This window comes from Mauremys reevesii, linkage group 6 (assembly GCF_016161935.1).
Source record: "Mauremys reevesii isolate NIE-2019 linkage group 6, ASM1616193v1, whole genome shotgun sequence".
Lineage (NCBI taxonomy): Eukaryota > Metazoa > Chordata > Testudines > Geoemydidae > Mauremys > Mauremys reevesii.
The window spans coordinates 22,199,127-22,271,215 of NC_052628.1; the positions used below are offsets into that span (position 1 = coordinate 22,199,127).

The 72,089-nt window shown below is 42.8% G+C and overlaps 1 protein-coding gene across 8 annotated transcripts; it reads left to right on the forward strand.

Moving 5' to 3' along the window:
* The first annotated feature begins 1,301 nt into the window (after positions 1 to 1,301).
* Positions 1,302 to 18,902, forward strand: SUB1 (SUB1 regulator of transcription). Of its 8 annotated transcripts, none has more exons than XR_005600830.1 (7): positions 7,822 to 7,973; positions 10,972 to 11,044; positions 12,006 to 12,125; positions 13,214 to 13,322; positions 14,229 to 14,405; positions 15,300 to 15,409; positions 18,653 to 18,902. XR_005600830.1 is itself a non-coding variant. In XM_039545763.1 (6 exons), the coding sequence occupies exons 3-6, from the start codon at positions 10,973 to 10,975 to the stop codon at positions 18,730 to 18,732; spliced, it is 381 nt and encodes a 126-aa protein (XP_039401697.1). In that variant the 5' UTR covers positions 1,302 to 1,326; positions 2,059 to 2,131; position 10,972; the 3' UTR covers positions 18,733 to 18,902. The 8 variants fall into 8 exon arrangements, 5 of the variants coding, with proteins under 5 accessions (XP_039401697.1, XP_039401698.1, XP_039401695.1 ...); XR_005600832.1 differs by having other exon boundaries at positions 7,823 to 7,973; positions 14,134 to 14,405; XM_039545763.1 differs by lacking the exons at positions 7,822 to 7,973; positions 14,229 to 14,405; positions 15,300 to 15,409 and adding exons at positions 1,302 to 1,326; positions 2,059 to 2,131.
* The last annotated feature ends 53,187 nt before the right edge of the window (positions 18,903 to 72,089 follow it).

The following is a 72,089-nucleotide window of genomic DNA, read 5'->3' on the forward strand; positions in this document are numbered from 1 at the left end:
AAATTAAATGAAGTTTTCATGCAATTATTGAATTAGGAGAAGGAAATTCATGAGGAAGAGAGTTTAGACAGAGAATACACCCAATATGGAAGGTATTTTAAGGGTTCTGAAAGTAGAACTGAACCACCTGGGTCAGCATGTGTCAGCAAGTGAAAGAAGGGTTTACCTTGGGAGAGTAAGTCGTCTTCACTTTTTTCCTAAAATGGCCAGAATCTGTTTCTTTCTTTTGAAACAGGCTTAAGTAGCAAAACACTACTCAAAGGAACCCCTCCTCATAGGGAAGTTTAACATTAGATCTCTCACTTTAACCAAACATTTTCTTCCTGAGGTTACTCTGCTGCTTGGAACTATAGATATTAGAACAGATTTGGTGCCTTCTTAGGAAAATAGGCCAGATGGGATGGATTAACTAATTAAGAACCATAAGGGAAAATCCTAGTCTCCTTTATTTATTTTGATTTCTTTTAGGGCCCAAGTCCTTGATTTAAAATATAAAAATAACTTAGAATGTGTCTGTCATTCTCTATTTTGATTTGTGTTTAATGTCCATAAAAGTTTTTTGTATAAGGAATAAAAGCTGTTAGCCCTTTAAGAGAGCAAAGTGCGTTGGAATACTTGCAAATTATAAAGGACTGTGCAGGTATTTTTATTCTAGTATGAGGGTTTGTTCATTAGATAAGGGTCTGAAAAAGAACACCTTCTGTATTTAAGTATTTAGGAATGTTTTTAATATTCCTAAAGAAACACTCACCTCTTGAAACCCAGCTCTATTCTATATGTATAGAGTCTTCCTTATTGTAATTTATAGTAGTCAAAAAATGCCTGCTGAATGTATTTGTGGCTATGCTAAACATTACCTTCATTTCTTCCTTTTCCTCCTAATTTGGAGCTCCTATTTTTTTTTCCCCTTTCCCATTCTAATTTAGAACCTGATCAGCTGTGTGTGACTCTAATTTCAAGTGTATACTGGCACAGTATTACTAACTTTAAGCATTCAAATATCATGAGTTAGGCCCTTAAAAGTCATGAGACTGGCTCAAAAATTGTGTGTATGTTTGTTTTAAAATAATGCTGGGCTATTTTCATTTTTTTCTAGTATCTGAGCCTTAGGATGGATTCACTTTGTTTTCTCTACAACTAGTGTGTGTGTGTGTGTGTGTGTGTTTATATATAATACCCGTACAACTGATGGGAAAAGTCTTGAGTTAAATTTGAGTATAGGCTATTTACCTAGCTCTAGTGATAATTGAACTAAAACTTTTAATTCTTTCAAATAACAGGGGTTTCTTTTCCCTGCATGATACAGAACAGTGTAATAACTGTTGAGTAAGTATGGAATGGGTTATTTGTAAAAATGAACTAACTTTTTTCTGGGTGGTGGTCTTTCTATTTGTTCCTTCTACCATAGTTATTCTATGAACATTAAAGAGGTTTTTAAAAGGCTGTGGGAGGGGACAGGAGGAGTAGAAGAGTGGGATTACCTCATATTTTGTCAGGTTTCAGAGTAGCAGCCGTGTTAGTCTGTATCCGCAAAAAAAACAGGAGTACTTGTGGCACCTTAGAGACTAACAAATTTATTTCAGCATGAGCTTTGCTAAAAAGCCATAGCTAAAAAATTCTTCTTGCATAGAAGAAGTGAAGAGCTAGCTCTGCTCATATTTTGTGACTTTCATTTGTATGGAATGTGTTCTTTATATGTGGTGGATTAGGGATGAACAAAGAAATATGATGACTGACTGCGTTCATGTTAAACAAAATGGAGAAGACTTTTGATGTATTGCTGGCTTTTAGTACAGAATGGGTTTATCTACAGAAAATGCTTGTCTCCCTAAGGAAACTGTTTCCTTTTCATCCCTATAAGTAAGTATTTTTTCCCAAGAATGCTATTAGGGGTTTGTTGATATTTACTCTGACTCTTTGGAGGTTATCCTTGCTTTGACATGTAGTTGATAATACAACTTGCTGGCCTACCTAGCTGATAAGTTTGTGAAATTTTGGGGAGTGGAGACATTTGTAACCCTGCTTTCTAATACATTATTGTATGTGTTTGTCCTTTAGAATAAACTGCTGAGCTGATGACCCAGCATCTCATCAGTTGTATCTCTCCTCAACAAACAACTTTATTTGGATGGTAATACTGAGACTATTCCCACTCCCCTCTCCTATACCTTGTCTGTGCTGAGTGTTATGGAAAATCTCCTCTTGTTGGTGTAACACTAGTGCAGCTGTGCTAGTAATAACCATGGTGGGAGAACTAGTGTAGAGTGACCCTGGGCATTTTAACCTCTGAGTCACCTAGCCTTGCTTGTGTAAGACTTCCCAGAATATTTCATAGAACATGTCTTTTAGAAAAACATCCAATCTTCATGTAAAAATTCTCAGTGATGGGGAATCCACTCTTGGTAAATTGTTCAATGGTTAATTACTCACTGATTTAAAAAAAAAAAGTTATATCCCGTCTGAATTTAGCTAGCTTCAACTTTGCATTATACCTCTGCTCGATTAAAGAGCCCTGTGACACTGCACCCCATATTCTTTATAGTGATATTATGATTATAGCATCATTATAATGCATTTTATGCAAAATGGGTCATGTAAAAGGTAATTGGAAAAGTTATGATTTGCTGAATATGATTATCCTATTTGTATGCATTTATCACTTTTGTATCTGAAGTTATGAATATTGACTGTATCTGTACTTCAAATGTAGTTACACCTGGGTGATGCCCACTAGACAAGATGCTTTCAGTCTAGATTGTGGGTGGGGAAGGGCTTATTCAGATTAATAATCCATTAGGGAAAACAGTAGGCCTTAGGACAAGCCTGGTGAGCCTTTCTGAGAATGCTCCAGACAGTCTGTAAGTAATGGCTTCTATGACAAGGTATGCAAGGGCCTGTGACCAGGCCACATGACTCTGGACTCCATCTTGGGATGTCAGTGTTTTTCCACAAACTGAGTTTGTGGAAAAAGGGTTTCCACCATATGCTAAAGCTATATAAGGTAGGGAGTGACATCATCAGTGGTTCTTCACTCCCCACACAAGAAGGTTGTTCTTCAGGTGTCCCCAGAAAAGACTGAACTGGGGGAAGTGCTGGATCCAAGCTAAAAGGATTTCTAGCCTTTGTATGAAAGACCTGGGGGATTCCAAGCTGCAAAGCAGGTGCAGCTTGTCCTTTAAGAATCTACAGCTTGCTTGTATCATCAGCCAGGGTGAGAATTTGTTAATTCATATCCTATTTGTTTAGTATCTTAGACTTAGTTTGCATTTTTGTTTATTTACTAGGTAATCTGCTTTGATCTGTTTGCTATCACTTAAAATCTATCTTTTTGTAATGAATAAACTTGTTTGTTTTAATCTAGACCAACAAGTTGGAATGAAGTGCATGGAAAATCATAGGTCAAGGGACAAAGACTGTTGCATATTTCTTTCCACATTGCGGGGCGCGGGGCACCTGGATAATAAATTCATAGTAGTTGTGGTTTGGAGCAGGGCAGGACGGTACAGCTCTGGGCCATAGGCTGGGAACCTGGTGGTTACATTGGCTGTAGCCTCTCTATTGTTGTTTCATGCAGGGGCTGGTCAGAGAGCCTGCAGGTAACTGCAGCTAGGTGTGTCCCTACCTGTATGAATGCTGGTGGACATTTAGGACTTGGAGTGGGTCTGCAACTTTAATAATTCTCATGGCTCTTCTCCGAACCCTCTCCAATGTACCAACAATCTTCTTGAAGTGAGGACACCAGAACTGGACACAGTATTCCAGCAATGGTTACTCTACTGCCAAATACAGAGGTAAAACGGTCTCTCTCCCTCTCACCCCTACTCAAGATACTTTTGTTTATGCACCAAGGATTGCACTTGCCCTTTTGGCCACAGCATTGCATGTTCAGATGATTATTCACCAAAACCCTCAGTCTTTTTCAGACTCACAATGCAGGACTATCCTGGGAAGCAGTAAGTATGGCCTACGTTCTTGGTGCCTAGATATATACATTTAGCCATAACAAAATGCATACTGTTTGCTTGAGCCCAGGTTTCCAAGTGGTCCAGGTCGCTCTGGATCAGTTACCTGTCCTTTTCATTATTTACTCCTCCCCCACTTTTTGTGTCATTAGCAAACTTGATCAGAGATGATTTTATATTTTCTTTCAGGTCATTAATAAAAAATGTTAAATAGCATAGGGTCAATCCTGCAGGACTCCAGGTACCCATTCCCTGTTTACAGCCTTTAATTCATTTGATGCATTCCATGTTAATTTTATATCTTTCTAATTTTTTAATCAAAATGTCATGTACCAAGTCAAAAGCCTTACAGAAGTTCAGGTTATTACATCAAGACTATTATCTTAATCAATTAAACTTAGAATCTCCTAAAAATATATCAACTTAGTTTGACAGGCTCTACTTTAATGCCCATCAACATGGGTTTACAGAATTATATTCCTTCTCCTTTAATTATTTAATAACTGGATCCTGAATCAGCTGTTCCATTTTCTTGCCTGCAATCCATGTCAGACTGACAGGCTTATTATCTGGGTCATCCCATTTACTCTTTTTTTAAATACTGGTGCAACATTAGCTTTCTTCCAATCTTCTGGAATTTTCCTGGTGTTCCAAGACTTATTGAAAATAAACATTAATGGTCCAGTTAGCCCTTTAACTTTCATCCAAGACTTTAAAGGGCTGGCTATCTGGATCTCCTGACTTAAGAGTGACTACTTTTAGTAGCTGCTGTTTAACATTCTTCTGAGAGGGTGGAATGGAAAGAGTGTAGATGATGTACTCATATCTAATGATTCTTCCCCAAATAAATAACAGAAATATGTAACTTTTCTGCATTATTATTAATAATTCTATCATTTCCCTCTATTAATGGACAATAACAGTTAGAATTCTTTTAGTTCCTAATATGCTTAAACTCCTTCCTATTGTGTTTAACTCTGTTGGCCATAGATTTCGCCATGTCTCTTGGTTTCCCTTATCAATTTTCTAGAATTCCTAGCTTCTAATTTAAATTAATGACTATCAACTTCCCACTTCTTCCATTTATTTTATTTATTTTTATATATATATATATATATATATATACACACACACACACACACACACACACACACACACACACACACACACATTATATTCTTCTCTAAACCAGCTTTTAAAAAAAACACAATGCAGCTTTTTTCCTTGATTGTGTCTTTTTGGGCATCTAATAAAATGTTCTTAAACAATTTCCAATTATCATACATATTTTTCTGAGAAAATTCTTCCTCTGAACTGATTTAGCTCAATTGTTTCCAGCTTTGTGAAATTGGCCCCTTTAAAGCACCATTTGAAAATGGTAGCCCCCTTCTCCCGGCACAGAAAGGTAGAGTCACTGGGGCCCTTTGTCCCCCTAGGAGAGCTGCCAGGAGCTTTGTTTATCTCAGCAGCTGGAGTGCATCTGCTTGGATGGGTGCTGCATTCTTGTTCTCCTGCTACCGAGAGTTCTCTGCTGGACTGGTGTTGGCATGGCACTCCAAAGCAGTGAGTCTTGGTGTTAATACCTCATTGAGATACATGGGGTAGTACATCCATGTTAAGCTGTTGTCTTAGGCTCTAGACTCTGTAGACCTATTCAGACATCAGTGCATTGGGTACACTCAGGTCATCTTTTCAACCTATTCTTTCCAACTAGAAGGGCTAGAAACTTCTCTTAAAAAAAAAAAAAGATTCTTATGTAATAACATGACTCCTAGGGCTCTAGGCTTGGGCCTCTAGTGCCTACACCTTAATCTGGCCCCAGCTATTAATGAAGATATGGAACCTTCTAGTTAATAGAAATGACCAAATGATAAGGTGCATGTATTCCACAGAGTCTTGCAGCAAGGAATTAAACTCCTTCACTAGAGTTAAGAGAAGAGAACTAGCTCTTTCAGGTACAGTATCTTGTATGGCAGGCATGGGACACCAAATGAAGTGGATTGTCCAACAGTGTCAAAGACCCTTATGTGCAACATGTACTAAAGACTTGGGAGGCAGGTCAGTGGAAGAACTCAGAATGAGATTCTTCAGGTTTCTGGAAAATGCTTTCTTCATACTGAGCATTCTCTGACATTTAACAAATACATAGCAAAGTCACTGCTGTACTAGCGTTACATAATCTCATTTGCATGGTTACCATCTATTAGCAGGGAGTAGGTCTACACTGCAGCTGGAAGTGAATATCCCAGGCCCAGCTGGGTAAGCCTGCTCACACTAGCTTGGCATGAGCTAGCATGCTAAAAATAGTAGTGTGGACGTTACCACTTCCGAGGAGATTCAGACCCTTGAGAGCCTGAACTGCAATGACCACACCATGCTGCTATTTTTAGTGTGCTAGCTTAAGTGGAGCTCCCGTGAGTCTGTCTGTCTGAGGCTGGGTACCTTGCTCCCAGCTGCCATGTAGACATACCCATAATGATGTGCATGCTGTATTATTGTACAGAGGAGGTTCTAAGTTTAGTGGTTCTCAATCAGGCGTCTGAGGTCCCCTGGGGGGCTGTGAGCAGGGTTCAGGGGGCTGCCAAGCAGGGCCAGCAATAAGACTTGCTGGGGCCCAGGGCAGAAAGCCAAAGCCCTGTCACATGGGGTTGAAGCCTGAGCCCTGCCACCCAAGAATAGGGTGACCAGATTTCCTGATTTTATAGGGACAGTCCTGATTTTTTGGGCTTTTACTTATATAGGCACCTATTACCCCCCACCCCCATCCCAATTTTTTCATACTTGCTATCTGATCACCCTACCCAAGACTGAGGCCGAAGCTTCATAAAGAAATAGTGTGAAATAGTAATAGTGTGAATTTAGTGCTTGTGGAAGGCGAGTCTTGGAAGGTTGTCTACTATCTGTAGGGCAGTTGGTATAACTCCAACTGATGATACTATATGTTCCCCTGAAACTCAGCACAGCTCTATTTCATCACTAAACTAGCACTTAATTCTGAATGCTAGTGACAATTTAACACCCATTGGGATGAATGAGGGAATCTTTTAGAGCTACTGCATGTTTAGATGTTGACTGCAGGATGGGACTGCAGCTGTTCACCTTTGGAAGATTTTATTTGCAAATCTAAGACCTAGAGACTTCTTGGACAAGGACAAAGTCTCAAGAGTAAGTGATAGGGCCCCCAGAGTCATGCAGCTACTGCTCTGGGATGGCTCTAGGTATTTTGTGGCCCCAAGCACGGCAGGCAGGCTGCTTTCGGCAGCTTGCCTGCGGGAGGTCCCCGGTCCCACGGATTCGGCAGCACGTCTGCAGGAGGTCCGCCGAAGCTGCGGGACCAGCGGACCCTCCGCAGGCAAGCCACCAAAGGCAGCCTGCCTGCCACCCTTGCAGCGACCAGCAGAGCGCCTCCTGTGGCTTACCACCCCAGGCACGCGCTTGGCGTGCTGGTGCCTGAAGCCGCCCCTGGCTCTGTGATAGCTGTGACACAGGTTGGAAAGGCCAGTGCTGAAGGCTGTGAAACTAGTTTACTCCCCAAATCTGTGCTGAGATTATCAGCAGGGTGGCCTGGTGTTAGTAGTTCTCCAGCTGCCATGGGGGCTGAGATGCACCTGCTGTGCAAAGGGATCGGGCCCCAGAGTCCCTGCTCTTGACCTGTCTGGTCTCCCTTCAATTTAGGGTGCAGGGGAGACCAAGAGACAGGCCCTGCACAAAGGGGCTGTTACGCTTCGCTGCCCGCTCAAGGGAGTAAATAGGTGGAGGGCGGGGAGAGGGGGGGACGATGCCTTCTAGGCCGGGGAAGGAAGCACAAGGCCGCCCATGGCGCCTCGTGGCTCGGAGTAAAGAGACGCTTCCTTCCTCTTTAAACACCCCCGCCTCCGGAGCACCCTACGGGACGCGCTGCGGGACGTAATGACGCGAGCGGGTGGGTGGGGCTTGCCGGTTGCGACATTTCCGTTTCTCTTAGTGGTGGTGTGCTTCGGAGAAGAGAGCAGCACGCAGAGCCAGCGGGACGTGAGTATCGCATCGCTCTCGCGCCCCCTCTCCCCCCCCCCAGGGGGGGCTGCGCGCCTGGCACCCGCCGCCATCTTATATCTCCCTCCCCCAGCTCAGGGCCTGTCGCAGCCGGGGGAGGGGTGGTCGGGCAGCTCCGCGCTCGGACCAGGCGGGAGGCTGAGCCGCCGCGTCTCGAACGCTGGGGAAGGCTCGGCCCGCGGGATTCCCGCCGCGCTCCTGCTCTGCCCAGTGCCGTGGGGCAGGAAGACCTTCTCCCGCTCACCGTTTGGGGGCGGGCGGGGGGCGCTGCGTCAGGAGATGCTGCCATGTTTGGGGGGCAAAGAAAGCTCATCCGAATGAGGGAGAAAATGGCGGCGGGGAACCGCCTACCCCCATCCCCCACGGCGCGACCCACTCCCATTCTCCATGACATGACGGCCGCCCCCCACGCCGTGAGCTGCCCCCCAGTCACCCACCCCGTCCGCCCTCCGTGATTCGGTGTCGTGTGTCCCTTTCTTAACTCGTCCCGGCTTTGCCCCATTCTCTCTCCATTAGGGGGAGGGGAGCGTCTGAACGAGGGAGAAAATGGCGGCTGGGAACCGCCTCCCCCCTTCTTCTCCTGTGTTTGTAGGCTGTCCCCCATTCTCTACGCAGTGACCTGTCCAGTCTCCTCTTCCTCCATTCCCCTTTCAGTGACCCCTCTCCACCTCATTTTCCTCTGGGCGCCCCATATCCACGCCCACCTCGTGACCCGTATCCCTCTGCGTGGTGCACTGTCTTCCCAACCCTGTATACTAGATAACCTTGCCCCTGAGTGACCCATTCGATCCCCATTGCCCTGTTCCTCCATGATGTCTTTCCCTAATTTCCCCTATATTATTCCCCATTGGTTCTCTATTCCCTCACCCCATTCTCATTCTTGGTTCCCATTCCTCCTTATTCCTTTCATGCACTTCTTGCTGTTCATTCTCTCTCTCTCTCCTTTTTTAAAATTCTGTATTGTTGCCTGCAGGCTGTATCAGACTCACTGGCCTACCTTCTTTCATCCTGTTCCCCACCCAGGTAGTGGATCCTGCCCCTCTTCAGCACATTAACAACCTTGTAACATGGCAAACTGGTTTTTTTTCCCCCTCGCATCCCTTTTGTAACCCTCAGCACATTCCAATTTCCTATTCTCCCTCCTCCTCTCCTGTGTTCCATTTCCCCTCACCTTGGCTGCTTTTTCACCTGACGCTGTTCTTTTCCCCGCATGTATTCATTCCATATGTCAGGGGTGGCTAAACTTATTGACCCTCTGAGCCACAGAAGACAATCTTCAGAAGTTTGAAAGCCAGGACAGGCCTGCCCCATGGGCTTGATGCCCTGAGGCCACCTCCCCATTGGATAGAAGCCCCTACCCCACCCCACCCTGCAGAGGTCCTGAACCTCCTCGCTCTCCACCAAGTCTGGTAGGTGGTGAGTGGGGGGGCTCCATGAGCCACTTTTTAACTGTAAAAGAGCCACATGCAGCTCATGAGCCAGTTTGGCTACCCATGCCATATATTATTGTGCCTTTCATCCTAACACACTACCTTGCACTATGTTATTGCCCTGATAGTCATCCTCCCCCTTACTTGACATAAACCAGTAGTCCACATACTCCCCAATCTCTCACTATAGTTCCTTCCTTACAAACTATTCCCTTTTATAACCTACTTTTCTGCTTTGTTCTTTCAAAAGCTGAAAGGTATTAAAAGCAATTAATTAGAATCCTTCCTGTGCCTCTTCTCTACATGGAATACTAGATGTTCAAATACTATATCGATAGGTTTGCAGAGTAGACACATCTGGCAGTATACCTTCAAAAGATATGGATTTCCATGCATGCCTAACTAATGAAAATTGGGCCATAAGTGGTTTGTCTGAGATCACCTAGGACAATGGTTCTCAGACTTTTGAACTGGTGACCCCTTTCACATAGCAAGCCTCTGAGTGCGACCCCCACCCCACTTATACATTAAAAATACTTTTTGTATATATTTAACACCATTGCTGAAGGGAAAGTGGGGTTTGGGGTGAAGGCTGACAGCTCGTGACTTCCCCCCATGTAATAACCTCATGACCCCCTGAGGGGTCCCGACCCCCAGTTTGAGAACCCCTGACCTAGGAAATATGTGGCAGAACTGAGAATACAATTTTAGATATCTCACCTCAATTTGGCTTAACCACACACCATATTTTCTTTTAATTTCTTGAAACATAGGTAGAAAAGTTTATGATGATGGGTCTGTATCTCTTAACCAGTACTTGTCATTCTGTCACATGGAAATCAAAGTAGACAAAATAACAATACATAAGAGTGAAGGGAGTCATTTGCTAGATAATGTTGTACCCATATGTTTTGTGACATTCATTGAAAACTTCTATTGAAATGTATGTAGAAATGTTTAATTAGTTTGTTTTGATAATAAATTAAATCCATAGTGACTTAGACTGAGCTGTTTATTACTATTTTGTGCACCCCAAAATGTGTTAAATGTATCACAAATCAAGTAAAAACAGAGGCCAGGTCTACACTATAAACGTACATCAGTATAACTACGTCTCTCAAGGGTCTGAACAATCCACACCCCTGAGCAACATAGTTATACCGACCTAATCTCTGGTGTAGCCAGCACTATGTCAATGGGAGGGCTTCTTCCATTGACATAGCTACTGCCTCTTGCAGAATTGGATTAACTACACTGACTACACCTGCCCTGAGTCCTTGTCCTGAAGAGGTTTCAAAATAAGTGAGACACTACACAAATGAAGGGAATGGATCAAAGGAAAGGGAGATAAAGGACTAGGATGATAATGACATGTTGCTCAGATAGACATATATTGAAGTTTCCTGCCACTTCATGTTGGCTTCAAATATGAGATATTTGAATAAGATGAGAGAAGAGGCTTAGCAAAGCTGTTTGGGGAGTGCATTCCAGTCATAAAGGGCAATGTTTCCTATATATGTTATGTTCACTATCTTTCTTCTCTCCAGAATGCCTAAATCAAAGGAACTTGTGTCTTCAAGCTCATCTGCCAGTGATTCAGATAGTGAAGTTGACAAAAAGGTGAATATTGGACAATTGTTTACTGCATTTTAGTCTAGTAATTTAAAAAACAAAACACCAAACAAACTTCTTCTGGCTTGGATTAGGAGGCAATTCAATTCTGATGGAATGTGTACGCCATACTATTTGTGTTGCCTAGCCTTTTGTTAAAACTGGGATCAGTGGTCAGAAGGTGAGATCCTTCTAAAAATGGAATGAAACTTCTTTTTTTAAGATTGATTGGCTTTGTATCATTTGTTATTTCACTTGTGGCATCTAACCACAAGATTCTTGGAGTTCTGTGGATCTCTGTGGTGAGAGCAAAAATACTAAATCATTTTAGTTCCCTTGCTCTGTTAACATTTCTTTTCCTCCTAAACAGCTGTGAAAGCTGATGTTGAGAAACATGATTGTTTAGCTTCTCAAGCCCATCAAGAGTTGATATACATGCTGGGCTACAATGATTGTAGTGAGCATTCTGTATTTGAAGTGCTGGCTGAGTTTTCTGTGGATAGGACAAAACTATTATTTTGTTATGTATATTCTGTAGTTCACTGCAGATAAGGTGTGGAAGCATGAAGATCTTGGAGTGCTGTATGTAAATTAGTAACAAAATGGTAAAGTCAGAATAAAGGAGATATAGGAACATCCTTTCTCTCCTTCCCTCTTCCTTGAATTGGGGAGATGTAAAAAGTGCAAGGTGAGTGTGTATAAAAAGAAAATTTAATGTCCACCTCAATTTTATTTAGATCTTCTTTGGGTTATAAAAGTGCTTATTCTCCTAAATCTGTTCCTCTTGGAGTCCAATGAGAGTTTTACCATTGACTTCAGTAGGAGCAGAATTAGGACATCTTAGCGCACTTTTGAAAATCCCACCCAAAATTTACTGTATTAATAGTTCTCTAATTTCTTCTTTTAATAACTAATAAAATGGGATGTGCTTTGTGTTTTTGTTTATATTGTTTTAAATTTTTGGTTAAAGGCAAAGAGGAAAAAGCAAGTAGCTCCAGAAAAGCCTGTAAAGAAACAAAAGACTGGTGAAAGTTCTAAAGGTGCAGCTTCCTCTAAGCAAAGCAGCAACAGAGATGAGAATATGTTCCAGGTAATGTTGATGATGCTACTTCTAGAGGCTGTTGGTTGAAGGGTTCGTGAGGAAGCATGTTATAGTTTGTATTCTGTAATCTTTATGAAGAGAACTTTAAATGCTTTGAATGCTATGCTATACCTGGATAATAAAACCAATCTCTTGTCATCTTTTGGCTAAATAAGGTTACAGTGTTAGAGTGAAAGTGAGATACCCAGAAAAAAACAATTATGAGATTTGGTAGAGTAAAATAATCCATGCTATGCCATTCAATTCTAACTTTGGTTCATTGATTGTATCACTTGTTCCCAGTATTTTGTCTTGGTTTATAGTGTCATTTTGGAAGTTCTAATGATGCTGTTAGGTGCAGTTAATCTGAGAAAACTAGACAGTTGCTTGCCATATATAGATGTGAAATCTGCTTTCTTGTGCCACCTAGGATTTAATTTGGTTGTGATATCCAATTCTCTAATTCTGTGAGGATTTAGCCTTGAGCTAAGCATCAGACAATCTGTGTGTGTTTGGAGTTTGTGGCCTCCACCACAAATTTTTCCAGTAAATTCAGAACTTCAAGGATTTCTGTTTGTTTAACCTATGCAGATCTCTTTTGTTTCTGGAAACATTGAAATGAACTCCGATTTAGAGCAGGAGAAGGTGATAGTTCTTCTATCATCTTCATTAGTCTCAGAGCTTGAAAACAAATTTGAATGGATTGTTTTCTCTTAGCATTTTCTAGTTTCATTAACAAATTTTGCACAAGGAAGCAGGAGCTTTTTCTGAAATCAGTAATTTAAGTTGGCAGTATTTATTAGGAATTCATCTTTTAGGTACACATGAAGTTGCTTTTGAGGACACCCATTTTTCCAGGAAATAATGCTGAATTCTCCTAATGTGTTAAGTCCTTCATCCATTAATGCTGTCACCACTTATTAGTCCCGATATACTTCTTCAGGAAAATACTTAATCCAATCATTTCTACTTAAATCTAAAATAAGCTGTAGCAGTATGCAGTGCCTCATGTCAAAGTATTTAATGCTGATTAGAAAAATGAATAATCCTGTATGTGTAAAATGTATTAAATTCTGATGATTTGTTTTTATTGGCAGATTGGCAAAATGAGGTATGTCAGTGTTCGTGACTTTAAGGGGAAAGTCCTAATTGATATTAGAGAATACTGGATGGATCAAGAAGGTGAAATGAAACCTGGCAGAAAAGGTGAACTTCTATTTTGTGTCATTGGTTGCATAGTATTAAAGTATATTTAGCTTAGCTTTATTGAGGAAAGTGGAAAATCATCTAACTTCAAGAATTCTGTAAGTACCAGATTCATATGGTTCACAGCTAAATAATGAGGCCATTCTTGATTCTAATGCAAAATTTTAATGTGCCTTGATACTTACTCAATAAAATATTTTAGTTACTTAGAAGATGGCTTAATGGGAAAGCATTAATACTGGGGGGCAGGAGGGGGGAAATCTAGGCACATGCCGCAGTTCTCTTTCCTTCTCTTCTCCCACTCCTAAAAGTATTTTGGTTCCTTGGCAATGAGGATATGGTCCACAGTTTTAGAACAGGGTATAAAACCCCGTAACTTAAAGATAAAAAGACCATTTTTAAACAAAGCAAATTTAAATCGGAATTTACAACTATCTGCCTGAAAGTTTATGCTTTAAATTTTCATAATTTAAAATGAAAAAAGTTTGTGTTGCAGTGGATTGAAGTTAGGCACCATATCTAAATAGGATTAATCAAAACAAGTCTGGATTTTATCTCTGTAGAAACTATAGATGGGAAAAGTATTAAATTCTGTAACCTGGACTACTGAATAACTGTTGTGTTTTCTCTAATATCTTAGCACTTCTTATTTCCCCCAGATAGTTTTAAGTTACCATTGCATGAGATAATAAACTGCATGATAACCTATTACTAGTTTTGCAGCTGAACAGGGTTCAGTTGAGAACACTAAAGTGGAAACACAACTGCTTTAATACAAATTTTGCAGAAAAATTTTGTTTAATTTTTACAGTGTTATACCAGTAAGTTATAGTACTAAACATTTTTTGGGGAAACCTACCGTGTCTCCAAGATGCAAAAGTCCCATATGGGAATATTTTTTTGAAGAGATTCCTGTATCATTTGGAAGTATTAAGAAAGGATCACATGCTGTATAAGCGTAACAAAGACAATGCAGGGCTTGGTAGCAGGAATGAAACAACATTTTGAAAAGTGTGCTACCCATGCCAAGGATGACATTGAAGATACTGTTTCTCTGTCAGTCTGAATATTCTGGATCTTTTGGTGAGTAATGTTAGTGTTTTTATTACATTTTAGAAAAATATTTAAAAACAAAGTTAAATATTGCTGGGTTATTTTCCTGTGGGGTTTATAACAAGAAGCAGAGAAATTTAGTTTAATCTGAATGAGAATTTTAAGCGTTTGAAGGTTAGAAGTTTGTCATTAAAGGCTCCATTCAGTGCCTGTTCATGTTTAGGGAAAGGCTCCCATTGACTACAGTGGGCATGGGACTGGACCATGAAAGAATATCAAAGGTGGCAGTGCAGTGGGGCATCATAATATAATGGTGATGTCCAGGTAACCATATTGATTTGACAGCCTTGTACTGCTGAGTTTTGAACTTGACCCAGACATGCTGTCTGAACTAGTTTAGGCAACGAATTAAAAACTAACCACAAGCAGGTTGAACTACTATACTGCTGGTATAAACATTGTGTGCGCAAAACACCGTACATAATTTTTTCAGTTTTTTTAACTAAATTTCTTGGAATGTCCAATTATTAATCCTCAATTCAGACTAAATCCATTGAAAGTTTGAAGTTTTAAAAGCTAACTGTTTTGGATTAACTGAGTACAGATAAACTATCAACTTCTGTTAACCCTCTTAGGTTGGGAGTGTCTAGGCATGAGAAATTTAATTCCAAAATTTTAGTTGAGGTGAAAATAGGAGTTTGGAATGCAATGGCTATTCCAATTTATATTTTATAGCGGTGGTGCAATTCAGATCTGGAACGCAACACAAACAATAGCACTTTCTCATAGTCCTTCCTCATGTCATCTTATGGCACCATTTTTACTGAGCTGTTCCTAGTGTCTGTTGCCAGCTGGAGAGGGACAGAGTTAAGGTACACACCATCCCTGCAACACAACCTTAACTTTGTATTTCCTGGTTTTCAGAGGTTTAAGTTTAGCCACTCTCCACATTCTGGAAGGGCACGAGGCAGAACTGGGCAACTTTATCTGTGTGTCAACGAAGTTTTCAGGCAGTTAATTTTAGAATTATACAGGTGAGATGAATGACCACTTTCTGCATTGTTGTTAGCTTCATCATTATCACTATCACTATGGGGGAGGGATAGCTCAGTGGTTTGAGCATTGGCCTGCTAAACCCAAGGTTGTGAGTTCAATCCTTGAGGAGGCCACTTAGGGATCTGGGGCAAAAATTGGTCCTGCTAGTGAAGGCAGGGGGCTGGACTTGATGACCTTTCAAGGTCCCTTCCAGTTCTAGGAGATAGGTAATAATTGGAGATATACCAATCTGATGCATCCGGCAGCAGCAGTACAACTAAACGTGTTAGAATGCTTGTTTGGTGCTCAGTCAAAGAAATATCCATTTTCATCATCCAAAACAACCATGGACTACTTTGTAGTCAATATTGGTATTCTCAATGAAGAGTTCATAGTTGAAGATTGCTTGGTTCATATAAGCAGCTAATTTTTCTTACAACTTTTTCTGAAGAGTTTGAGATGGCTCAAGCTTTAACAAGGATCAGGAAAAATGTCAATGGTACCCAAAATTAAATTGTAGATATGTAAAGCACTTCCTTGATTCAACTTCCTTTCCTGCATTCTCAATCTAAAGAACCAGTACAGATGTTAAAAGTAAAAATGAAATTAATGCTGCTATGACATGTACATTATAATAAATTTTCAGAGCTGGAAGAGAACCACCCAAAAATGTGTTTGCTGCTGAACTCAGTGAAGTTAAACCCGTGGACTGGTGGAAATGTCTGGCCAGTCTCTCAGATGTAGAACTCAGTAAATAACTTTTTTTTTCTCCTGGGGTTGAAGCTGCTGCAGGTGTACAAACGACATTATCTAAATCTTGACTAGTTTGTTCTAATTTCAGAAACTGACAGTGTGTAAAGGAAGTAGGTAACCATCTTGAACAATTAATCCAGGTGGCAGATGAAGACACTGTATTCTAGAAAATGTCTCAGTGCAGTTTCTCTCATTTATTTAGTCAGTTTACTAAAACTGAAAAAAAAAAAAAAACTTTTTTTGCCATTACCTACTGTTGATTTAGTACATATCACACTAGAGCTTGGTTTCAGTTGAAGTTTTGTTACTTCAGCAATTGGGAAAGCTGAGCCCAAGCAGTAACATTCTAACATGTTGGTTCTGGTGTAATCCCAACAAAATTTACTTGTACTGTAGTTTCAGGCTAGGATTTTCAGTGGAGCCTAATGACTTAAACATGCAAATCCCATTTAAATTCTGTGGGAATTAAGTGGCTAACTCCATAAGCCCTTTTGTAAATCCAGCATGACTAAACAAATGTTGACTAAATCAGAAATGTTACATCACTAAATTTGACTACCACAAACTCTCTGAAGAAGTTTGTTTGGTAAAGTAAGTTGCTGCTGGAACAAGCCATGCATGTTACTAAGGCCATGTCTATATGTGCTGCAGCAACGCAGCTGTATCAATACAGCTGCAGTGCATCTGATGAAGATGCTCTGTGCCAAAGGGGGAGAGCTTTCCTGTCACGATAAAAAATCCACCTCCATGAGTGGAATAAGCTATGTCGGTGGGAGAAGCTCTTCTGCCGACATAGCGCTTATGTTGGTGTAACTTGCTTTGCTCAGGGGTGGAATATTCATACCCCTGGGTGGCATAAGTTTTGCCAATATAGGATGTAGTGTAGCCTAAATATCACTTAATTTTTTTAGTTATGTCTATGTAGCTAACACTAATATTACATCAGTAGATGACAGTTTATAACAGAGAAAACAATGTGATGCTTCCTTTCGGAAACTAAACTAAAATCTAATCTTAAAATCAGTATTGATTTTAATTGCTTTGAAATCAGCACACTTTGAAAACCTATGCTAGATTAGAATACTTGATACTTTGTTGGTCTGTTCTCTAGAAATGAAGTTGGTGACTATGGTAAGAATTTTGAGTTTTGTATATTTTCTGACTGAAAGGGCTTAATGCTGTTTGATATTTTCCAGTACAAAATTAAATATTCAGTTTCAGTCAAGTGTTCAAGATTTCTTTATAAAAACAAACCTGTCTTCTCTGAAAACTTGATAAAACTGTGTGACAGCATGTTCAGACTAGCTGGTGCCCAAAACATGGGAGAATGTAGGAAAAGGTTTTTTTTTTTTCCCCCTCTAGATTAAAGTTCACAGATGGCTGACATCAGCAGTACTTACGTGTAATATTCTCAAAAAAAAATAATATTCGTTACCAAAAAAGTCCTGATCCTGTTTCCCTTGGGCCCTATCACAGGTTTTCTCAAAGTGCGTCTAGACTGCTCCTTGAATGAATGGAGACAAAATTGAATAAATCCTTAAATAAACAATGGGTTAAAAGTATAAGAAACGTGTAGAGGCATGAGTAAGATTGGTGCATGAGAAAATATAGATAAATGTCATACTATTCTGTGTGGTGGGAGAGAAGAATGGGGTGCAGCACAGTGCTGCTTCAATAATGTTTACATGCTTAATGTACAGAATTTAGTTTTAACAAAGAAGATTAAGGGGTGACTTTGAGGAGCCAGTTATTAAATACTTGTTCCTCATTCCTTAGTCTAGCCGAGAAGGGTGTAACACAATCCAAAGACTAGAAGTTGAAGCTAGCCAAATTCAGACTGGAAATAAGTCTTAAATTTTTAACAGCGGAGGTAATTAACCATTGGAACAGTTTATCAATGGTCATAGTGGATTCTCCATCACTGACCATTTTGAAATCAAGATTATCTTTTTAGAAAACATCTAAAACATTTTGCAAAAGTTCACTGGGTCAAATTTTACAGGAGGTCAGGCTAGTTGATCATTATAGTCCTGCCTGGCCATGAAATCTATGAATCTAAGAACATGTGTGTGTAAACTCAATCCACAAACATGGCTTTTATCACACCAAAGAAAGAAGCCTGGGCCTCTCCAGCTCATCCAGAGTTTTAGTGCAGCCTGCCATTTGTAGCTTCTTGTGATTCACATAACACCTGTGGATGGGTTTCTACAAAGATGCTGCACTACAGTTTGTATCTTCTCACATTCAAACAGAATCCATGAACAGACTAACCTCTTGTTTAGCCAGAAGTTAAATGTAAATATTCCAGTGAATAGTCATAGATATTTTAGTTAATGTAATTAATTATTCATTTAACACTCACTACAACTAACATTGTTAGTTACAAAAATATTGATGACATAGTAAGATTGTTTTGGGTTCAACTATTGTTAAAGTTGTACAAAATCTTGATATTGCTGCACTGAGGATTTGTTTTTAATGCATTTCAGGTATTTCTTTAAATCCAGAACAGTGGAGCCAGCTGAAGGAACAGATTTCCGATATTGATGATGCAGTAAGAAAACTGTAAAGACAGCCATACAGAAACTTACTGTTTTAGTTGTTTTAAGCAGTCTTTTTACACATTGGCTTTTGTTTTCTAAAATACTTGTTTTCCAAGCTATTGTATATTTGGATTGCAAAACAATTTGTAAGATGAATACTTTTTTTTATGTGCATTAAAAGTGTATTCTAAGTGAGGCTATTTGTGTATACTTTATTAAAAAGGAATGATTTGCTTTCAACACAGTGTAAAATAAAAACCAATCCAGTAATACTATATAATGCATAGCTGTTTGTGGCCTTCCAGCCAACAGTTTTTAGTCTCCTCTTAATTTTGGTTTCAGTTCAGTTAAAACATGTTCATATTAACTGTTAATCAGGAGACATTTAAAAAAAAACTTGCCCTTATTGCAAATGTTCATAACTTTTATATTCGTGATTTCAACTCAGTCCAAATAATGAATAATTAAAATAGTTTTTGTAGATAATCTTAAATACTGTCTTTGAAAATTCACCACATTATTCTTATGTACTTATCTACATAGGTATTTGGCATTGCTTGCATGAAGTATTACACTAAACAAGCGTATGTGATTATCCCACAATAACACTTGGACACAAGCCACATTCTTACTTTTCATTCTTCTGCAGATCATTTGACTTAAAGATAATTAGCCTTTATTCTTAGACACTAGATTTTTAGTATGGTATACATACAGATATATTATGGTAAGATTTTTACCTCAGAATAGGATTTATTAAGATTGTATTTCAAAGGTCCCAGCTTAAACAGATGAACTAATAACCTTACTTATCAACTCTTGTCAAGCTTTGCATTAGATTAAAATAGTCTTTGAACATACTATCTGATTCTAATGGGCAAGAACCCTTACCCTGCCTTGATGGAGCTTTTAGTCATGCTCAACAATCCTGTTTTAGCATGGTTAAAACGACCAGTAGGCTATAATACAGTTGGTGTAGATTGAACCAAGCAGGATTAAAACTGGCTTAGCCAAAGTTTGTGTGGGCTAAAACAGTTCTGCTCTGTCCATATTGCTTGATCAAGACACATGTTTGTGTGGCTTACATGTGCACAGTTGTTTAGCCTTTTAGGAAGGGCGCATGTTTGGTGCAGGCATACAGCAGATCATGATTTTAATGAACTTCACTTGGCTATCTGCATCCTGATCTGTAGCAGAGTGATGATCCTTTTCAGTAGGAGGTAATGTAGTGTAGATGCAACATAACTGAAGAGAATTTTGATAGATGACTTAAGATACTTTTATGCTTTCCCTTTCAATATTCTTATTACAGTTGGGTGTGAGCTTATAAAGGGCACTCCTATATTAAAAGTTAACAGCAAAAATAAAGTGTGAGATCAGTTAGTGGGTGAATTAACACTATATTGAAGAAATTTATGTTGGGGGCAGTGTGTGTGTGTGTGTGTGTGTATCTGATTTTCAAATTGCTTTAATCCAAGGAAGAAGATAGTGACTTCATGAAAATTGCAGTTTTGGGAAAGTATATCACTGAATGTACAAGTACTGAATCTACTGTATTTTTCCCATTTAATGTTAAACTATTGTATTTTTCAACTTGTTTAGATAACTGGTTTTTTGCTATTCATTTAATTTCAGAATATCTTAATATTGTTTGCTGTCTAGGGCATGAGGAATTTATTGATATTGCAGAGGCCCTGTTTTGTTAAGTGTCATACACTGACTATCCCTGCCCTGAAGAATTTATAATCTAGTATACATGAAGCCTGAGGAAAAAGGGATCTAATTAAACATACTGTTTAATTTACATATGCAGTATCATATTTTCCTCTGTTTTCCCCTTAACCCAGTCAGCAATGAATGATTTCAAATGTGACTAATCAAAGAGGTGATTTAGTCCCTTGTCACTTTGAGTTCTTAAAGTGCTCTTTGTGGAGGGGGGGGGCGAGGCATGTCTGAGGGCAGCAATCTCATCTTTAGCTCTGCTGTCCTTTTTGAATAATTTCTTGTTGCTTGCAATGTATCTGCACCAGAAAGAATAGTAAATAAGTAGCTGCCAAAATTCCACAGAGAAATGAATGAAAATAATTGCTTACAGACTTCTATTGTTCTTGTTAACAATGTATTCTCTTTGGAAGAGTTTTTTGCCTGCTTTTGCAATATTTATATCATAGATTTTATGGTATGCAAAATCTAACTAGAAATCTCACCATTAAATCAGAAACTTTGTAACTTCAGACTTCACCTGCCTTACCTGAGTTGTTTCATCTGGTTGTTTTTGAAGAACATAATTGTAACACCGGAGGGAGCAATGTAATTTCTCCTTAGACGGATTAGTGGTTGTCACAGCACTGGGCCTTGATGTTCTTCCGTGGTAACTGTGGATTAGGGTGCAATATAACAAATGTGTGTGGGTTAAGGGGAGATCGGAAGTTGAGTTCTCTGGTGTTGGGAATGAATGAGAAGGCTTAATATGGTTGGTGTTAGTTTTATTGTGGGGAAAAAATGCTGGCAGATTTATAGAAACAGCTATTTTTAACTAAGGAGTATTGGCTCTTTTTACAGACAAATTACAGTTTTAGCAGGGATAATTTGAATTCACTGAAGCTGCTTGATTTTACTTAATCATTGGTTTTGTTGGCATTTTTTACTTTAAAAGTTTGGTACAGATTCATTTTACTTAAAACTTACTACATTACAAAACAATTTTTTTAACCTGCCAGCCATATTTCCTTCTGAAATATTTTCATAAAGCTTTGTATATTTTACTTTAGAGCCTTCCATTCCCCAACCCATCTACAGCAATAAAATGCTCCTCCAAAAATAAGAAGTAATTCTCTCATCAGCCAGTTAATTTCATGATTTAACTCAACATGCTCTGCGAAATAGAATGTTTCGGAACATGAAGAAAGTTGGAGTGCTGAATGGCTGATGTGGAGGTATTTATTTAACAGTGGTGAATAAGTGTTCCATTTTAAGAATTCTGCATCAAGAATTACAAGAAGTATTTAAACTGCATCAATTTACATCATATGACTATTACCCAGTGCTATATCATTCTGGTTTTAAAAACATTGTTTGGAAGGATTGTATGTCACATCTAAAATTTGGATAATTGACTTGCGAATTAAATAAAAATTGGTGGTTTATAAGTGTACTTGTGACATTAAAGTGCACAAGAGAGAAAGGTGTTACATAGTATTGACTTCATATATTCCAGTTAAATATGAACCAGTAAGAAATGTACAAAAGTTTGTACAAGTTTGATCACTATTTATATAGTGCATAACTGCTAATATTAAATCTCTTCCAATTCATAAGATCTCAGTGTATTGAAAGTTTTGCCAAAATATAGTCTCAGTGCTAAATGAATACCTCATAATGTACATTATCCTTATGTACAGGTATTCATTTCATTCCTATTAAAATTAAACAGATGTAGTAGTAATCTGATATTGACTGTTAACAGAAATACTCCAGCAACAATACTTTGTGTTATCTGTAAGCAAAAAAATGTACAAAACAATAGTTGTAATTCTAGTAACTAAAATGTCATTTTGTTAACCGTGTGGAATGTATGTATGTTTTGGTGGTATCTATCATGGAGATACCACTGGAAATATGAACCATCCAATTGTAATTATCGTAAATGTTCAAATAAAAATGAGAAATTATATGCATGATATCAGTTTCAAGATCTGAAAATGAATGAATGTGATTCAAAAGATAGGAAATCTTTAGACTTTGATTTGCACCATTATTAAGGTGGCTATTCTCTCATGGCAGTCATGGAAGTCACGGATTCTGTGACTTTCTGTGACTTCCACAGTGGCTGCCTGAGCAGCTGACCCTGGGGCGGGCTGCCCGAGCAGCTGACTCTCCCCCCTCCCCCCCCAAAAGCAGGGGCCACCCAGAGGAGCAGGGCCCCAGAAGTAGAGATTTAGTTGGGTACTTTTGGTAAAAGTCATGGGCTGTGAATATTTACCCAGTAATATCTATGACTTAATCTTAGCCTTAACCGTTATGAATAGAACAGTTGCTATCTCTTGCAACTATTGGTTTAGTTTGCAGTCTCAGGCAGAGAATGCTGCATTCTTTTACCCTTGGTTCATGTTTGGAAGGTTTTCCTCACAACCAAAATTATAAGACTATAATGTGAAATACAATTTTGCAGCAAGCTGTGGATGCAAAATCACAAGATATGCAGGCCCCTGCCTTTAAGTACTTGGAGTGTTGCTTCCAGGTTTGAAAAATCCACTTATGCTTGGTGAGTAGAAAACTTCCCTATGAATTATTTTGTCTGACAAAATCTAATCTTTTTTTCTTAAGTGTCTATTCTTGAGGTGATTCCTTTTTTAATTACCTTGTTCTTTCCCCATGACTCCCCCTCCCCCGAAAAAGCACCAAAAAACCCAAACAAAAATCCCAATCCCCAGTCTTCTAACCTTTTTTTATGGTCAGGAGTAGTTAGTTCAGTATAGGGCTCTTTTTAGAAATAAGACTCCCGTTTTTCTCATGCTTGCTGGAGTGGTCTGTAGAGAATGGATTTTCTGGTTGCGTTGTCCTTCCTTGAATTAGCTTTCTTGCAGAGCAATCCTTGCTATGTCTCTTGTTTCAATACAAGCAGCACTGAAAGGGCAGAGATGCACTTTGGTCTCATACCAGGTGACCTCTATTTCTCTCCATCAATGGAGAATATTTTCTGCAGTAAATTGTCCTTTGTGGAAGGAGTCTGTTTTACAAAAAAGTAAGAACTACCCATGCTTGTGTTCCTTGAGTGAGCAGAGAGTCATAGCACTGTTCTAGGTGACTTTTGTAGACTTAGATGACTTGGTGGCTCTTCCTCTGTATAGTGATATGCTTCGAACAAGAATTTTGTAGCTGTTAAAAACAAACCCCTCTTCTCTCCCCCTCCTCCCCAGCCAAATATTTTGATTAAATGGAAACTCAGGACTTCCCTTTGTCCCAAAAAAGTTCCTAGGGCACTGGGAAACCATGTGAAAAACTGGTAAACCAAGAACATGTGGTCGGTTTACCTATCACAGTACCCTTCTATAAGCTTTCATATGAAAGCTTAAGTTTTATTCACTACACTTAGAAGGGTTGTCATGCTTTTATTTGAAAAAGACAAACGCTGAGTCACTAGTTAAATCTCTCCGCATCCCCATGTATTGTCTGATTTATATTGATTATGTACAGATTCTGCCACCTTTACTCTCAGTGGATGTTCCTGTTCAAATCAGTGGGACTAATTATGAAGTCAGGCACTACCCAGCTTAAGCAACAATGATGGAATCTGACCTTAGATTGTGAACTCTGAAGGAGGGAGAGAATTTTTCCTTTTATTTTTGTGTATTCAGTGCAGTATCTATTGTGATATATACACTACAAATAATTTTACAGTTTTCCCATGGGAATAGGAATCATTGAACTCTGGAAAATGTTTGTCTAACTAGCTGCTAAGATAGTGGAAATTGCTTGGGTTTTGGGAAGAGACTTTCTAACTTTTTTACCCTCTCAGCTCACCTTGGTGCATTGACACTTTCACCCTGTTATACTGTTTCAGTGAGAAAACATTGGTGAAAAAATGAATTATTTTCTGGGATCACTAGAGGGCATCGTTTGCAAATTTATACCAAACTTATTTAGTGTACTTAAGTGTGCAATTATACAGAGTGGCAATAGACACTAGTCAGAAATATATGCAGCCTAGATTCATACTTATTTCATAAGACATGTCGGATTCCTAGTCTTTAAGTCCAGAAGGGACCATTATCAATATAGTCGGAGCTGCGTAACAGGCTATTGAACCTTACTTTGTAATTCTTGCATGAAGCCTATCAAATGGACAGTTTGGTAAACCTTTTTTTTTTTTTAAAATGTAGCTGCAAATAAGATTTTTGCTTCTGTGTGTGAAACATCTCCCAAAAATATTGCTTCTCTTACATTTTGAACCCAAACTCTGATAATGCTTAGACAAAATTCTAATTTGGAACAAATTTTTATTTAAATAATTTCCTGTTAAACATACACAAGACAGAAAAATCTGTTCATTTTACAAATTTAATTTGCACTATATTACAATATCTGAGTAGTTTTTTAATAGGTGAAAATTGTTGCCATATTTTATCTTTAGTTACACTAAGTGTTTCTACTAGTTGATTTCTATAAATATTCATTTAAAGTTACTTTTCTTTTGATGTGCTATATTACCATTTGTACTGTCTGGAGCACTGAATGTCATTTCGTTAAAAGATGTATTACATGAGGTGATATTTCCTGAAGCTCTCCGATCTTGTCTGAGCAGGTAAGACTAGACAATCGTTTGTGGTGAAGTTTTGTGTCTACCACAGCCAGACCACTTTGATCAATGAAGCAGAGTCAGGCTTGGTAACAACTTGAATGAAAGGTTTTAGACAAAAGCTTGTGCTGCATGACATGATGTTGGTGTTTGGTTTGAGTCAGTGTTGCACCAATGCCCCACAGTTGTCATCGGGGAACTGTCACTGGAGGTGGTGCTGTTCAGGTGAGAGATACAATCAAGGTTCTGACTATTTGTAATCGTTAAAGATTCCATGACACTTCTAAATGTGAATCTAGGGCATTTTTCACAAGGTAGGGTGTTATGTCTATTTGGAGTCAAATTGAGGGAGAATTTAGATTACATCCAGAATTTTTAATTGTGTACGCTATTTTCCTATCCTAAAGTAAATAAAGACTATCATTTACAATTAACAACTGTGTATTTGTAGAGTTTCCTGTTGGATATGCTGCTTAGGCAGCTTCCTAATTCTACCTCAGTACTGGTTGTATTTCAGTGATTGGCAAAGCGATTCCTATAGGTGTGCATATATATGTAGGGTTTGTACAGCATTTGGGGCTGAAGTTACTATGTAATGTAAGGTGATATTACTTAGTAAAACATCTTATTTCACATAAAACATTCATATGTAAGATGAAACAGCCCTATGAATTTTGCTGGCTTTGGGATAGTCTGACACTGAATAAAGCAAGATTTCAAATTGTATTCTCGCATTTGAAAAATGTTTTCCTTTTCTGAACTGAAAGGCAGAAAAAGCTCATTTTGGATCAAATATTTTGACTGCTTAGTCAAAGTGGGTAAATCTTCAGTAGGAAATCTCTGAACACTTCTTCTGAAAGATTAAATGTTTTTCTGGATACATCAGTTAATTACTTTTGAGTTATTTTTGGCATGTGATGGCAGTTTCCCCAGATAACCATTTAAAATGATTTCTCTGTGGATTAGACTACCTCAGAGTTTCCCACTCTGTGAGTGGTGACTTCCAATAAAATTGGACACCATTTTGCAGGGGGAGGAGAGGTCTTCTGTAAAAAAAAATATATATATATATATAGCATAAAAATAAACTATAAATGAGAGAGAAAATGGATCTGCAATATAAGCCCTGTAATGGTGGTATAACTAGAAACCTAGGTAGTGCTGCAACCAATAGTGTCCTCGACTAAAGCAGTACTAAACCAGAATCTCTGTACACTTGGATTTACTTGACACTAAACGGTGTTTATATATAAAATTTAAAAAAAAAACCACACCCCCCCTCCATTATGAACACTTTCATTTTATGTCATCTATAATAAATATCCATGCATACAGGCCACGACAACATTGAGTCACTGAACTGGAATGCTGGATATGCCAGCTATAATTGATAGAGCCTGAAGGTACTTACAAGCATCATGACAACATTGTATATCTTGTTAGGTCTTTGCTGAAGCTCACTCTGGCTAAGGCAAGATTCAGAAAGATATGTCATGAAAAGGAGGGTGGCAAGTTGTTCCACAGACAGCTGAGAAAGGAAAAAAAAAAATTAGAACTATGAAGGCAAATATTTGATGGATGGGCTAATATTAACTAATTTGAAGCCACAATGTTCTCTGAGATGCTGATTGCCAAGAGTGGAGCTTTTGAAGCAGTTGCAACATTTAGAAACTATCTTTGTGACAGATGTTCCATCTGGAGGATTATTCTTAGCAAAATTTGAACCATCAAATCAATATCTTGATTACCCAAACTGATGCCCTCCAGGCATTTTGTATGATATTTCTATAAATCACAGCAGCGTAAGGCATTTCCCACTGTAGAAAACCTTATCTTTCTCTCTTTATAGCGACATGTTTTGAAATCCAGATTGAAGTCAATGGCAAAACTTCTGTTGACTTGAATGGGTTCAGGATTTGACCCATGATTTCAAAAGTTGCAGGACCTGACAGCAATTTCATCAGATAACACTGTCCTGCTGTGTTAGTGACATGACTGGGGATGACAAAGAGCAATTGCTTTCAAATCTCAGGAAAAGTGATCATGTAGCAATTCTGTTTTAATGAGTCAGATGTCTCTCTGGTGCTGCACATATACATTTTGTGAAATATCTTTGGGTCTGTTGTAAAATCTGCTCTGTTGTAAAACTGCGAGAATGCGCAACAGAAGAATGCTTATTCAAGAAATTTTGGAAAGCAGGCAAGGATTTGTACAGTCATTAAAAACAATCACGTACAATCTGCATGGATGATTCCAAGGCAGTGATAGGTAAGAAAAATGGTTTGATCACACAGATCCAAAATAGGGCTGTCAAGCAGTTCACCATTAATCGTGATTAATCTTTCTGTTAATAGAATACAATTTATTTTCATATTTTTGGATGTTTTCTACATTTTCAAATATTTCAATTACAACATAGAATACAAAGTTTACAGTTCTCACTTATATTTATTTTTGATTACAAGTATTTACACTGTAAAAAAAAAATAACCTACAAAAAATAGATGAACTGAAAAATACTAATACAAGTACTGCAGTGCAGTCTCTTTAATGTGAAAGTTGAACTTACAAATGTAGAATTATCTAAACACCCTGAATTCAAAAATAAAACAATGTAAAATTTTAAAGCCTGCAAGTCTACTCAGTCCTACTTCTTGTTCAGCCAATTGCTGAGACAAACGTTTGTTTACATTTGCAGGAGATAATGCTGCCTGCTTCTTGTTTACAATCTCACCTGAAAGTGAGAACAGGCGTTCTCATGGCACTGTTGTGGCCAACATCACAAGATATTTATGTGCCAGATGCGCTAAAGATTCATATGTCCCTTCATGCTTCAACCACCATTCAGGGGACATGCGTCCATGCTGATGATGGGTTCTACTCAATAACAATCCAAAGCAGTGTGGACCAATGCATGTTCATTTTCATCATCCGAGTCAGATGCTACCAGCAGAATGATTTTTTTTTTTTTTTGGTGGTTCAGGTTCTGTAGTTTCTGCATTGGAGTGTCGCTCTTTTAAGACTTCTGAAAGCCTGCTCCACACCTCATCCCTCTCAGATTTTGGAAGGCACTTCAGATTTTTAAACCTTGGATTGAGTGCTGTATCTATCTTTAGAAATCTCACATTGGTACCTTCTTTGTGTTTTTGTCAAATCTGCAGTGAAAGTGTTCTTAAAATGAACATGGGCTGGGTCATCATCTGAGACTGCTATAACATGGAATATGTGGCAGAATTCAGGGAAAAATGAGTCGGAGACCTAGATTAGGTTTGGAAGAGACCTCAGGAGGTCATCTAGTCTAACTCCTTGCTCAAAGCAGGACCAACCCCAACTAAACTATCCTGGCAAGGGCTTTGCAAGCTGGGCCTTAAAACCCACTTGGGATGGAGATTCCATCACCTCCCTAGGTAACCCATTCCAGTGCTTCACCTATTTCCTAGTAAAATAGTTTTTCCTAATATCTAGCCTAGACCTCCCACACTGCAACTTGAGACCATTACTCCTTGTTCTATCATATGCCACTACTGAAAATAGCCTACCTCCATCCTCTTTGGAACCACCCTTCAGGTAGTTGAAGGCTGCTATCAAATTCCCCCTCACTCTTTTCTCTTCTGTGACTAAATAAGCCCAGTTCCCTTAGCCTCTCCTCCTAAGTCATGTGCCCGAGCTCCCTAATCATTTTCATTGCCCTCCAGTGGACTCTCTCCAATTTGTCTACATCCTTTCTGTACTGGGGGCCCAAAACTGGACGCAGTACTCCGGATGTGGCCTCACCACTGCTGAACAGAGGGGAATAATCACTTCCCTCAATCTGCTGGCAATACTCCTACTAATGCAGCCCAATATGCCATTGTCCTTTTTGGCAAAAGGGGACACTGACTCATATCCAGCTTCTCGTCCACTGTAATCCCCAGGTCCTTTTCTGCAGAACTGCTGCTTAGCCAGTCCGTCCCCAGTCTGTAGCAGTGCATGGGCTTCTTCCGACCTAAGTGCAGGACTCTGCACTTGTCCTTGTTGAACCTAATCAGATTTCTTTGGGCCCAATCCTCCAGTTTGTCTAGGTCACTCTGGACCCTAAATCTACCCTCCAGTGTATCTGGCACCAACCCCATAGGCATTCCACTTGATACTGGCTGCCAACTAGACATTGAGCTGTTGAGCCCGACTATCTAGCCAGCTTTCTATCCATTCAGCCAATCTGTACTACTTTAACTTGCTGGCAAGAATACTGTGGGAGACCGTATGAAAAGCTTTGCTAAAGTCGGGTATACAATTCTCCCCCAAAGAGTTCAGTCACAAATTTAAGTAATGCATTTTTTTAATGAGTCGCCAGCATGGAAGCATATTCTCTGGAATGGTGGCCAAAGCACGAAGCGGCATATGAATATTTTAGCATATTGGCACATAAATGCAGTGCAGTCTACAAAAGTCCCACGTGAATGCCTGTTCTCGCTTTCTGGTGACATTTTAAATAATAAGTGGGCAACATTATCTTCTGTAAATGTAAACAAACTTGTCTAAGGGTATGTCTTTACTAGCTGCAGGATCGGCAGGCAGCGATTGATCCAGTGGGGATTGATTTATCCCGTCTAGTCTAGATGCGATAAATTGACCCCCAAGTGCTCGCCCGTCGACTCCTGTACTCCAGCTCGACAAGAGGCGCAGGCAGAGTTGATAGGGAAGTGGCAGCAGTCGACTCACCGTGGTGAAGACACCACGGTAAGCCGATCTAAGTACGGCGGCTTCAGTACGGCGGCTTCAGCTACGTTATTCACGTAGCTGAAGTTGCGTAACTTAGATCGATATCTCTCCTCCTCTCCCCCCTCCCCCCACCGTGTAGACCAGGGCTTAGTGTTGGCTGAACGAGAAGTAGGACTGAGTGGACTTGTAGGCGCTAAAGTTTTTTGCATTTTGTTTTTGAGAGCAGTTACGCAAGAAAAATCTACATTTGTAAGTTGCACTTTCACAATAAAGAGATTGCTTTATAGTACTTGTATGAGGTGAATTGAAAAACAGTTTCTTTCGTTTATCATTTTTACAGTGCAAATATTTGCAATATACACTTTGATTTCAATTACCACAGAATACAATATATGAAAATGTAGAAAAATATCCAAAATATTTAATAAATTTCAATTGGTATTCTGTTTAATTGCGATTAACTTTTTGTTAATCGCACGAGTTAATTGCAATTAATTGACAGCCTAATCAAAGATATTGCATACAATGCCTCATATCTTCACTCTTTCATAAACCACCAAGCACTTGTTGGTAAGATCACACTTGAAAAATCTGAAACAGGTCTTTCATGAAGCTGAGGAAGTAGAGAGCTGCTTCAGATGACTTCTTACATTGTGCTCTGATTACATGAGTTCTCATCACCAGCAACTTTTTGCACTGAAATGAGGTGGCTTTCTGGGATAAAGTGCTCATCAGCTCTTTGAACCAAAAGTACAGGTTTTCCTGAATGATGAGCAGTCTCCTCTTGAAGGTGTCTTCCATAATTCATCTTGAGTAGCACACTAAGTCTACCTTGCATCAAGTGGACCACTTCTCTCCACCAAGGAATTTGTTCATGCACAACAGGATAGAAGCTTTCATCAGAATACTTGTATTGGTCTTCCTGGAGTGAAGAGGAAACTTTGTCATTCCCTTGTTTCAGATTGTCTGGAGGGAACTGAGGAGATGGTCAGGGCCCAACAGGAACTCATAAGCACCAGGTAAGGAATGTTTGAATATAGCTGCAGGGCAGTTTTCTTCACAGAGGGGAACAAGGTGGACTACCAACTCTGTCATTCAGGATACTGTTGATTTGGCAGCACTGATTGGGCTGTTGCAAGCAAAACTGACAGACCTCTTATGTGACGAGACCATGCAACTGACTTCCTTTAGAACTCAGCAGATCTTGGCCACTTCGAAAGGAGCACCACTCCGCTTGATTAGCAGAACCCGTGACAGCTCCATTCCCATATCTCTAAGTCAGATTTCTCAACAATTTTTGGCATGTAGAAATCAAGTATGGTAATCGCCTGTTGATCACAAGTGGCTTAGGATTGTTCAATCTTGTGTGGAACATATTTTGTCACCATGACAGGCTCTTCCACCAGATTGGGTTGTGATTGTTTAAAATGTTTTATCTTTTAATGGGGTTAAATTTTTGAAGCTTCATGCTTAGCTGTTACAGTTACTCTGAGCAGGCAAAATGTTTTGTAAGGCTTACAGGGATTGAAGGAGGGAACAAAACATTTCTTACAAAGGAAAGGCTCTGAATTTTTTTGAAAACCCTGGACTAGACTATACTTTTACCAGTTTCCCAACAGAAAGTCCGTTGCTCACAGTGAAAGCATGAAAACTACGGTCCTTAAACTAATCTCAACAGTAGACGGCAATTAAAGAACATAGGTAGCAAACAGACATGCATCTTGGGGGAAACACCTGGGATGTAGTTTTGGTTTCTAAAAGTCAAAGGTAGCATGGACATAAACTGATTAACAAAAGTCTGTTTTTATTCCTAATTACAGGTTTTCTTGTGTCTTCAGCAGCAGGGACTGTTGATTTTAATTTCTTCTTGGTATTCTTTTATAATGGAAGTGGTTATATTTGCCTGCTTTTCATTTGGATAGGAAGGATAGTCTTGTGATTAAGGCACTAGCTTGGGACAAAAGAGAACTGTATTCAATTTCCAGCTTTGCCACAGAATTCCTGTGTGATTTTTGACCAAGTCTTGATCTCTCTGCTTCAGTTCCCCATTTGTAAAATGGGGGTGACAATACTGCCTTTCTCCCTTATCTGTCTTGTTTAATTGTAAATGCTACTGGAGAGGACAGTCTCCAAGTTTGTACTGTATCTAGCACAATGGGTTCAGTCTTAGTTGGGGTTGCTAGGCATTATTACAATAGAAATTCAGAATAGTAAGTGATATCCGTTTTTATAATTTTAAGGACTACATAGCTGTAAGTAACAGTCAGCCAGTAGATGTCAGCATTATTCTAAATATTCTCAACTCAAGGAGCACTGGTACAATAGTTCTTGGAAAGAATAGTTTGATGTAGAAATTGACATTTTGCCTGTGGAGGTATTGGGAGAGTCACTGCATTTCTAAGCTAAAAGTACCTTGGTAAAATGTGGTTTTTTTTTTTTGTTTTTTTTTTTGGTGGGTAATCATCATGTTATAGTACCAGACACAATTCTTCAGAGACTCACTTCAGTACTGAAATTATAATTATAATAAAATCAGCCATATTAAGGACTTTTGTATTAAAGAAATATGCAATGAAGCCAAGATAACCATGGTGAATTCTCCTAATGACCAGTGAAATCTCAGTTCCTATGAAAGTTAAGCAGCCACCTGTTAAAATGGCCAGAAACAAAGTAGTCTTCAGTAATGTGACCTTAGACAAGTTTTGCTTGATGGAATTATTTACAAATGAATACAAATATTCCAACAGTCAAATGTCACACATTTCTTCTAGTCGACCTTCATGCCTCTTGAGAATTCTTCGATCTACCTCTCTGATCCTGTTGTTTTTCACCTCCACTTCTGCCTCATCGGTAATGCCATCCTTACTGCTCTCTTTGTATTTTCTCTCACTCCCCTCTCTGTACCATTTTTCATGCCATCATTAGGGATGGAATGCCCTCCCTATCCTGATTCACTAAATCATCTCTCCACATTCATGTCTCTTCTAAAAGCTCACTTTTCTACAGTGCCTGCAAGGAGTGATTTTTAAACAAATGTTCAAAATTAACCCTTTCACTGGGCTTCCCATTGCATCACACCTCAGTTAGAACTTCTAGATTTTGCAATTGGATGCATGTTGGCAGAGTTTTGCATCCATTGGGAGGTCCACTAACAACAAAAGAACTTTGAGTTGGCATAAGGGTTGGCCTGTGCAAATCTGATGGCAGGATTAGGGCCTGTGATTGTAAATTCTCTGGGGCAGGGGCCATCTTTATTTTGTTTCTCCTACAGGGCTGAACACACAGTCAGTGCTTACAACTAATAAAGAATGAAGTGATAATAGCTGATATGAGAGAGTCCTTGATGTCCATATTGAGTATATGAAACAATCTGTTAACTTCAGGGCTATATAGTCTTTCTTTCTTGTATACTATTGTTCCCATGCTGTATAGTGATTAGTTTGTCAATTAAAATGTTTTATCACTGTTTGTGTGGGTCTTCTATCATTTGCCTCCAGTTATCAGTCCTTTTTGTTGAACTCATATTTTACTTGTTGTGATGGACCCAGGCCAGTTGTGAACAGCAGAGTAGTAGAAGGGAGATATACTGGCCACTGGATAAGCAGTTTTCTGTTCCCTGAGTGACCAGAGCAGGGGCTGCTCCAGGCTAATGAGAACACCTGACTCCAATTAACCTGCTAAGAGTAATGTGAGGCTGTTAAGCACCTGACTCTAATTAAGGCCCCTTTGGTGCTATAAAAGGGCTCACTGCAGTCAGGCCAAAGGGAGCCAGGGGCAAGGAAGTGGGAGCAAGAGGCGTGCAAGAAGCTGAGAGTGAGTAGGCATAGTGCTGGAGGACTGAGAAGTACAAGTGTTATCAGACATCAGGAGGAAAGTTGGGGGGTGAAGACAAAGAAGGTGTTAGGAGGAGGCCATTGGGAAGTAGCCCAGGGAGTTGTAGCTGTTGCGCAACTGTACCAGGAGGTACTCTAGACAGCTGCAGTCCACAGGGCCCTGGGCTGGAACCCAGAGTAGAGGGTGGGCCGAGGTTCCCCCCACAAACCTCCCAACTCTTGATCAAATACAGGAGGAATTGACCTGGACTGTGGCTTCTACCAGAGGGGAAGGTCTCTGGGCTGTTTCCTGACCCACAGGGTGAATCTGTGAGGTGAGCAAATCTGTCAATAAGTGCAGGATCCACCAAGGTAGAGGAGGAACTTTGTCACACTGTCAATGTTTCTCATTTCAGAATGATTCCTTTTTGGCTTTAGGGAAGAAGAGAAGTTGGCCATCACAGATTGTGAATCTTTGTCTCAAATGTGATGAAGAGTGGTGTTTGTTCAATAATGATTGAATTCTATATTCCCTCAAGCCCCCTTTCATGTTCTGCAAAATTATGTTTGGTAAAATCCAGTAAATACCAGCAAATAGCCTTTATTTTGAGTTGGGAATTTCATATTCTCTTGTCCATTACTGGAACAAAATACTTTTTCCCACATGTTTTGACTACATTATAGTGGCGCCTTTCACATTGCTATAGTTAAGGTTGTGTCAGCATTCTCATTATAAACTCTGTTTTTCAGGCATTTGTAACTTGGCTGTAACAATTTACTTCAAATTGGAAACTTGGTCTCAGCCCAGGAGCAATTAAGAAAAACAAATATGGATTTTATATAAAATTAATGTGGCCAATTTGAAGGGTGGAGGAAATTTAAAACTTGAGATGTTGAATACTTTAAAGTGGCAACTGTACATATGCAGTAGCTACTTTTAATTAGTGATGGGAAACTCAAGAACATGTCAGTCACAATCCTTTAAAACTTTATTTGGGTTCTCATATTTAATATCAGGCAGAGAGAAAGATAATGTTTTAACCCTACAGATTCAGATTTTTGTTCATTTACTATGTGTTAGGTGCCGGCAGCGTGTCTGTCACAGCATGAAACAGAGGAGGAGGTATGCGCTGTCCCTTCCTGAAGGAGGTTGCAAGAGAAATAAATCTTTAGAAGTTTTCAAAAAGTTCCAGAGGTTTATAAAACCCCCACATCCCAGAGCCACCCAACCAAGGAGACCATGTATCTATCTATCAAAGTTACAGATATGGCCCCTGTTACTATAGTATCTATGACTGTGTCACAATCTTCAATGTATTTCTCCTCACACCACCCTGTGGGCTAGGGCTGAACTATTATCCTTATTTTAGTGATGTAGAACTGAGGGACAAAGTACCTAGATGACTTGCCCAAGGTCCACAAAGGAAGCCTGTGGCTGAGCAGGCACTTGAAACTAGCTATCTCAAGTCCATGAGTAGACTTAACCACTAGACCAATGGCTTTCAAACCTTTTTTCTAGGGACCCAGTTGGAGAAAATTGCTGATGCCCATGACACAACAGAGCTGGGGCTGAGGGACAGGAGGGGCTCAGGGTTTGGGTGTGAAGATGAGGGCTGCATGTTGGGGCCAGGAATGAGGGGTTCAGGGTGTAGGCAGGGGGTTGGGGTGGGACTGTGGATAAGGGGCTCTGGGTTGGAGGGGTGGCTCAGAGCTCAGGCAGGGGATGGGGGTGAGGGCTTACTTTGGGCAGCTCCCGGTGCTAAGGTAGGCTTTCTGCCTGTCCTGGCACTGTGGACCATGCCGCACCTGAAGCGGGCAGCAGCAGGTCCAACTCCTAGGTGGAGGGGTGTGTGTGGCTTTGCAGGCACCACCAGCCCCAGCTCTCATTGGTCAGTTCCCAGCCAATGGGAGTGTGGAGCTGGTGCTGGGGCCACTGTGTGCAGATCCCCGTAGCCCTGTTGCTTAGAAGCCAGACCTGCTGCTGGCTGCTTCCGGGGCCCAGCACAGTGTCGGAACAGGTAGGCACTAGCCTGACTTAGCTGGGCAGCACCTCCAATGGGATTTTTAGTGTCCTGGTCAGTGGTACTGATCAAAGCGACCCAGTGCCTTACATGCTGCACCAAAGTTCAGGTCACGATGCAGTACTTTGAAAAACGCTGCACTAGACTATCTCTCAGCTTGTGTGATTGGTATTATACTCTTTTGCCAGGGGGGCATCCAATGAAAGTTTAGCAGCCCATGGGCTGGACTTTCTGTCTTGAGCAGCAGGGAGGGAAGGGAACAGTTTACCACCAAACTTCCTTCCACCTGCCAGCAGGACTCGGGGGGAGGGGACTCTTGGGCTGATTTCCCCCACATTCAGCCCCCTCTCAGGTAACTAGGGTCACTCTCTTATAGTCTCATATCAGCACTTCTAACCCTATCCAGATCAAGTGCTCTCCTTCACTGCAGAGCCTACAGGTGATTTGTAATTCTCTTGGGCTCTGCAGCTTTGGGGAGTTACAGGGTGTTTAGTGGGATCCTTTCCCACCCCCACCCCCGCATCTGTGTAAACCCTCATACAGCTACAAAAAATGTTCCCAGCTAGTGTTTGAGAAAGTGCCTTCCCATGATCCCAAGCGGACAGGGAGCACTTGATGTGGCTCAGAGACTGTTGACTAGCAGATCCTTTATGAGGCTTTAGATCTCAGGCAGAAAAAGAAGAGAGAGGGTCTGTCCCATATGTAGTCCATAGAATATCAGGGTTGGAAGGGACCTCAGGAGGTCATCTAGTCCAAGCCCTTGCTCAAGTTGTGATGCTTTATACCAATCTCTGGGTGCCACCCTGGAAGACAATAACTTGGCTTTAGTAATACACGTCACAGCTGGATTATAGCAACAGTCCATATGGGAATGAAACTGTCTGCCATAGAAAAATACAAAATGTACAAGAGTACACAATGCAGCAGAGTACCTTCCCAGCAAGCAATTCAAAACAGTTCTCCACTCACTACACTGGCAACCTGTAAAATAAGAACTGCTCTACAACATCAGCCCAATGGTCCATCTAGCCCAGTATCCTGTTTCTGACAGTAGACATTACCAGGGCTCTAGGTATGGGGGGAAAGGAAGCTGAGGTTTACCACAAGGCGTTTTAAATTTTTGCCACCCCTTAGTGGAGTGGGAGGGCCACCCTGCCCGGTATCGAGGCCGATAGGATGTTGAAGAGGGAGTCCAAGGGTAGTTCCACCTCCTCGGCCTGAATGTTGAGGCTTGATGCCATCCTTTTCAATAGTTCCTGGTGGACTGTAGAGTCCTCATCAGGGGAGGATGAGAATGTGGACATGGTACTCTGAGTACCCACTGGTACTGGAGGTCCCACACTTGGTTGCGTTCCGGGAGTGGAACCAAAGATGCATGCCCCACCAAAAGGGAGGCGGACAGTCTTTCTGAGGCTCCGGCCACCAAGCGAGCCCCCACAGGGGGCTGAATCGGGGGCCACAGGACCCATTGGTACCACGGTGCCGGGCACCCTGGGCCTGTTGGTGAACAACACCAAGTCCATGTTAGTCCCGATACAGCACATAGAGTTTATCGGGACAGTCCTGGATACGACATCAGCCAGGGCCTCCCTCCCACTGGACAGATTTGAGACCCTGAAAGGGCTCAATGACACAGTCACAAGGTTCCCTGTGATGACAGCCAGAGTGTGTCTCCAGCTCCTGGGTCATATGTTGGCATGCACCTATGTGATTCACCATGCCAGACTCAGGATGAGGCCCCTCCAGCTCTGGTTGGCTTTGGAGTTCTCCCAGGCCAGAGACAGGATGGACAAGGTCCTCACTGTGCCCAAGCCGGTGATCGCCTCCCTACAATGGTGGTCCTCCCTGAGAAACATTCTCAGCAGGGTCCCATTCAGGGGCAGGCCCCTGTCAGTGGAGCAGATGTACGATGCATCAGACCTGGAGTGGGGAGTCCATGTGGGGGACATTCAGACCCAACATCTGTGGTCCATGCAGGACCTTGCCCTATATAGAAACGTCAAGGAACTCAGGCCGGTGGCCTTCCGCTTTCATCTGGAAGGCAGGGTGGTCAGGGTTCTCATGGATAACACGACCTTGATGTTTTACATCAACAGGCAAGGCAGGGATTGCTCCTCTGCCAGGAAGCTCTCAGGCTGTGGGACTTCTGTATAGCCCATGACATTTGCCTACAGGGCTACCACCTACTGTGTGCCCAGAACTCATGGGTGGATTGCATGAGCCGAGACCTCTCAGCATGAGTGGTCTCTACACCCAGAGGTGGTGCTCAGACTTTTCCAAGAGTGGGGAACTCCACAGGTGGACCTGTTCGCTACTCGGCAGAACCGCCGGTGTCCCTGGTTCTGCTCTGGGGGAGTTGGGAGGGGGTGCTATCTCCGATGCCTTCTTCCTATCCTGGTGAGGCCAGCTTCTCTATGCCTTCCCCCCGATCCCACTGATCAGCAAGGTCTTGGAAAAGATAAAGACAGACAGGGCCCAGGTCCTCCTGATTGCCCTGGCGTGGCTCAGGCAACCTTGGTACGGGACCCTCACGAGCCTGACAGTCGCCCCGCCGTGGCCATTGCCATCCCACCTGGACCTTCTCTCCCTCCCCCCAACCTAGCGGCACTCCACCTCATGGCTTGGCTGCTCAATGGTTAGGCTGGGAAGAAAGGACGTGCTCGGAAGGGGTTCAGCGTGTCCTCTTGGAAAGCAGGTGGCCTTCCACACGTGGAGCCTACTTGGCAAAGTGGTCTTGGTTTTCCCAGTGGGTGGCTGAGTGGGGCATTTCCCCCGTGGCTGCTGTGATCCAGCTCATTTTAGACTACCTCCTTCACCATAGAGCCCAAGACCTGGTGCCCTCGTCTGTCAAGGTGCACTTGGCGGCCATATCCGCCTTCCAGCCACCAGTGCAGGGGCACACAGTATTCTCCCATGGTATGGCTGGCCAGTTCCTTAAGGCATTGGATCGTTTCTTCCCATACGTTAGCTCCCCAGTGGGACCTGAACTTGGTGCTGGCCTGGTTGATGGGTCCCCCCTTTGAGCCGTTAGTACATGCTCCTGGTTGCACCACTTGTGGAAGGTAGCCTTCCTGGTAGCAATCACATCAGCTAGATGGGTCTCGGCACTCAGGGCCCTGACCTCCGAGCCCCTGTAGATGGTTTTCCATAAGGATAAGGTCCAGCTCCGCCCACATCCTTCATTCCTCCCGAAGGTGGTCTCCGCCTACCACATGGGTCAGGACATTTTCCTGCCTGTCCTCTGCCCCAAGCCCTATGTGTCCAGTGAGGAGTGCCACCTCCACACACTGGATGTGAGTCTTTGCAGCTGTTCATTGCCTCAGCCGAACGCATAAGGGGTCGGCCAATTTCCACTCAGAGGCTCTCCAACTGGATCACCTCGTGACCTGGTGGGAATCCCGCCGCCGTCAATTGTGAGGGCGCACTTGACTAGGGCGCAAGCCCCATTGGCTGCCTTTTTAGCCCATGTCCCCATTCAGGACATTTGCAGGGCTGCCACATGTTCTTCAGTTCACACGTTCACCTCGCATTATGCGATCATCTCCCAGACCAGGGAAGACACTGGGTTCGGCAGGGCTGTGCTCCGTCTCGAGAGTTTGTGAACCCCAACAGATATAGCTTGGAATCACCTATTGTGGAATACACATGAGGAATCACTTGAAGAAGAAAAGACAGTTTTCTTTTCCGTAACTGGTGTTCTTCGAGATATGTTGCTCATGTCTATTCCACATCCCACCCGCCTTCCCCTCTGTCAGAGTTGTCTGGCAAGAAGGAACTGAGGGTGCGGGGAGCATGCAGTGCCCCTTATACCGCACCATAGAGGCACCACTCCAGGGATCACTAGGGGTGCTCCCCTATGGGTACTGCTGGGGGACAAACTTCCCGGCACCAGTGCATGTGACGAGCATGCACACCTACTGTGGAATAGATCTGAACATTATCCAGTTCCACTATATCTTTTTTGAGATGGGTTGACAAGAACTGGACACAGTATTCAAGGTGTGGGTGCACCATGGATTTATACAGTGGCATTATGATATTTTTTGTTATTTTCTGTCCTTTTCCTAATAGTTCCTAACATTCCGTTAGCCTTTTTGACCACTGCTGCTTATTGAAGTGAAGTTTTCAGGGAGCTATCCACAGTGACTCCAGGATCTCTTTCCTGTGTAGTAACAGCTAATTCATATCCCATAATTTTGTATATATAGTTGGGATTATGTTTTCCAATGTATATTACTTTGCATTTATCAGCACTAAATTTCATCTGCCATTTTGTTGCCTTGTCACCCAATTTTGTGAGATCCCTCTAGAACTCTTCACTGTCAGCTTTGAATTTACCTCTCTTGAATAATTTTTTATCATCAGCAAACTTAGTCACTTCCAGATCATTAATGAATATGTTGAACAGCACAGTTCACAGTGCAGATCCTTAGGGGATCCTGCTCTCCATTATGAAAGCTGACCATTTATTCCTACTCTTTGTTTCCTATTTTTTAATTACATTAAGTTCAAGGTCTCAGTCTTTATCTTCAAGATACTTAATCATCGGGAACCAGAATGCCTAAAGTATCTTCTGATCTTTGAGACAAGGACCACAGCTGATAACTCTGCTCCTCTGGCATGATAGAACTGTTAACAGCAAGTGTAAAGCTCATCTGGCCAGGAGACAGCTTTCTTGAGGGCTGGTCCAAGTTTGCAAACCCAGTTTCCACAGGTTCTAAGAACTACCACAAACCTCACCACCTTCCATTCTAAATGCAAACCACATTTCTTTAACCTGCCTTCACCAATAAAAACAGAGCACAGTAGCCAGAAATAAAACCATCCTCTTTACTGCAAGCAGTGACTGGGAAAGGACAATAAAGAGCTTTCCCTATCCCATCACCAGCTCCCAGTTTCTCCTGTAGATGGGGGAGGGTCTATACCCCAAAACAGTATTTTTGTGGGCCTTCTGAGTGTGATTTTGAGTACAAAAAGTACAAAGAGATCAGCCTTGGTTCCCTTCTCTTCTTCCCCCTGGATACAATAGAGGGTTATTGTAGCTCTAGTGACTTGTGGGCTCAGTGGGATGAAAGACAGCTGAGAGAGAACAAAAATGATTAAAAAAAAAAAAGACCCTCCAAAATAATCAAAACAGAGCAAAACTCTATTATAGAGGCTTGGAGATTGAACATACTCTAAATTATACGTACCTGAGTTGAGCCTCATAATAAACATAACAGGAAGTTCCGACTGGCTATCAAAGTATTATGGTAAAAGCTCTATGGGTCTTTATGCTATAAAGAAACCACGAAATAGCTACAACCTCCCAATGAGTCTACAGCTAAAACTATTCAATAGCACAGTCCAATCCTTTCTACTATCTGGGAGTGAAATCTGTGGTCATCTCTTTACAAGCAATTATGCTAACTGGGCTCAAACCCCAATAGAAACCCTACATTTCAGAAAACCTACATCTGCAATTCTGCAAACAACTATAATACTTTGTGTGCACAGGAACTGCACCATAATCAGTTGCCAAACAGAACTGGCCCAGTGCCCCATGCTAAACATCAGCTTTTGCTGCCATTTCTTCCAAAACGATGGCTCCTTCCATAACATTCAAAACCAATCTACTCCTATTAGGCTTAACAACTCCAACCCCCTGACCAGTGGAGCAAACAGCCAAACATGAAAGATGATTAATAAGTGCTTTAGAAAATCCTCGACCAGCATCTAAATGCCAATACATATATCCCTGGGAGGAACAAATCAAAACCAGCAACAAGCTGGAATGCCATCAACCCCTGCACAGAACGATCAAATTAGCAGGTTTGCTCACCACAGTAAAATTAAGGCAGATTCTCACCAAATACAGAATCAGTGGTCACAAACTAGAAATGGAAATTTGGAGGCACAAAGCAGTTTAAACCTAGAGAGGGGCAACTCTACACCCAATGTAACAGAGGAGAGACTGAGACAGAGGGCATATCTACACAGTGCAGTAATGTACCCTACTTGGGTATGTTTTCTAAAGTGCACTAACTGGTCCATGTAGTCCTTGCTGGTGTTCACTAAAAGTTCCCTAGTGTGCTTTAATGTGATGATGTAGTACTATGCTAAGTGCATTAGGGAACTTCTAGTGCATGCCAGCCAGGTCTACATGGACTAGTTAGTGCACAATCACCCCCTCCATACCCTGTGGTATCAGGGGCGGCTCTAGCAATTTCGCCACCCCAAGCACGCGCTTGGCGTGCTGGGGTCTGGAGCCGCCCCTGTGTGGTATGCATTACCAGTGTGCAGACAAGCCCAGAGTCACTTTCTATTCCAATGTCCCAAATATGAGAATATTTCTTAAAATTATCAAGAACCATGGAAGAGGTCTCATCAAGTAGTGTCAAGGATAAATTGTTCTTGATCTGGGGAAGAGGAAAGAGATGGCTACATAGCAACCAGCTAACCACTCAGGAATGGAAACTAATGGTAAATAGGCACAGGAACCAAACACAAGGTGTAACACTATCATGAGCAGATCGTACCTTACTGATTCCTGAAGGGTCTGCATTTCTCTTGTGCCTTGGCAACACTTGTATAGTTTGTCATGCTAGTGAAGTCTCACTGAACTGAATTGAGAATTGGGGTTAGCATCACATGAGTGGCAGAGAGTTCATACAGGCCCTGATCCAGCCTTGAACTCAGAGGGACTATTCACATGCATCAATGTTTGCAGAATCAGGGCCTTGAGGAAGGAAGGAGGACCAATGTGACAAGGGAGGGGCAGAATTATGTAGCAATTTTAAGCTGGTGGCAAGATGCTTACGTTTGATGTGATGGCAGATGTGGTCTGGATAGTCCATTTAGTAAGGATTTTACAAGTCTGAGGGTATGTCTACACTACAGGATTATTCCTATTTTACAGAAACCGTTTTTTAAAAACAGATTGTATAAAGTCGAGTGCACGCGGCCACACTAATCATAATAATTCAGCAGTATGCGTCCATGTACCGAGGCTAGCGTCAATTTCCGAAGCGTTGCACTGTGGGTAGCTATCCCATAGCTATCCCATCGTTCCCACAGTCTCCCCAGCCCATTGGAATTCTAGGTTGAGATCCCAGTGCCTGATGGGGCAAAAAACATTGTCACTGGTGGTTCTGGGTACAGCCTCACCCCTCCCTCTGTGAAAGCAGCAGCAGACAACCGTTTTGCGCCATTTTTCCTGGGTGAACTGTGCAGACACCATACCATGGCAAGCATGGAGCCTGCTCAGCTCAAGACAGCAATCATGGATGTTGTAAACACCTCGCACATTCTCGTGCAGTCTATGCTGAACCAGGACCTACAAAACCAGGCGAGGAGGAGGCGGCTACGGCAGAGTGACGAAGAGAATGACGAGGACATGGACACAGAATTCTCTCAAACCGCGGGCCCCGGCGTGTTGGAGATCATGCTGGTAATGGGGCAGGTTCTAGCCATTGAACGCCGATTTTGGGCCCAGGAAACAAGCACAGACTGGTGGGACCGCATAGTGTTGCAGGTTTGGGACGATTCTCAGTGGCTGCGAAACTTTCGCATGCGTAAGGGCACTTTCATGGAACTTTGTGACTTGCTTTCCCCTGCCCTGAAGCACCAGAATACCAAGATGAGAGCAACCCTCACAGTTGAGAAGCGAGTGGCGATAGTCCTCTGGAAGCTTGCAACGCCAGACAGCTACTGGTCAGTCGGGAATCAATTTGGAGTGGGCAAATCTACTGTGGGGGCTGCTGTGATGCAAGTAGCCAAAGCAATCACTAAGCTGCTACTACGAAAGGTAGCGACTCTGGGAAATGTGCAGGTCATAGTGGATGGCTTTGCTGCAATGGGATTCCCTAAATGTGGTGGGGCGGTAGATGGAACCCATATCCCTATATTGGCACCGGAGCACCAGGGCACCCAGTACGTAAACCGCAAGAGGTACTTTTCCATGGTGCTGCAAGCACTGGTGGATCACAAGGGACATTTCACCAACATCCACGTGGGATGGCCAGGAAGGGTTCATGACACTCGCGTCTTCAGGAACACTACTCTATTTAAATGGCTGCAGCAAGGGAATTACTTCCCAGACCAGAAAATAACAGTTGGGGATGTTGAAATGCCTGTAATTATCCTGGGGGACCCAGCCTACCCCTTGATGCCATGGCTCATGAAGCCATACACAGGCAGCCTGGACAGTAGTCAGGAGCTGTTCAACTACAGTCTGAGCAAGTGCAGAATGGTGGTAGAATGTGCATTTGGCCATTTAAAGGGACGCTGGTGCACATTACTGACTCGCTCAGACCTCAGCCAACCCAATATCCCCATTGTTATTGCTGCTTACTGTGTGCTCCACAATCTCTGTGAGAGTAAGGGGGAGACCTTTATGGTGGGGTGGGAGGCTGAGGCAAATCACCTGACCGCTGATTACGTGCAGCCAGACACCAGGGCGGTTAGAAGAGCACACCAGGAAGTGGTGCGCATCAGAGAAGCTTTGAAAACCAGTTTCATCGCTGGCCAGGGTACAGTGTGACTGTTGTGTTTGTTTCTCCTTGATGAAAACCCGCCCCCTTGATTGACTCATTCCCTGTAAGCAACCCACCCTCCCCCTTCGATCACAGCTTGCTTTCTAAGGAAATAAAGTCACTATCATTTAAAAAACATGTATTCTTTATTAATTGATTATAAAAAGAGGGAGAGAACTGACAAGGTTGCCCGGGTGGGGTTTGGGAGGAGGATAGGAGGGAAGGAAAAGGCCACTAAAAAAATTTCAAAATAATGACAGCCTTTTAGTTGGGCTGTCCACTGGGGTGGAGTGAGCGGGTGCACGGAGCCTCCCCGCACGTGTTCTTACACGTCTCGTGGATGAGGAGGCTAAGGAACATGGTGAGGGGGGATGGTGGTTATACAGGGGCTGCAGCGGTACTCTGTGATCCTGCTGCCATTCCTGAAGCTCCACCAGACGCCGGAGCATGTCGGTTTGATCACGCAGCAGCCCCAGTGTTGCATCATGCCTCCTCTGATCTTCCTGCTGCCACCTCTCATCTCGAGCGTCTCTCCTCTCCTCCCGTTCGTTTCTCCTCTCCTCCCATTCATCCCTCCTGTCCTCACGGTCACTGGCATCTTTCCTGTACTTTGATACCACGTCCTTCAACTCATTCAGATGAGCTCTTTCATTGTGGGTCACTTCCATGATTTCCGAGAACATTTTGTCTCGCGTTTTTTTTTTCCGCCGCCTTATCTGAGATAGCCTTCGGGACGGAGTAGGGAGGCTTGAAAAATTTGCAGCTGCAGGAGGGAGGGAAAAAAGGGAGAGAAGTATTTAAAAAGATACATTTTACAGAACAATGGTTACACTCACGGAGAACAACACTATTCACATTACATTGCACATGTGATTTCAGTACAAGGTTGCATTTTGCATCTTTTTAATATTGAGTGCCTGCGGCTTTGATGTTACAGATCACAGATGCAGGTCTGGGCAACAGAATTCGGCTTGCATGTGGCCATGGTAAGCCATTATCTTTCGATTTCTGCAGCCTTCATATATCCAGTGCCCTCCTTTCCCAAATACCAAGCAAAGCCCATTGAGTGCTGCGTCTTTCCTGTTAACGTGCAGCAGCAGAAACCAAACTCCCGCCCCCCCATCCAATTCTCTGGGATGATCGCTTTACCCCTCCCCCCACCATGTGGCTGGTATCATGGAAGATCCCTGCTAGCCACCCCCCCACCCCCCCGCGTATCTGGTATCAGGGAAGATCCCTGCTAGCCAAACGCAAAAACACTCAGTGCCAATCACGCCCCCCCACCGCCTGCTTGGCTAACCGCAGGGAAGGATTTTTTTTCAGCCACAGGCAAACAGCCCAGTAGGAATGGCCACCTCTGTCCCCTTGATTAAATTCCCGTATTTCAACCAGGTTACCATGAACGATATCACCTTCCTGAGGATAACACAGCGAGATAAAGAACGGATGTTGCTTGAATGCCAGCAAACACCGGGACCATACGCTGCTAGGCTTTGTCATGCAGTGATACCAGATTACTTGCTACATGCATGGCATGGTCAAGTGTCCTACCATGGAGGACGAAATAAGGCTGCGCTGCCCAGAAACCTTCTGCAAAGGCTTTTGGAGTACCTCCAGGAGAGCTTCATAGAGATGTTCCTGGAGGATTTCCACTCCATCCCCAGACATGTTAACAGACTTTTCCAGTAACTGTACTGGCCGCGAATGCATCCCAAGTCCTCAAGGCAAATTAATCATTAAAAACACTTGCTTTTAAACCATGTTTTATATTTACAAAAGTACACTCACCAGAGGTCCCTTCCATGGCTTCATTGTCTGGGATAGTGGCTTGGGAGGCTAATTCTGTCAGGCTGAGAAAAAGGTCCTGGCTGTTGGGGAGAACGGAGTGCTGTGTGCTATCTGCAAGCTCGTCCTCCTCTTCCTCCTCCTCATCTTCCCCGTCCGCAGAATCCTCAGGCATGGCTGAGATTACCCCCGCCTTGGAATCCACAGTCAGGGGTGGGGTAGTGGTGGCGGACCCCCCTAAAATTGCATGCAGCTCAGCGTAGAAGCGGCATGTTTTTGGCCCTGCCCCGGACCTTCCGTTTGCTTCTTTGGTTTTCTGGTAGGCTTGTCTGAGCTCCTTAACTTTCACATGGCACTGTACTAAGTCCCTGGTGTGGCCTCTCTCCATCATGGCCTTGGAGATTTTTTCAAATGTTTTTTCATTTCGTCTTTTGGAATGGAGTTCTGTTAGCACGCAATCATCTCTCCATATAGCGATCAGATCCAGTACCTCCCATACAGTCCATGCTGGAGCTCTTTTTCGATTCTCAGACTGCATGCTTACCTGTGCTGATGAGCTCTGCGTGGTCACCTGTGCTGATCAGCTCTCCACGCTGGGCAAACAGGAAATGAAATTCAAAAGTTCGCGGGGCTTTTCCTGTCTACCTGGCCAGTGCATCTGAGTTTAGATTGCTGTCCAGAGTGGTCACAATGGTGCACTGTGGGATAGCGCCCGGAGGCCAATACCGTCAAATTGCGGCCACACTAACCCTAATCTGACATGGCAATACCGATTTCAGCGCTACTCCCCTCGTTGGGGAGGATTACAGATATCGGTATTAAGAACCCTTTATATCGATATTAAGGGCTTAGTTGTGTGGATGGGTGCAGGGTTAATTTGGTTTAACGCTGCTAAATTCGGTATAAATGCGTAGTGTAGACCAGGCCTCAGTCTACTAAATATTTACCCTGGTTCCAACAACAGCATCAAGAAGGAAAATAACAAAGCAGTCTGAGCCCTACCATTAAAACAACAAAGGAAGTAGAAAGCTATGCTGATTGATGGCAAGTTCTTTGTAGTGCAAACAGATGTAGCTCCCTGACTTCAGTGGAGTTTCACCTATTTACACCAGCAGAATATTGGGCCCCGAGACAAGATGTTCAAAATGAAGGTTGAAATGGCAGAATTAAGGGAAACTGTCGAATTGTTTGACCAAAACTTTAGAGTTTCTTTAAAACTCTGTTTTACAAAACTTAATATGAAGAGATATGTTTCCACTTAAAAAATAAATCCAAGCAAGCAGGTTTATTTTGCCAGCACACTAGGTGGGGAGCCACCTTAGCTAGCTAATGGGAGATGCTGACAAGAAGGGGTCCTCACCTTTCTCTCAGAGATAGGCACCTGGTCCATGATTGGGACCCTCCTCTCCTAAAGTCAGGTGGCTTATGCACCTAACTCCACAGAAGGAGGGAGGGTGGTGCTGTTGCTACCCACTTTATAACTTTCAGTCTAGGGATGTGGAAGACCCAGGTTCAATCCCCTTTTCTGCCTAAGGCAGAGAAAGGATCTGAACAGGGGTCTCCCACCTCTCAAGAGAAGCGCTCTAATTACAGGGCTATGAGCTATTCTGATGTGGGGCATCCTCTTTCTCTCCAGTTTGAAGCTGTGCCTACCCTTTGTGCTCTGAGCTCAAGTTTTCGTTCCATTGCAGCAGGACTACTCAGGAAGTGAGGTACTATTTAACAGGAGAGGTGGCCCATAAGTATTAAAAATGACCCCAAAGGCGAATGCTGGAGGTAGAATGGATTTGCTGGGGATAGTTCTAAGGTTCTGTTTCACCTAGCAATCCTGCAGCTGTGGCCTATCTCTTCATGGCCTCTCCCCACCTGTGCTCCTCACAAGAGAAAGTCATCACAGTGTATTGCAAGACCTTGCGATAAAAATGAATCTTGCCTCGCAATATCATTGTGTAAATGTGTTAGCTCAGGGCCAAAAATCTGCTTATTAGCCCATGGCATGGTGATAAGGGAATAATATATAAAAAGCCGTTCAAAAAGCTTTCACTTTCTCTGTAGGCAGAAAAGTGAGTAGACTTTTGGAGGGCTGAGCTATGCATCTAATAAAAAGGCCTTATTGTAATCTTGTGTAGATCCTTTCCTTTTGGCTCTCAATCACAGATATTTGTATAATACCTCCTTCAACTCCAACAGGAATGTCTAAAACTGATGTCAAATGCTCTGGATGTCAAACAGTGGATCTGTTTGTCTTCATCCCAGCTTGTCAAAGAGATTCTCTTATAATTGAATGCTCAAAAGAAATACTATTGCAATTACTAGGTTGGGTTATGTTTAGTCTCAACAGTTTCTCCCCCCCCCCTTTCTTTTCACAGACTTGCAGAAAGCTCTTCTGCCTTATATCAGATTAAAGGGACTTTATTTCATTGGATACCTGCTTTTTGGGATAGGCACTGGGTTTATTGGACTGTTTCCCAAGGTATATTCTACTCTGGCTCTGTGCTCGCTCTTTGGAGTCATGTCCAGCACGCTGTACACTGTCCCGTTCAACCTCATTGCAGAATATCACAGGGAGGAAGAGGTGAGTTTAATGTCTAGGTAAAGAAGGAATTGGTATTTGCCTTGTTTTGTTTTGTCCATTTTAACTGGAGAAGGGGATTTATTTTCATTTCAGATTATTTGTGGCAGCACAGTGCCATGGGGGGAGGTGGAGTTTCAAATGTACGGAGCTTCAAGAGTGTGGTGATAAACAATGCTAATATTGCAAATCATTTGTCATTATAAAGCACTTTTCACCTGAGATCTCAAAGAACTTGAGAAACATAAATGAAGCTTGTGCCAACCTTGTGAGAGAGGTAAGGACAGAATCAGTTTAGGGAACTGTGGCACAGAGGCTAAGTCCTGCAAGTCACTCAACTCAGGCAAACCCATGTGTCTGCGTGGAACCCCACTGACGCCAGTGGGTTTCTGCAAAGGGTGTTTGTCATGTTGTGGGGTGCAATCCAGACTAGTGAGGGATTATGTCACTGCCGGCCCTGTAATCCTTTACCCTGTTGTTTTGAAAACAGATTTGTACTTGTATATGAAAACCAGAGTTATAATCCAGTCCCTGCTCCTTTGTCAGGCTGAGAACAAGTGGCTATCCAGGAGCCACAAGAATCCAGACAGAGCCCCTTGTGAGTGCCATAACTCATGCTGGCACCTAGGGGGAGAAGGGCTGGGTGGATGAGGCTTCCTGCCTGCTGAGTAGAAAGAGATGGTCTGCTGGTGCTTGGAACTCAGCATAGAGTGTATTTGGTGTGAGGGCTTTGACTGCTTGAATGGAGGCAGAGGGCACTACTAGGTCAGGAGAGGTAGCCAAGGACAGCTGCAGGGAGAGGGGAAGAGAAGAGAATTGAGAATGTACTTAACTTTAGTCTCTAAGGGCTAGTCTACACTTACCAGCCGGGTCGACGCAGTGAGTTCGACTTCTCGGAGTTCGAACTATCGCGTCTAATCTGGACGCGATAGTTCGAACTCCGGAAGCACCGCGGTCGACTCCGGTACTCCACCACTGCAAAAGGCGGTGGCAGAGTCGACCTTGGAGCCGCGGACTTCGATTCCGCGGCGTCTGGACGGGTGAGTACTTCGAACTAGGGTACTTCGAATTCAGCTACGCTATTCACGTAGCTGAACTTGCGTACCCTAGTTCGACCCCCGCCCTTAGTGTAGACCTGCCCTTAGACGCTGATCCTGAAAACTGATCTGCTCAGGCAAACTCTATCACCCATACAAAGCCCTGTTGATGGTAATGGGACTGTGCAGCAGCCCACACACATCAGCTTCCAGGATTAAGGCCTTGGAATCCTAGGAAGAGTATACACTTAGTATGAGGATATAAGTCATGTTTAGGAAATGCAACGTATCAGCATGTCCTGACTGAAATAAGAAGCAAACTAGTAATCAGGAAATAGTTTCTGTTGTACCTGGAACGTAAGTTGTGTTTATAATGCTATAATTACAGTCTTGTCAGAATTTCCATTATAAACCTCAACAGTATTTACATTTGGTGTAACTTGTCCCCAAAAAATTACTTTCAGACTGAAATTTGGCATTCAGGTTCTCCACCTGGGAGGAAAATGTTTTCTGAAATGTTAATACAATTGGTTTAGGCACTTGGCTTTATGGAGAACCTCAGAAAGAAAGATATTTACTGGTTTCTCTTTGTTTTGCAAAATAACATTTTACATCTGAAAACAACATTTTGGATCTAGAGCAACTTTGAGTTTCATGGTTAAGCTAGTTTTTAACTAGACTTCTTAATTCTCATGGACACAGCCAAGACATTAATGATGAGTGCTTTAGAAATGCTGATCAGTTCCTTAAAAATGGCTATGTAATCACAACAGTGTATTTTGTAATATTAGATCAAACTGAGAAGTTCTAGCTAGTAATTTCAATAAGGAACTGTAATGGGGCGTACCAGACACTGAGGCCCCCTGCTGAAGGACTTGTGGTCCTACCACACCCCATCCTAGGGAAGTGCAGGAAAGGTGAGTCCACCAGGCTGCGTAGAGTGGCCAATCAGAGAGGCTGTAGGGAGCAGCCAATCCAGGCCCAGCAAGTTAGTGTAAAAGGAGCTGCAGGCCTAGAAAGGTTCAGTTGCTGGCTGGAGCCAGGGGAGCTAGGACAGTGCTCTTCTTCGCTGACTGCCAGGTTGGACAGGGCAGTTGCTGGCAGGGATTGAGGAGTAAGGAAGGAGCTCCTGGCTAGCTGCTGGAATTTAGTACAAGATCTTCAGCCCTGAGGTAAGGGTGAAGGGGCTGTGTGGAAATTGGCCCATGGAAATGCAGTAGATTAGTACATGGGATGCAGCAGGAGGCTACTATTTGTAGGGTCCTTGGGTCAGGACCCAATGTAGTGGGTGGGCCCAGGTGTCCCCCCCCCCTTCCCCTCTGGCCAAAGGCAGTGTGGCTAAAGCCCTGAGAAGGGACTGCATTCATGGAACATTGATACCCCGGAAGGGGAATGAACTGAGCTAAAGGACTGCCCCAGCTGGAGAGCTGGGGAAGTAGTCAAAGGGTTTCCAGGGAGGAAGCCCTGGGGAGCGCTGCTCCATTCTAGAGCAGGGACAATAGCAATGCTAGCTCAGAGAAGAGGGCTGAGAATTGAGCCCAGGGAGGCTACAGAAGAGGATACCAAAGAAGGTACTGGGATCGGCCCTGTTGGATGGACTGACTGAGGACTGACCCCAAGGACAGCACTGAAGACTGAGACATTGAGGGCACTGTGCTAGATCCTGTTCGACTTGTACTCCAGAAGGGTCTGTTTGTTGCACATATGGACTCTGTGACTTGGCTGGAGGGCTGAGTCACTAAAAACCTACTAGAATCTGAGAAAAGTTCAGGCACATGCAAACTCAATTGGGATACTCAAAAGAGGTGAGTGGCACCCATCACAGGAACTTTTCTGCATAGTCTTCTCTTGTGATTGGATTGCCTGGGGGAGTCTGAATGCCTGTTTAGGTTCCTCCACAATGAAGATAGATCAAATATCAAGATTTCTCATTGATTTTTTTTGTTTGAATAGCGTATTTCCTGGAGAATCAATATAACAGAAGGAACTGTAGCATATAGGGCTACCTCACAGGTCTCCCTGGAGACGATATTGGTTTGCTTCTGGGAGGCAATCTTAGCTCAAGGAAAGACATGTAGCAGATCAAGGATTCCTTCTGACTTTTTAGATTACAACAGCCTTTTCAAAGTTAATGCAGATTCAGTCGAAGACCCTCAAATGTGTCCTCTTAACTACAAGATCTCTAGCCAAACCACACTCATCAAAGACAACTATGTCTCTTTCCAAAATCAGTAAATTCACACACAGACCCATGATTAAGAGAAAAGATGTTTTGTGGCTATTGAGAATATTCAGAAAAGAATATTGCAAAGTGAGATGTTCTGGATATAGAGACTCAACCACTGAGGTGCTGAGATACTACAGTAATGGGTATGGTGCAGCTACATGGGATCTGATACCCATTTTATCCTAAGGCCACTTTGGGAATGAATTTCACCTGCTTTCAGACCCCTTTACACTGCCAGCGTGGCTTAGGGTAAATGAGAATCAGGCCCACTGGTGCTGAAGAACTCAATTTCAATACTGCACAACTAAGGCTATGTCTATACTAGAGAGCTTACAGTGGCACAGCTCTAACACTGTAAGATCTCTTGTGTAGCCACTCTATGCTGACAGGAGAGAGCTCTCCCGTCGATATAATTAATCTACCCCCAATGAGTGGCGGTAGCAATGTCAGCCAGAGAAGTTCTCCTGCAGACACAGAGCTGTGCATACTAACAATTGTGCCGGCATCACTCGGGGTGGAATAGTCACACAAATTTTGCTGACATAAGTGGTAGTGTAAACATAGCCTAAAGAATGTTTCTTTTGGAAAAGACTGGATAAGCTCCAGGGGATGAGTAATGGGATACAAAAGCCCCTTCTTTAGGTCCTCTGTTCATATCCATCCACCCTACAATCTGATAGCTGTTTGTAGGCCTGTGCACAGCTGCCGGCTTACTCCTTTCTCTGGGGCTGCTCAACCTCTGCTCAGGTCCCTGCCCCCACTCCACCCCTTCCCTCATAGCTGCATCCCCGCCCCACCTCTTCCTGCCCAGTTCTGCCCCCTCTTCTGAGTGCATTCCGTTCCCGCTCCCACCCACCGTCTCCTGCACACCGTGGAACAGCTAATGGTGGTAGGGTGACCAGATGAGAGGAAGAAAATATCGGGAGACATGGCGGGGGTGGGGGGGCCTGCCGGCAGAGCAAAAAAAACCCCTAAAACCCAGTGCTGCCAACGGAGTGAAATATGGGGATGAATTGCATCCCGACCAAAGATCGGTCGGGATGTGGGACAAACACCTAAATATTGGGACGGTCCTGATTTTATTGGTACATCTGGTCACCCTAAATGGTGGTGGGTGCGAGGCGCTGGGAGGGAGAGGTAGGAGTTGATTGGCAGGGCCACTGGTGGCTGGGAGGCACTCTGGGAGTGGGGCGGGGGGGAAGGAGCTGGCTGCCGGTGGGTGCTAAGCACCCACTAATTTTTTTTCCATGGGTACTCTAGCCCTGGAGCACCCACACAGTCAGCACCTATGGGCCTGTGTGAAATGAGCTGACAATCTCAGTCTAAAATTAGATTTTTGAAAGGAGCCTAAAATACAGTAACTCCTCACTTAAAGTCATCCCGGTTAATGTTGTTTCGTTGTTACGTTGCTGATCAATTAGGGAACATGCTCGTTTAAAGTTGTGCAATGCTCCCTTCTAATGTTGTTTGGCAGCCACCTGCTTTGTCCACTGCTTGCAGGAAGAGCAGCCCCTTGCAGCTAGCTGGTAGGGGCTTGGAACCAGGGTGGACCGGCAGCCCCCCTATCAGCTCCCCCTATCAGCTCCCCGCTCCCCTAAGTTCCGTGTGCAGCAGCTGCCCAGCAGGCTAGCAATTGCAGCGGTCTCCCCCACCCTCCCACCATGTGCTGCTCCTGCCCTCTGCTTGGAACTGCTCCCCGAGACTCCTGCTTGCTGTGCGGGTGGGGGGTAGGGGGGAAGAAAGAGGGGGGGGGCTGTCAGGGTGTCCCCCTCCCCCCCTGCTCCTGCACCCCACTTACCCCATCTTCCATAGAGCAGGGGGGACACACGACAGGGCTCAGGACAGAGGGAGCTTGCTGGCAGCAGCTGCGGTCTCAGCAAGCTGATCTAATTAACAAGGCAGTGTACTTAAAGGGGAAATGCGCTTCTCTCTCTCACACACACCCTGTCGAGGTTCCTTCCCCACTCTGAACTTTAGGGTACAGATGTGGGGACCTGCACGGACACTTCTAAGCTTAATTACCAGCATAGATCTGGTAACGCTGCCACCATCCAGAAATTTCAGTGTCTGGATCACTTTGTCCCCCCAAAACCTTCCCCTCCCTGGGCAGCCTTGAGAGGCTTTTTTACCAAGTTCCTGGTGAACACCAATCCAACCCCTTGGATCTTAACACAAGGAGAATTTAACCCCCCCCCCTTCCCGCACCAATTCCTGGTGAGTCCAGAACCAATCCCCTTGGATCTTAACACAAGGAAAAAATTAATCAGGTTCTTAAAAAGAAAGCTCTTAATTAAAGAAAGAAAGGTAAAAATTATCTCTGTAAAATCAGGATGGAAAATACTTTACAGGGTAATCAGATTTATATAGCCCAGAGGAACCCCCTCTAGCCTTAGGGTCTAAGTTACAGCAAACAGAGGTAAAATCCTCTCAGCAAAACGGAACATTTACAAGTTGAGAAAACAAAAATAAGACTAACATGCCTTGCCTGGCTATTACTTACAAGTTTGAAACATGAGAGACCGATTCAGAAAAATTTGGAGAGCCTGGATTGATGTCTGTTCCCTCTTAGTCCCAAGAGTGAACAACCCCAAAACAAAGAGCACAAACAAAAGACTTCCCTCCACCAAGATTTGAAAGTATCTTGTCCCCTTATTGGTCCTCTGGTCAGGTGTCAGCCAGGTTTACTGAGCTTCTTAACCCTTTACGGGTAAAAGAGACATTAACCCTTAACTATCTGTTTATGACACACCCTGTGTGTCTTTGTCTGCGATGCTGTCTCCCCTCCCTCCATTCCTGCTGCCTTGTAGAGTGTGAGAGTTAACCCTTGAGGGCTCAGCCAATTGCTAGTTTATTATTTAGCAGTAAGGCATTCCCTAGGAAATATCCCACCCTCTGACTTCACCACCTCAACCAAGCTTCACAATCATCATCGCTGTGTATCAGTATTAAATCGTTTGTTTAAAACGTATACTGTGTGTGTGTGTGTGTGTGTATCTATATCTATTGTGATACAGCATGGCCAGAGGGCAGCAGAAGAGGGTTAGAAGGGAGCCTTATTCCCTGTAGAGGGAATAAGGCTTGCTATAGATTAATTAGAGCACCTGAAGCCAATTAGAGCACCTGAAGCCAATTAGAGCACCTGAAGCCAATTAGAGCACCTGCAGTCAGTCACCTGATAAAAACCCCTGCTTCAATCAGACAGGGGAGGAGTTGGAGCAGAAAGGATTGGTGTTGGAGCAGAGAACAGTTTTGAAGGGAAGCAGAGGAAAGTTTGGAGAAGTGCTGTGGTGGGCTAAGAAGTCCAAGACCCTAGGTAAAGGGGCACTTGGCTTGTGCAGAGGGAGGGCAGAAAGCCCCCCCACAAGCTGAAGTGCAGGAGAGGGAAGTAGCTCAGGGGAAGGAACTGTCAGTTCAAGTGGTTCACCACTATCCTCAGGGCCCCTGGGCTGGGACCTGGAGTAGAGGGTAGGTCCAGGTCCCTCCCTTTCCACTCCCCCTCCTCTAGGACACTAGTGGGGCAGTTAACATTCCAATTCAGGGGCAAGAAATGGCGCCCTGAACCCCCCTCAAAGAAGAGCGAGCGCGAGACCCATCATAATAGTGCCGGCAATTTGCCACATGATCTATATATATAAATAGTCTTTTGTCTGATGAAAAAAATTTCCCTGGAACCTAACACCTCCTATTTACATTAATTCTTATGGGGAAATTGGATTTGCTTAACATCGTTTCGCTTAAAGTCACAATTTTCAGGAACAAAAGAACTACAGCATTAAGCGAGGAGTTACTGTACTTGGAACAGGATATTGTGCCAAACCACAATTGAGACCAGAAATTTAAAGTCAGTGATCTGGTTTGCCAGTCTTTGGTCCTCATGTCAGATTCCAGCCTCGACTTTACTCGACTGCACCAGTTCCATCAGTGCATTATAACATTCATCAGTTGATTTCAAGTAAACTAGCCAATGCCGATTCAGTTTCTCACTGTTCTTGAGCACTCTTTTGCAGTGTGACTTTTTTTTTTTTGAGAAATGTTGCTGCTGCTCTTTTACTGGAAATGTCATATCCTCAATTGTGCCCGGCCTGTTAAAAATTGTACGATCAATATCAGCAGAGTTTAGGACCACTGGCCATAAAGCAGGATCTGATATATTGATTTGTGGTTTGCAATTTTTCTCACTGCTGTTTGTCATCATGTGAGGCTGATTCTTCTTTATCGTTTTCTCTGTTTCATGTAAACCAGATTTTTCTTTGTCATTACTCTCCTTTTCATGTGAGCTACATTCTTCTTTATCATCACTCTTCTTTACCCCTTCAGGAAAACTGGACGAGTCTCCATCATTTTCCTCACAGTTCCATTCCTTAGGTTCAGGTAAATCTGCTAATTCCTTAGTAATAGGACTTCCATCATTTATGCTTTGGTCCTCAATTTCTTCTGTACTGGGATGATTGCTGCTGCCTAAAGCTCCAGCCTATGTTGTTCTGTTTCAGATATTTTCCCATCAAATTTCCCCTTGCTGTGAACTAGATTGCAACTGAGCATTTTGCTTCCTATACTGAGCTTCTGAAGGCTTCTTCAGGGGCATCTTTTATTTTCTATGGGGGGAAAACAGACAGTATTAGGGAGAGTAAAAGTCTGTTCTGCAGTCTTAGAAAGTCATCAAACATTATGTGTTAAGCATGGCAAAAGAAGCAACAGTATTTCTTTTATATTGTTGTGTAGATGGGCTTGATAAATATCTCTGACATCTTGTTTAATATGTCCTTCATTAATCACTACTTACACTCTTCAAGTCTTAAAACACAAATACAGTTTCACAATTACACAATAAACCAAGGTTCACAATATTGTAGCTGGGCTATCACTTCATTCTTGTATCTTAGGCCTGGGCTACATTAGCAGGGGGGTTCGAACTAAGATACGCAACTTCAGCTATGCTATTCACGTAGCTGAAGTCGAAGTATCTTAGTTCGACTTACGTGGCCATCCTCACAGCGGCAAGTCAACCACCACAGCTCCCCCGTCGACTTCGCTTACTACTCCTGCCAAGGTGGAGTATGGGTGTCGATTAGCGGATCAATTTATCGCATCCAGATAAGACGCAATAAATCGATCCCCAGTACATCAAACACTACCTGCCGATCTGACAGGTAGTATAGAAGTACCCTCACTAACTGACTGGCGATGCTCCACCCCTTTATATACCCACAAAGCCATGGTTGGCATTCTAGGAGGTTCAAGGAAAATGTAGTTCTCAAAGTCTGGAAGGTTCCATGAGATTCTACAAAGGTCTAGAACATTCTAGGAGGTTAGTGAAAAAAATCCACATATGGAATACCTGGAACATTTTACTTCAAACATTCTATTTTCTCTTTTGTCGCTAACAACAAAAACAGCACCCTGAGCCTGGCACCCTCCAAGCCCAGCATTGCCTGGATCACATGCTTGCACCTTCCTCTAAAGTGGCTGGTGTTGGCTAGTGTTTGATGCATGCTGTTGGATTATATGAACCACTAAGCTGATCCAGTCTAGCAATTCCTATGTTCCTGTAACCAGAAATAACAAGAAATTGACCCATCTGTTTTTATTGTCCAAACTGAATGAAATGCAAAGATTAATAAGTGGCTGAAATGGTCAGAAGAAAGTTAGACATTTAATAGTACTTCATTTTCAATGAAAAAGTCTTATTAATAAAAGAGGTAAGGAGAATTTTAAAAATAGTACCTAACCGCATAGGCACCAACTTCTCCTGGTGCCGGTGGCTGCTTGATTTTTCCTCACCCATCCCCGGACCCGCCCCCATTCCGACCCCTTCCCCAAAGCCCCTGCCCCAACTCTGCCCCCTCCCGGCCTCTGTTGGACTCCTTCCCTAAATCCCCACCCCAGCACTGCCTCTTCCACGCCTCCTCCCCTGAGCATGCCGCATTCCCCCTTCTCTCCCCTCCTTCCTACAGCTTGTTACGCCACGAAACAGCTGTTTAGTGGCGGCAAGCGCTGGGAGGAGAAGCGGGGATGTGGCGTGCTCCGGGGAGGAGGCAGAGGTGAGGTGAGGTGGGGAGGGGAGCTTGGCTGCCAGTGGGTGCAGAGCACCCACCAATTTTTCCCCATGGGTGCTCCAGTCCCAGAGTACCCACAGAGTCAGTGCCTATGCCTGAGCGTATCTTTTAAAAATATTTGTCTGTCTGTCTTGGGAATGCAAAATTAATACCACTATGGTATATTTAACTCTTCCATCTCATGTAGGGTTTCCACCTTTGAAAAGCAAATAAACTGGCACCTCCACAAGGCAAGCCTGCCCCAACCCCAACCACACAGCAACTCCGCAATCTCCCCCTTTCAACAGCCACTTATCTACATGTGTGTTCTCTCTAGATAATTATAAGATTGAGGAGACATGCAATGTTCTCACTGTCTCGCACGACTCAAACCCTCTCCCACACAAGCACCGTGCGCGTGTGTGTTGGTGGGCAGACAGTGGCTGTATTTTCAACAGTTTTGATCTATTATCGCTTAAACTGTGGAAGTGGGAATGCTACAGCATCTTTAGCGGGACACAAACTTTTAACATGAGCTATCCCAGTGTATTGTGGTGATAATGCAAATCTTTAGACCCATGTTAAAAAAAAACAAACCAAAAAAACCCAGTAGATTAAATTATTTTTCTGGCAACTGGCAAACCCTAGTCTCATGTATTTACTACGAAGCATATAGTATGTAAGCTGGGTCTGAATGAGTTCTTCCCTGACAGCTAGCTGGGAGGGGGAGAGACTTCAGGAGCAAACTGTATTTACATGAACATACCTACTCTGCCAAGATATCCAGCAAATAGCGCTGTCTTGCTCGAAGTGATCAACTTTGGCTAGTGTTGGGGAAGTATTTTCTCTCAGAGGCGCCCGTGGTGATGTGTAATTTTACTGAGTGGGGACTCGAGTTGGTTCTGTGTTGTATTGTTGAAAAGAAACCCACCCCTAGATATTGAACCTGGCCCTGGTTGCTGCCGGCTCCACCTGGCAGAAAGGTTATAAGTATGTGGCTTTTCATCGCAGTATCACGTAACACTAGAAAATTGAACATGCCTGAGAGAGTCCAGATGAGGCTGCACAGGACACACAGGAACTAAATTATTTTATAAACTTTTCTTCCAAGTCACATTCAGGGTCTCTTCTTGAGCTTTTGATCCCTTCTAACAACCATTCTGCTGCCTCTGCTTCCCACAGGAGGTACATTTTGCCAGCATGCTTTATTAGCAGTTTTGCTGGGAAAAGAACTGCTTTTTCTGGTAATGGAGTTATAATTGGGTGCTTTGCCTGAATGCTAAAGTTCAAGTGAGGAAAGAAAGGGAAATTACTGGGTTTAAACAATAATATTCTACCCACCCTTCACCAGCTTGCAGGGATTTTTTTTCTTTAAAATCAGATACTCTGAAGGCAACAGTACTTCTCACATCATTGTTATTCATTCCTCTAATTAATACACTGATAACCATCCTTCTTTAAAGGCAAAGGATCAAATCCTGGACCAATGTATTTAAAGAGCAAATGCCTGTTGATTTCAGTAGGACCAGGATCTGGTCAGACCATGGTCTTTAACAGCTAGTAATATATGAGGAATGACATCTTCGCTTCTTTGGACAAACCTGAAATCTAAGGGCTAAATTCTGCCTTTGAGTATGCATGGTACTCCTTGCACAAATTTATGGTGCAGGGTAAGGAAGCCAAAGTTATAGCAGAGCGCTACCTATATATATGTGAACAGTTAATAGAAAAGGTACCAGTAGATCATGCTTGAGAATATGAAGCATCATTCCTGGGCTTTGTAGGAACAATACAATTTGGGCTCTGCCTATAGCTTCCTCTGGCTGCTTTCTCTACATCAGCTCTTAACAGTCTCCTTAGTTGATTTCTGTGTGTTTAGTGTGTGTGTGTGTATAGTATATTACAGGGGTAGGCAACCTATGGCATGTGTGCCGAAGGCAGCACGCGAGCTGATTTTCAGTGGCACTCACATTGCCCGGTTCCTGGCCACCAGTCCGGGGTGCTCTGCATTTTAATTTAATTTTAAATGAAGCTTCTTAAACATTTTAAAAACCTTATTTACTTTACATACAACAATAGTTTACTTATATATTATAGACTTATAGAAAGAGACCTTCTAAAAATGTTAAAATGTATTACTGGCATGCAAAACCTTAAATTAGAGTGAATAAATGAAGACTTGGCACACCACTTCTGAAAGGTTGCTGACCCCTGGTATATTAAATAAACTGCAACTCTGGATTATGTTTACTTTCTGTATTCCCTGAGTCTCCCTACTTCTGGATGATTTTCCTACCTCCATCAAGTTCTTCTCCTGTTTCCCCTGTTTCTCCATTACCCTCTCTTGTTTTCTTTTTTTAATCTTGATCTCTAATCTTCTTCCACTCCTGACTCATTACACTGAGTCTGATTACTTCCCCCTCAACCACCCATCCTTTCTTGGTTTACTTCCTCTTTCTTTCCCATCACACCCCTTCCTAATTCTCTGATCATGCCCCTGCCTTGCTGTTCAGAAGTGCTGCTCCCATAGCACTGTCTGCCTATTAGAGACTGTGAAACAATATGCTTCTCCAAAGGTCAATCAGATTTCCTAGGAGTGGGACAAGAAACTCTGTGAGTAGCTGCTTGGGGGACAGAAGAGGAGGATGCTTTGGAGTAAGGAAGCTTCCATATAGGGTTGCCAACTGTCTAATCGCACAAACCCAAATACCCTTGCCCTGCCCTCTTCCCCACCCACTCTTTCTCCGAGGTCCTGCCCCCCCGCTCACTGCAGCCCCTCTCCCTCCATCACTCACTCTCCCCTACCCTCATTAACTTGCCCTAGACTGGGACAGGGGGTTAAGGTGCAGGAGGGGGTGTGGGCTCTGGTCTGGGGGTGGGGCCGAGGGGTTCGGTGTGTAGGAGGTGGCTCAGCTGAGCCTGGGGCAGGGGCTTGGGGTGCAGGAGGGCGTGTTGGAGGGCGTGTGGGGTCTGGGAGGGAGTTTGGGTGCAGGAGGAGGCTCTGGGCTGAGGGTTGGGGTGCAGGCTTGGAGGGAGCTTGGATGCAGGAGGGGATAAAGGGTACAGGCTCTGGGAGGGAATTTGGGTGGGGGCTCTGGGCTGGGGCAGGGGGTTGAGGTGTGGGAGGGGGTGAGAAGGGCACTGCTTACCTCGGGCGGCTCCCGAAAGCAATGGCACATCCCTCTGGCAGTGGCTACTAGGCGGGGGCAGGGAGGGGCAGGAGATCTCAACACGCTGCCCCTGCTCACAGGCACCATCTCAATGGGACCTGCAGACTCGGTGCTTGGGGTGCAGGCAGTGCGCGGAGACCCCCTGGTCTCCCCCACCCCCAGGGATTTCAAGGATGTGCCAGCCACTTCTGAGAGTGGTGCGGAGCCGGGGCAGGCAGGGAGCCTATCTTCGCCCCACTGCGCCACCAGACTTCTAGTGCCTCAAATCTCCTGGTTTGGCTGCAGTAGCCTCTGGGAGATAGATCCTGATTCTGGGAGACTCCCGGTGAAAGTGGGAGGGTTGGCAATCCTACTTCCATACCTTGTTGTTATAGGTCTGATGCAATAGTCCATTTTGGGGTTTTCCTGCCTGGGGTTTCTGGTGATGTAAGACTAGGTGTTGTCAACAGCACACCTTGAATAGCCTGAGGGATGAAAGCCTTGAGGAGGAACATAGTGATCTGAAAGACTGGGTCTTTTTGCTAATTCTATCTATCCAAGGTACTTTTATCATTTCACTACTACAGTATCTGAGTGATCATATTCTTTACTGTATTTTTGCTCACAACATCCCTGTGAGGTAGAGTATTATTCCCATTTTATCCCCTGTTCCACAGAGTAAATCACTCTCCTTGCTTGCACACAGAAAATAGCAGCCTCAAAAGTATGGGAACTCACTGCTGCTGTCCTATTTACTGCTGGTGGACTAGATGAGGGTTGCAAAAGAAAACTGTTCCTCTAGTTGAAAACTGTAGTGCAATATAATACTTGCCACACTTCATCATGTACCCTTTTTTAGGATGGACTTAGGTCAGTGAAAATGGTTGGCAAAAGGCTGAAATGTCAGCTAAGGAGCTATAATTTACAGCTAGGATTTTCAAACGGGCCTAAACATTTAGGTGCCTGAATCCAATGAAATTCAGTGAAAATTGGATGCCTAACTCCCTGGAGCTCCTCTGGAAATCCCAGCCTATGTGTCAGTTGTAGTGTTTGGAAAACGAATTGATCCATTCAAGTACAATATGGGTTTCAAGCTTGCTAAACTTTAATATTTTAAGTCTGGTTTCAGTGCAAATGGCGGGAGTAATTCTAGGCAGCTTTTTGGTAGAGAATATTTCTTATATCCTAATGAAAGGGTTTATCCCTTCACTGATTGCTCTGTTGAGAAATGTAATGATTTTCTCAAGTTTTTCCAGAGTAAAAATTGATGGTATCAGAGCTGCTTTTCCCATCACCCAGGATGAATCTCCGACTGCCTGGTTTCCTGCTGTTGCTATTACTGTTTAAAAAAAAAAAATCCCAAACCCTAATCCCCCCTTCCCCCAGCAATGATCTCAGCATTCAGGATTGCTGTGATGATTTCAAAATTAAATCCCACTACTCACACGCTTGATTCTTCTCCAACTAAATTACTCAAAGAATGTATTCCTGAGACAATTCCTCTGGTGACCAAAATTGTTTTGTTCATCCTCTGGCAATGGGTATTATGTTGCTTGCTTTGAAAATGGCTACAATTACAGGCCTTTGCTTAAAATAAATAAATAGAATAAAATCTGCCCCAGTTCCAGAAGCATAGGTCTAGGTCTGATTAGCCATTTTTGTCAAACATTCTTGAACAAGAACTTGTTTTCTCAGTTGCATAGCATTTAATTACATATAATCTCTGAGGAATTTCTGAGGGCTTCATGAGTCTTCAGAGGGCTGAGACAACATTAGTGAAGGCTTTCAATCATTGACTAATGATGTCTCACTTGAATTGTTAGTATTAATTCCTCTGAACTTAAGTGCTACTTGGGCACAGTAAATCATGCCCTTCTGAAGTGTCTTAGCAATTGTGCTGGGTTGTCTGATGCTCTGTGCCAATAGCTTTATGCTTATTTTGCCCAAGGTCATATTGAACTTGAATTGTACCAGGATTATGTTAGTCTGATTCCCAATTATAGAACTGTTTTATTATGGATTCTGATTCAATCAGTGGTTAAACTGAATCAAAAACTTTTTGTGTTAATATTTGCACCATTAGCACTTTTACTGTTTTTTTTTGTAATGACAACAGTATCCTTATACCATCTGTGCCCTGAAGTCCCCCTGATTACAGATAGCTGTTTGGAATTTGTACACACCCCATCTTACTCATTGCTTCACTGTTCACAGAATGCTAGCACTAGCAATATATTGTAGGGAAAAATTCTTCACTGGTAGAGGATAGAGCAAATGGCCTGAAAGCTCCTTTCCCAAGGTAGACATGCCTTTATCCACCTACTTGATATCACTGAAGTGTCTATGTATTTTACTTGCAATAGACCTGATTTTTAGGCTCAAGATGAACTACAATTTTGTACTTGCAATGAAACGCATGTACAGTTGTTCCCATTTAGATGCCTAACTCTAGTAAGAAACCTGAGTCAGATTCTGTCTCCGTTATGCTTGTGTAAATCCAAAGCAATTCCACTGACTTGGCAGAACAACCTAGTCACTAAAGTTACTCCAGATTTGCACTAGTACTAGTGTAACTGAGAACAGCAGCTTAGTCTCCCACATACTGCATTGTCTTTTAGGTTATAACAGAAACAACGTAGTGGAATTGCCAGCTTTCATTCCCAGACCTAGTCTTTTCAATCTTGGGTTCAACAGAGGCTAGAAGAGCTGCAAAGGCAAAATACATTGCCATCTGCCACACTACTGCTGACAAAAAGAGTCCTGGTCAGTCCTCTCTATGTGATACAGAACATATATGCAAAACCGAAATAAGCAGCATTCTCTGGCCCCAGGAGTCTTATCTGAGTCTCCTGCACTGGAAGGCTGGACTGACACTAGGCTGCTGAGTTGGCCTGAAAAAACAATTAATTTTAATTATCCAAAGAAGATCAATGACAAGAAGATACCATAGATTATTGTCAGTCATGTTTACATCATGTAACATCAGAAATGTTTGCACAGCAAATAATATAACTGTTAGCATGCTAATTACAGAAAAAGTTAGTGTACTGTAAATCAGTACCAAAAATTTGCAGACGCTTTTACAAGTGCGCACACACCGCTCAGTGAGACTTGCCAGACTTCCAGAAACAGATGGGTGGCAGTTGCTGAGAACCAAATAAAGATTCTTTATCTCTGCATGTCAGATTAATAGAATAGATATAGTTAATAAGAAAGCAGCAATAGGGCACTTTGCCACATGTCATAAGTTATTTATTCCCTATGGTAGCCAGAACATTAACAATATCCTACAATGTTGGAGCTGAATGTTCCTTAATATACAGAAGCTGGTTGGAATTGAAAGATTATTGTACCTTTTCAGCATATAATGGTATCCACTGTAAAACTAGAGTTTCTTACGAGGCTCTGGTATCTTCTTCTTGTGTATGTCCCTCTAAGTTTTCTATGATGTTCATGGTGAACATGCTGTGCCTCATATTGTCCTCTCTTGGTATCTAAAATCAGTGGTTAAAATCGATCTTGATAGGCATGGGGAGCTTGACTGTTTTGGTGGCTGTTTTCACAGTCTTGACATCATGTGGTGATGTACTGTTGCATTCTCTTGTAACGTAGGTATCTATCTAGAGGAAAAAAGCATTCAGGTCCCAGATAGGTTTATAGTCAGACGGACAAAGTATATGTGCATGCAGTGTGTGGAGCTGCATAGGGGAACAGCCCTAGCACTTTTAACCCCATTTCTATCAGGATTAGGAACATTCCCAGGATGCAGAATATGTATCAATGTAAAAGCAAATGAAAATGTGATGCCCGGTGGGCTTTTCTTCCCCAGAAAGCTTTGGAATCCCCCATTTAATTTCTGGCATTTTTAGAAAACAAAGATATTTCAAAAGCAATTTTACACATATTGTATGGATTATGTAATATCCCCCTACCAGAGTGGGGGGCAGAGCAGGGTGTGCCTGCACCTCTCCTCCTGTAGGGAAGGGGAAACAGCCGGAGACAGCAGTAGTTGTACTTTCTCTCTTTTCCCCAGGAAGGGAGGGGAAGACTGTGGGATTGGGCAGATCTTCCTTTAGAGGAGGTGAGTAGGAGACTCCCAAACAGGACCACTCTTTTCCCCATATACATTGCTGCTGCTGCTCCTGCCTTCTGATAGGAAAGGCAGAGACCTCCAGCAATTCCTTATCTGGACATCAACTCCTCCTACTGCTCCCACTTCCGATGCCCCTAACTGGCAGGTGGGAGTGGGGAATAGAAAGGGAGGAACTTTGAAGAACCAGAGAAGGGGATGGAATTGGGTTTTGAGGGATAAAGTGATAAATGAATTTAGAAGCACAAGAAGGACTATTTGACAGTATATATTTTTCTCTTCCTTACCTTGTGTCTGAGTACACCAGCTTGAATCTATTTTGTTACTCATCAGTAGAAAAATCCAAGGTTCTTTTAACACTTGGCATAATAGGAAGAGACATCCCAGTTTGACACACGTGGGGGAAAATCAGAATGGGGTGAAGAGGGGAGTCATCTACTTTTCCTGTGATATTCTGTTCTTGTTATGGCTGCAATGGAAGCTCCTGTCATCTCCCACTCTGCACCTGTGTGTCTAGCCCTTTCTCTGTTGTTATTTCCAAGGGCCGAGTGATTCCATCTGTCTCCTAATGTGATATACAGGCAGGGATTCTCCAGGTGCACTCACAGGCTCAGAAGATGTCTACTGGCCAAGAAGGAGCTCTGCTTGAAGACCTGGATGTGGCTGATACAGGAGGGCTTGCCAAAAATTCTGTTGTACAACTCTTTGTTTCCATCTTCCGGAAGAGGTCCCTGTCAAGGCTGAAATGGCCAAGTAGAAAGTATATGCAATGTGTTTATTACTGGAATATGAAGAGGGCCAAACAGATGTAGAGCTGAATCCTGAACTCTGGCTACTGCTGGAGGCTGTGGATGGGGAAAAGATTTCTGAGCTACAACTAGAACTGGGGGCTTTTGTGAATGCTTCCAACTTTCACTTGTCGTGGCCTCTTTGTCAGCCTGCTGAGCAAAGCTCCAGAAACTCCCTATGCTGATATAGAAAGTTGATGATGTGTAGAAACTGTTTGAGACAGATTTATTTTGATGGTCCAGCCCTGGAGGTGGAAAGTCCATTCAGGGTCCTACGTGGAGGTTGTGGAGGGCGCCTCCAATTTCTCTTTCACCAAGGAGCCTGCAGGTGCCAACACAGCTCCCCAAAATGGGTGATGCTGACCAGGGAGAAGACATGGCCAGGGAAGCTGCGGGGGCGGGGGAGGGGGGAATGTGTTGATTCAGTGTGTTCTCTGGTAGCTTTCTTTTCCACTGTAGGATCCTATCTTCCTTCGGCAGACCCCTCAGGAGGGCGTTGTTAGAATACTGTCTAGTCTTACTCTGTTGGTGAAAGGCCCTGAGTGAAATGGCCCTTTTTGGCTCAAGGCAGTGCAGTCTGCATCTCTTGGCATCAGCAGCAGTAGATTAAGTCACTAATACATGATTTCTAGAAAGTTTCCCCCTCTCCCCTGACAGAACTCCAATGAATATAAACAGCCCTACGTTGCCCCTGACATGGGTTGTTTGCTGGGGTCAGGGCTGGGGATGGAAGAGGAAGTGCCCATAACTAAGGCTGCATGTCTGTCACGGAGTTCACAGATTCTGTGACTTTCTGTGACTTCTGCAGCGGCCGGTGTGGCTGGCTCAGGGGCTGCCCAAGCCAGGCAGCCCGTGGACCAGCAGCGTCAGCAGTTTGGGTGTAGAAGGGGACTCAGAGCTGGGGCGTGTGGGGTGCGGGGCAGTGGTTACCTCAGTGGGACTTCCACTGACATGTCCCTGCAGCTCCTAGGCAGAGGGGCTGGGGGCTCCGCATGCTGCCCCCGCCCACAGGTGCTGCCCCCGCAGCTCCCATTGGCTGCAGTTCCCAGCCAATGGGAGCTGTGAAGCCGGCGCCTGTGGCAGTAGTAGTGTGTGAAACCCCCCTGGCTGCCCCTCCCTTATGAGCTGCAGGGACATGGCAGTCGGAGCCGGGTAGGGAGTCTGCCAGCCCCACCAACCCTTCCCCAAGCAAGGGTCCCGGTCTGCGCACTGCCAACCGATGCCCACTCCCAGTGCCAGCAGGGGTCCCAGTCCATGTGCTGCTGCCCACCCAAGCACTAGCAGGGGTCCTGGGTCACATGCCGCCACCCACTCCCTCCCCACCAGTGCCAGCAGGGGTCCCAGGTCCCTGGCTGCACATCATTGCCTGGCACCCCCCAGCGCCAGCGGGGACCTGGGACATGCACTGCTGCCCCTACCAGCACCAGTGGAGGTCCCAGGTTGTGTGCCGCTGCCCACCTCTGCCCCCTCCAGCGCTAGTGGGGGTCCCAGGTTGTGTGCTGCTTCCCTCCCCCCCAGCGCTAGTGGGGGTCCCGGGTTGTGTGCTGCTGCCTGCCCCCCCCCAGCACCAGTGGGGGTCTCGGGTCACACACTGCTGCCCACCCCACCCTAGCTCCAGCAGGCGTCCCAGGTCGTGCACTACTGCCCGCCCGCCGCCGCCACCGGCCCCCCCCCCCGAACCAATGGGGGTCCTGGGCCATGTGCTGCTGCCCACCTCCCTCCCAGCACCCGTGGCACCCCCGGAGTGCCCCCCCAGCATCTGCGGCCCCCCCAGCCTAAGTTTTAGTTAAGGGTGTATAGGAGGGCTGTTGATTAATCGCAGTCAACTCATGCGTTTAACTCAAAAAAAAGTAATCGCGATTAAAATTTTTTAATTGCGATTAGTTGTAGTTTTAATCACACTGTTAAACAATAGAATCCCAACTGAAACGTATTAAATATTTTTTGGATGTTTTTCTACATTTTCAAATATATTGACTTCAATTACAACACAGAATATGAAGTATACATTGCTCACTTTATATTATTTTTTATTACAAATATTTGCATTGTAAAAATGATACAAGAAATAGTATTTTTCAATTTACCTCATACAAGTACTGTAGTGCAATCTCTTTATTGTGAAAATGAAACTTACAAATGCAGATTTTTTTTTTACATAACTGCACTTAAAAACAAAACTGTGTAAAACTTTAGAGCCTACAAGTCCACTACTTCTTGTTCAGTCAATTGCTAAGACGAACAAGTTTGTTTACATTTAGGGGACATAATGCTGCCCGCTTCTTATTTACAATATCACCTGAAAATGAGAACAGGTGTTTGCATGGCACTTTTGTAGGTGGCATTGCAAGGTATTTATGTGCCAGATATGCTAAACATTTGTATTCCCTTTCATGCTTCAGCCACCATGCTTCTATGCTGATGATGCTCGTTAAAAAAATAATGTGTTAAATATATTTGTGACTGAACTCCCTGGGGGGGAATTGTATGCCTCCTGCTCTGTTTTACCCGCATTCTGCCATATATTTCATGTTATAGCAGTCTTGGATGATGACCCAGCACATGTTCATTTTAAGAACACTTTCACTGCAGATTTGACTAAATGCAAAGAAGGTGCCAATGTGAGATTTCTGAAGATAGATACAGCACTCGACTCAAGGTTTAAGAATCTGAAGTGCCTTCGAAAATCTGAGAGGGGCGAGGTGTGAAGCATGCTTTCGGATGTCTCAAAAGAGCAGCACTCTGATGTGGAAACTACAGAACCCGAACCACCAAAAAAAGAAAACCAATCTTCTGCTGGTGGCAACTGACTGAGATGATGAAAATGAATATGCGTCCATCCGCGCTGTTTTGGATCGTTATTGAGCAGAACACATCATCAGAATGGACTCCTGTCCTCTGGAATGGTGGCTGAAGCATGAAGGGACATATGAATCTTTAGCACATCTGGCACATAAATATCTTGCGATGTTGGCTACAACAGTGCCATGAAAATGCCTGTTCTCACTTTCAGGTGACATTGTAAATAAGAAGAGGGCAGCATTATCTCCTGCAAATGTAAACAAACTTGTTTATCTGAGCGATTGGTTGAATAAGAAGTAGGGCTGAGTGGACTTGTAGGCTCTAAAGTTTTACATTGTTTTATTTTTGAATGCAGGTTTTTTGTACATGATTGTACATTTGTAAGTTCAATTTTAACAATAAAGAGATTGCATGACAGTACTTGTAATTGGGGAATTGAAAAATACTATTTCTTTTGTTTTTTACAGTGCAAATATTTGTAATAAAAATAAATATAAAGTGAGCACTGTACATTTTGTATTCTGTGTTGTAATTGAAATCAATATATTTGAAAATGTAGAAAAACACCCAAAAATATTTAAACAAATGGTATTCTGTTGTTTTTAACAGTGCTATTAATTGTGATTAATTTTTTTAATAGCTTGACAGCCCTATTATATAGTAAAAGTCATGGATAGGTCACGGGGTGTGAATTTTTGTTTACCGCTCGTAACCTGTCCATGACTTTTACTAAAAATACCTGTGACTAAAACGTAGCCTAACCCATAACATTGTGTACTATGGAAATTGTGAGTTGTGATCCAGCCCATAAGCAACCCTTAAGAGTTGTCATAAATTAGAGCTACTTCATCTCATGCTGGGATGGAAGCATTTTAGCTCTGTGATGGGATGTACTTGCCCCACACTGGACATGAACGGGTTAACCCCACAACTCTGGGCAGAGGAAGTCATGCCCCCTTGTCCCTGCTGCAACTCCAACAGTTGCAGCAGAATAAAATGGAGTAGCCCAGTTCATTCTAGGGTGATTGTTGGAGAGGAAGGATGACCTTGCAGTCCAGAATCCAGGTGACAAAATGCCACTTTTGTACTTCCTAACCAGTCACAGCACAGAATTGGTCTCCATGTTTTAATAAAATAGCCTAATCATGTGGCAACAACTTACAATGAATATTTAAACAAAAACCTAAATGTACTCATCACCATTTGTTTGCTTACTCATTTTTCTCTATTCACGCAATGAAGTAGACTAGTCAGTTACACATTTGTTTATAGTGAATTTCTGATCATTTTTACTCTTGAGATGTCAGACATGGGCAAAATACTCCAGTTGTTGGTTTGAAAACACTTCAGAGGAATGTTTATATCCCAACCAATCAATCTTTTCATTTTTGGAATTTTAAAAAAAATTGAATTTTTTATTTTTAGGATTAGCTGGATAATGAGAACATCCACCGTTAGATTAGAAAGGAAAACTATATATAAGGGATATCATCCCTCACGTTGAAGGACATAAGTCAACATCTAAGGCCCTTTCTAGACTGGGGTTTAAAGATGTGTTGTTAAAATGTGCTAGTGAACACACTCCAACTAACCTTTGAAGAGTGTAGTGTTGACACGGCAGCATATTCTTTAACAAATGCTAGGCTGTAACATGACCGGCTTAACATGTGTTAAAGACAGCATGGCTTGTCTACACTAGACTTTTCAAATGTGTTCGGATGTTTAGCTGAGATTTTAACAACACACTTTTTATTCTAGATGAGATAAGTGATGGGGGTTAGGAGAAGGAATTTCCCATTTGGCTGGCTATTCCCTAATTGTCCACTATCGGGGTCTCCTGTACCTTCCTCTGAAATATCCGGTGCTGGCCATTGTCAGAAGCCCCAACTCAGGAAAGCACTTAAACACATGTCTGATTTTAAGCATATGCTTAAGCCCCAGTGACTTAAATAGGACTTAAGCATGTACTTATGTGTTGACATGCCTATGGATGTTTTCCTGTATCAGGGCCAGAGACAGGATACTGGGCTGCTGACTTGATTTGGTATGACAGTTCCTGTTCCTAAAAACTTGTCTCACAATCTGTTGTTTGGGCTTAAGTCAACTTGATGGTGTGTCCTTTTATTAGTAATAATTATAAATTAATGCTTATTAAATATACTATTTAAATAGGAAAAAGCGATGGTGTCATATTGTGAGAATCAGCTGTAAGGCTCCAAAATTTCTCACATTTACCCTAATTATCTTTCATTTGGGACAGGGTGGAGGGTGGTGCCTGTATGCATATTTGTTGATTTGATCTTGGAACCTGAACACACAGTTCACACTGATAATTCAGGTGTTTTTTGTTTTGTTTGCTTGTTTTTGTTTTAATAAATTATCTGTCTTCTTTACAAATATAACTCTACCACCTATGCCTGAATTTTGGAGCATAGGTTATGTTAGCAGCAAATTGCGACTAGGAAAAAGGCTGGTTTATTTCCTTTCTTTTACCAGTAATAGAGGATATTTCAGAGGAAATTACTATGTATAGCACACGACAAAATATTTTGTTCCCATTGTGCTGGAATGTGTCTAGAACAGAGAAACTATACTTAAGATTACAAAAAAAGAAAAAAAAAAAGAAAAAAGGGAAATAACAACATGGGGTTGTCTGCAGTGCAATAAGGAAAACAGAAAAACACCAGAAGAAGCATCCTGAAAATATGCTTTCTACATGTGTTAAATATTTTAACACTTGAAGGCTTTCATTTCAAAAACAGCAGACCCACTGTTTTTACAATTCCTTATTTTTCTGAGGAGAATGTGGCATTACAATATTTGTAGGACACTCCACGCCAGTTATAAAGGTAGTTGATTGTGGTTACTTTGAGAAATACAGAGGAATCAGCATGTGGATTGCCTGGACAAATATACAATTTATTTTTTTGTAAGTAAAATATCTATAAAAGCAAGTCAGATACACAGCCTTGCCATCTATTGTCTGGTTATTGGTCCATGGTACTGCAAGTACACAATACACATAAAAATTGTATTTAATTTTTAAAAAAATACATTGCATTGTACTTTGCAATTTTATAGGATATTATTTTATAGGATATTATTACAGCTTGTTTTTTTTCTAACGATAAAACTTATTGTATTGATTGTTCAGTTTTGTAGCTAGCATTGTAATAGTGAAAAAATCTTTTTACGCTTAACAAAGATGAAGGGAGAAAGATATCTGATTAATAGCACTTATTGCCATATCCTGGAATTCCAAGATAAGAAATGTACGTAATTCCGAGAACATAGTTAGAGTAGGCAGCCCTTCTCCACAGCAGCCCGGAGTCCTTGGACTTCCAAGAGCTAAGCAGATCAAAGCAAGCATATCTATCACACTGAGGAGATGCCTTATAAAAAATGGAAAGGAAGGTGTATATTTTTTGCTGTTTTTAAAATTAAATAGGCAGCTGTATTGTTTTTAAAATTATTATAAAGAACAAGTTTAAGCTTTGTTGTAATGTGCGTTGTTTGCCTGGCCTGCTCAAGACCTGAACGCTTGTGTAGGAGG

What these genes read in the sequence shown, in the direction of transcription:
- SUB1 (XM_039545763.1), top strand. Translation starts at nt 10,973, where the DNA reads ATGCCTAAATCAAAGGAACTTGTGTCTTCAAGCTCATCTGCCAGTGAT. An exon ending in ATAGTGAAGTTGACAAAAAG is followed by an intron (nt 11,045 to 12,005) that starts GTGAATATTGGA and finishes TTTTGGTTAAAG; the next exon opens with GCAAAGAGGAAAAAGCAAGT. An exon ending in AATGAAACCTGGCAGAAAAG is followed by an intron (nt 13,323 to 18,652) that starts GTGAACTTCTAT and finishes AATGCATTTCAG; the next exon opens with GTATTTCTTTAAATCCAGAA.